Source organism: Pleurodeles waltl, chromosome 10 (genome assembly GCF_031143425.1).
Source record: "Pleurodeles waltl isolate 20211129_DDA chromosome 10, aPleWal1.hap1.20221129, whole genome shotgun sequence".
In the NCBI taxonomy this organism is placed as follows: domain Eukaryota; kingdom Metazoa; phylum Chordata; class Amphibia; order Caudata; family Salamandridae; genus Pleurodeles; species Pleurodeles waltl.
The window spans coordinates 296,709,666-296,781,754 of NC_090449.1; positions in this window are offsets into that span (position 1 = coordinate 296,709,666).

Sequence of the window (72,089 nt, forward strand, 5' to 3'; positions counted from 1 at the left end):
GGGATCTCTGGACAGTCGGTTACCCTGCCACAGTCACAAGCCACCACAGACCCTCCCCTCTCAGGAAACACCACCACAGCAGCCACCCAGTGGGCCCATGCCACTGTCCCCAGGACACGTCAATCAGCAGTGTGTCTACCACTACAGGGACCCCAGGCAAACCCACCAACCCAAGACAATCAGGGACCTGGGGTCAGTGGCAGTGGGCACACGGTTCAGGGGACAGAGGCACAGGACAACAGGGAAGCTGGGAGGACTGCTGTGCGACAGGGAGAGGACAGGCCCAGGGAACCCACTCTCCATGAGGCACTCTCCAACATCATGGGAGCATACCACCATTCCCAGGAGACCCTGGGCACGGTACTGGCCAAGTTTCAGGAGACCCAGCGGCTGCAGGAGGAACACTACCTTGGGATCAGGGAGGACTTGAAGTCCATCAACACCACCCTGGCCACCATTGCAGGGGACCTGGCAGACCTGGCCAACACCATGAGGGACACAGTGGCACACAAACAGGCCCCTGACACTCGCCTGGACGTTGAACAGCCCTCCACCTCCGCCGGTGCTAGTGGGCAGGAGGCACCGCCACAGGACCAACATGCCACCAGCACCCCACCCCCTGCAGAAGAAGAACCAGCCCGCAAGTGGTCCCTGAGATCCAGGAACAAGACAGAGGACATTGCCAAGACCCCCACCAGGAAATACGACTCTCCTGATTGTCACCATTCTGTCCCACTTTGTCACCCTGTCCACCTTAAACTGCCATTGCTCCACTTCCTATGCCCCCATGGACAATGCACCTGTGAGACCAAGAAACTGAACTCTACCATGGACATTCCTCCACCAACACCCCAGCCCATTGCACACACCCCTCCACTTATTAGCACAGAAATAAACACCCTTGAATCACAAATCAATCTGGAGTCGGTCTGTACTTTCACAAATGTGTAATTGCAACCTATCTGAAATATACCAATGTCAATGTTCATTTTCACATACCAATGTTAGACAATTGTTGGGCAGCAGTAAACATAGCAGAGGGCACAAAGTGGGACCCAGATCTGTGAAGTGGAAAGGCAAAGTGACATGTCAGGGTCCATACACAGAGGTCAAAAGGCTAATTTATGCTATGTCCTACAGTAGTATGAGATGTGTTAAGTAGTGCCATCCTCTTACCTGTGTCTCACTGGAAGTATTGCATGATGATGTTGTTTCGGTTGTCTATATCTTCTCCTTCTGCCTCCTCTTCTTCACTGTCCACAGGCTCCACAGCTACCACAAGACCAGCATCAGGCCCATCCTCCTGCAGAAAAGGCACCTGGCGTTGCAAAGCCAGTTTGTGCAACATACAGCATGCCACGATTATCTGGCACACCTTCTTCAGTGAGTAGTATAGGGAGCCACCTGTCAGATGGAGGCACCGGAATCTGGCCTTCAGGAGGCCGAAGGGGCGCTCTATTATCCTCCTAGTTCGCCCATGTGCCTCATTGTAGCATTCCTCTGCCCTTGTCCTGGGAATCCTCACTGGGGTCAGTAACCATGACAGGTTGGGGTAACCTGAGTGACCTGCAAATATTGAGGGACAACTGTTAGACATCCTCCAACCCTTAGGGACTCTCCCATACCCAGACACCTATTTCAACTGTGTGGGGACCTTGGGCTCACCTATTAGCCACACCCGGTGCCTCTGGAGTTGCCCCATCACATAAGGGATGCTGCTATTCCTCAAAATGTAAGCGCCATGCACTGAACCAGGATAATGGCATTCACATGGGAGATGTACTGGTCTGCCAAACACACCACCTGCACATACATAGAATGGTAGCTTTTGCGGTTTCTGTACACCTGTTCATTCCTGCGGGAGGGGGGAAATGCCACATGTGTTCCATCAATGGCACCAATGATGTTGGGGATATGTCCCTGGGCATAAAAGTCACCTTTCAATGTGGACAGATCCTCCACCTGAGGGAAAACGAGGTAGCTGCGCATGTGTTTCAGCTGGGCAGATAACACTCTGGACAACATGTTAGAGAACATTGGCTGTGACATCCCTGATGCCATGGCCACTGTTGTTTGAAACGACCCACTTGCCAGGAAATGGAGCACTACCAGGACCTGCACTAGAGGGGGGATTCCTCTGGGATGGCGAATAGCTGACATCAGGTCTGGCTCCAACTGGGCACACATTTCCTGGATTGTGGCATGATCGAGTCTGTAAGGGATAATGATGTGTCTGTCTTCCATTGTCGACAGGTCCACCAGGGGTCTGTACACTGGAGGATGCCGCCATCTCATCACCTGCCCCAGCGGACGTGCCCTATGGAGGAGAAGGGTGAGCAGAGGGTCATACACCACATAGGTTTCACAAGGCTGTTTAGCACAATCGTGAAATTATCTCTGTGTGCCTTTGTCTGTCCGTATTCCTGGTCAAAATAGCTGTGACGCAGTTAGTTGGGCTGCCATGTGGCCCCCTGAAATGGTGGCTGCCTGACCTGTAAGGAGGGACAAGGGGAAATGAGGTAACTGCGCTGGCGTTGTGCAGCGTCACGGTAGGCGGTCGAAGACCGCTGCGCAAATCAGCATTGGTTATCATTGTGCCCTATGGGTACCAGAAGGCAATGACGATGTATGCTGGCGGTGACGGTACGCACCGCTGCGGACGTGACCGCCATTTTCTATCTGTTCCCTCACTTGATACCTGACCTTCAACAGGCGAGGACCTACACTGCAAGTGCTGCTGTGACCTGCATCTGGAAGCAACAATGGCTACACTGTCTTGGGAAAGGGCCCTTGCCTTCACTGCAGAGAAGTTGGAGAAACTGGTGGATGGGTCCTCCCCCAGTACACGCAACTCTACGGTCCTTCAGACAAACAGGTGAGTGAACCGTGTGCATGGTGGATGGGACATGATTGTATGGAGTGTCGTGGATGGAAGAGATGGGGGGACAGGCCAGTATGTGAGGATGGTGAGTGTATGTTTTTCGGGGACAGAGTGGGAGGTTTGTGGCCAATGTGTGAGAAGAACTGTGAGGGGGAGTAACATCCTTTTTTACTTCACTATTCCTCTAGGTCAGCGCCCACCTGTCAAAGCCCAGCTCACCTGAGTTCTTGTTCAGTTCTGATGGAGGTTGAAGACAATCCGACCCCACCCTGAAACTGCTTGTTCCAGCACACTAGTTTTTAACACAGTGCACTAAGAACAGAAGCTCAAGGGTAGGGGGGAAGTGGATAAAATAAAAAAGAGAGACAACACCGTTCTTGCGTTTCCACTGTTGAAGTGCTGCACAAATCTGCGGCCCTTTCTGACTTCTGTAGAAACTGGTGCCTAATGAAACATAAACAAAGAACAGATAAGTGCAACCTATTCCTAAATGGGTTCCTGACTATCCCTTTATTTATTAGAAATTCTCTTCTAAAAGTACCTCTTGGATCCTGGTCTCGAGTTTCCAGGTTTGGAATGTGTTACTGCTCTGGGATGTGCTTTCTATTACTGTAAAGCTTCTAAAACATTAAACAAATACCGTTATCAGAATTACCAATATCAAACATTCATCTTAATATAACTAAAGCCTAAATTCCCAATAGCAGACTCACTTTTCCCATATCTCCAGAATCTTTTGGAAAACAAATACTTTACTTTTACATCAAAATACAGCATGTAATTTGTGCAAGTCCTTGATTTACTGTTTGCCTTGCTGTTAATGGTTTCCACTGTTCGATTCTTAAAAGTTCCATAAAAAAAAAACAATGTTTGTTTCACAAAGCTCCGCAAGGTATTCTTGCAACAAAGAGCCTGAATCACAATGTTCGTGGAAGGTATCTTGCTTCAAACCGTCCACACACGAATCCAGAAATTGTTGTCAAAGTTCCTTCAGGTAATAAAAAGTTTTGCACTTACTTGTTGCTGGCAAGAGATACTGATCAGTCTAACCTTGTCTTCTTTCTCTTTTGCAGGTTGTTTGTAGGAGAGAGGCTGAGGCAAGGAGGAACCGGAAACCAGAAGAAGGAAGAGCCAGCAGCTGCGCCCATTGAAGCCAATGAAAGTCTGTAGAGAGCAGGAGTGCCAGCGCCGAGGGATCTGTTCTCAGGTAAGCGGGAGGTAGACGAGCACAAGCACTGGGTGAGGCTCGGGGGCTGCCTTTTATAGACAGGGCTGGGTGTGGTTCGAAGAGCTGGGTGTGGTTTGAAGGGCTGGGTGTGGTCCTCACATGCTGCACATGTTCTTGAAAGGTGAGCAGAGCTGGGTGTGGTTTGAAGGGCTGGGTGTGGTCCTCACATGCTGCACATGTTCTTGAAAGGTGTGCAGAGTTTCAGTTATTATGCAAATGAGTTGAATTAACACATGGCCTAGGGAGGAGTGTTTTAAAGAAGCCTTGGTAAAAGCAAGGCCCAATGTGTAAACAAAACAGCACATTAAACAACATACACAGAAGCCTAAGGGGGGGGAAGGTGAGATAACAAGAAAGGGTTTGAATAGTAAGTTTAAAAGGGAGCTATTACAGAACCCACTAGTGCAGTGAGAGGGGACATGCTCTTTGCTGTGCACAAACCCTAACACCACCAGAAGAAGAGTATTTGGCGTGCGATCGCCAAGGGAGGAAGGACCCTGGGGGTCTACCATAGATAGAGCACCAACTGCCGGAAAAGATAGGAGCACCTGCGCCGCTGGACCAAGAAGACGGCGGAGGCCCAGCTGGGGATGGCCTCCCAACGTGGAAGGGGTGCCCATCGCACCATGACCCCCCTGATGTGCCGGATCCTGGCGGTGGCATATCCTGAGTTGGATGGGCGCTTGAGGGCATCACAGCAGCCACAAGGGGGTGAGTACACTCTCATTCAGCTGACTCCGCACGCTTAACGAGGTGTGTGGGTGGGCGAAGAGGGCTGTAGGTTCCCCTAGGCCAGGCAGACGCGCTAAGGTAGACCCATTGATTTGCAGGCTCACTCCCACTCCAACCCCAAAGGTGGTAATTGCCTTCTACGCCTAGTCAGGCTCCTATGGGTTCCAGCTGTGCATGAAATGGGTCTAAAAAGAGTCCCCCATGGGCATGTGATTTTCCCCTGCACTGTTAGTGCATGGCTTACTGCATAGGGCTGCTCCCTGTGTGTTGTGTCTGCCAACGGTAGTGGTGTTGCAGGCATTGACCATGTGTCTCCTCTGTCTTTCCCCCCCTTTTTGTTTTGTCACCCTGTCCTTGTGTGCATTAGCATCATCTGGCAGAGGAGCATTGGCACCGGAGCAGGAGGGAGCTGCAACCCACATGGCCCAGGAGGGTGAATTTACAGAGTCAGAAGGCACCAGTGGGATGAAGGGTGAGGGGAGCTCCATGACGGGGACAGGAGCAGACACCAGCCACAGCGACTCCTCCTCTGATGGGAGCTCTCTTGCAGTGGCGGGCACCTCTGTGCCCACCGCAACAACAGGTATAGCTGCCACACCCCCTACCAGCACCAACCTCCCAGCAGCCCCTCATCGAGTTTCCTGTGCCCACTTACCCAGGAGGGTGGGCATTTCCTTTGCCCCAGGCATCTCAGGCCTTGCACCAGTCAGCCCTGCTGCCCTCAGTGAGGAGGCTATTGACCTCCTGAGACCCCTCACTGTTGGGCAATCAACCATACCATTTTGAATGCCATCCAGGGTGTTGAGAGGCATTTGCTACAAACAAATGCATACCTGTAGGGCATTCATTCTGGTGTGGCGGCCCAACAGAGAGCTCTGGCCTCAGCACTGATGGCAGCCATTGTCCCTGTGTCCAGCCTCCCCCTCCAACTTCCTCTACCCAGAGCCAATCCCCTGTACCTCAGCCTATCCCAAGCACATTATCAGACCAGCATGCACACTCATCAACACACAAGAGTGGAAATGGCAAACATAAGCACCACACATCCCACAGGCACTCACACAAGCACCATCCCCATGCAGGCACAGCAACATCCACTGCCTCCACTGTGTTCCCCTCCTCCATGTTCTCCTCCTCCCTCCCTGTCTCGTCTCCACTCACACCTGCATGCACTACATCTTCATCCACTACCTCCATCACCAGCACGCCCATCACCACACACCGCTCACGTGCAATCACCACCCCTACTACCATTCACACATCCCATGTGTCCTCTCCAAGTGTGTCTGTAAGCCCTCTTCCCAAAGTACACAAATGCAGGCGCACACCCACCAGCCATCCACCTCACAACAGCCTCCAACCCATGCACCTTCACCAAAATTCAGCAGACGTACACCTACAACCACTACCTCTTTCTCCACTCCCAAACCCCCTCCATCTTCCCATCCCAGTGTGTATAAGAAACTCTTCCTGGCTAACATTGACCTCTTCCGTACACCTCCCCCCCCGTCCTTCCCCTAGGGCCAGGATGTCCAGGTCCAAGCCCAGCACCTCAGCCACCAAATCCTCCAGCACTGTGTTCTCAGCAAGTCCTGCTACATCGCGGGTGGCACCCCTCAGGGCTTCCAGTGTGCCACCTAGCGAGGCCAAGGATCAGCCCATTCCGCCACCTGCCAAGGTGAAGAAGGTGCCCACATGCCGTAGGAAGAAGCTGCACCAAACACCCAGCAACAGCTCCTCCAAGCCAAAAGGGGACAGTGCCAAGGGACCAGCAGCGACATCAAAGGTGGGGAAGGGACACGGAGCCTCCGGCTGGGGGACCAGAGTCACCCCTTCTGGCAACCAGAACATCAACCTGTACGGCGGTGGACACCGCCATCTGCACCCCCACGTGCACGTCTGCTGCCTCAGCAACAGTCCCCAGGATCATCTCCAGTGGGCAGCCGTCCGAGGCTGCAGGAGACGTCCTGCTGTGTCCCTCCACATGTGCTGACACATTTATCACTGCCAACATCTCCGCCACAGACACTGCCGCAACCACCGCCATCAGCCCCACAACGTGCTCAGACAGTGCCACCACAGCTGACATGGCTATCATACGAAGTGGCCACCCGTCCGAGTCAGGAGACATCCTGGACCCTGCACAGCGTGCATGAGGCACGACACCCAGCACTGTTTGTACCTGCAGGTGGCAGGCGAAGTCGCAGCAGGGTGGAGTGTGTCTCTGCCTCCGTGGAGTATCATGCTACCTGTTCCCAGGTAATCTCGTGGCACACATACCCAGGTGAGGGAACGGGACCTGCCACACTGCATGTGAAGCACTCTGGGCACAATGCCCCCTCCAGAACCAGTGGAGAAAAGCATCCACTACCCCAGTCCTTGGCAGGATGAAGCACTCTGGGCACAATGGCCCCTCCAGAACCAGAGGAGAAAAGCATCCACTACCCCAGCCGTTGGCAGGATGAAGCACTCTGGGCACAATGCCCCCTCCAGAACCAGTGGAGCAAAGCATCCACTACCCCAGTCCTTGGCAGGATGAAGCACTCTGGGCACAATGCCCCTCCAGAACCAGTGGAGAAAAGCATCCACTCACACAGTCCTTGGAAGGATGAAGCACTCTGGGCACAATGCCCCCTACAGAACCAGTGGAGAAAAGCATTCACTACCCAAGTCCTTGGCAGGATTACGCACTCTGGGCACAATGCCCCCCCAGAACCAGTGGAGACTGACATCCACTTGTGAGACTGTGGCTTTGCACTCCCCAGGATATTGCAGTGGGCAAACCACCCACTGGAGAGACTTGTGAGACTGTGGCTTTGCACCCCCCAGGATATTGCAGTGGGCAAACCACCCACTGGAGAGACTTGTGAGACTGTGGCTTTGCACTCCCCAGGATATTGCAGTGGGCAAACCACCCACTGGAGAGACTTGTGAAACTGTGGCTTTGCACTCTCCAGGATATAGCAGTGGGCAAACCACCCCCTGGAGAGACATGTGAGACTGTGGCTTTGCACTCCCCAGGACCTAACTGTGGGCATGGAGCCCCCTCATGGAGCAGTGGCGTCGTCCGTTCATCCGTCTGAGGTGACCGCCCTCCCCCTGAGGTGCCTGTTTATTTTCGATCTGATGCCCCAGCAGTGTTCTCTCCGTTTCGAGTCAGGTATCATGTGTGGGCTTCGCCCATGCATTTTGGGACCACTGGACCACTGGTCCACGGACATTGATTTCATTACTATCCGGACTTGTGTAGTTTGTGTACATATTTGTATATACTGATGATTTTAACTTTGGCCTATCTGATTTTTCGATGATTACACTTGTTACACTCATTTCATTTTGTCCTTGCCTTCTTCCAGGGGGTGACGGGATGTATATGTAATGTTGCTGCATGTATTTGTGTGTATGGTGTTGTGGGTGGGGGTGGGGGTGGGGGTGTTGCGTTACGCGTGTGTGTGTCACTCTCTTTTCCCTCCTCCCCTCCCCTGTGTGCTAGCTGCAGTACTCACCGTGGTCGTCGACCACGACTTTGCTGCTCCTGATAGAAGAGGAGTTAAAACAACATGGGCAGGACCTGTAACTCGGGCTTCATGACGTGCTGGTTCCTCGTTGGGTGTTGAGAGGTGAGTGGTTTCCGTTCCACAGACTGTTTCCCCAGTGCTTTTGATGGCATTTTTACCGCCCCTGAAAAGCCGGCTGATTGGTGCCTTGTAATACGGTGGGCAGTACATTGTGTTCCACCTGTCTGTTGGCGGTTACCGCTGCGGTGTTTGATTCTACCGCCGTGGCGGTCGGAGTGTTAAAGTGGCTGTCTATGTTGGCGGTTTCTGCCATGGTCGTGATTCCATTTTTTTTTACCGCTGGTCTGTTGCCAGCAATGAGGGCATATGTGGCTGTGGAGACAAAGACTGGACACCCGTCAGTATTATTTGTTAACTGCTGTGGCCGAGGTGGTTTGGCAGCGGCTGCTGTCGCAGATACAATCTCTTGTGTCGCACCATATCGCCTGCTTAACCCCCCTTGGACACACCCTTTATTTTTATACCCTGCCCTACGACATCAGGGCAGACCATTACTCACAGCACAAACATGGGGGTAAACACATGGGGCAAGTATGAGTAAGACCCCTCCCTTCAAACCCCGCCTTCCCGCCAATGGTAGTGTCCAGTTACCAGTTGCGTCACTGGTACGCGACTACATTCCGCCTAAAAATTAAACAAAAAACAACACACACATTATGGAGTCATCCATCGACTAGATGGTCACGCAGTCTTATGGAAGGAGTCGGGTTGCTGCGCAAATTGTATTTTGTAGCACCTGACCTTCCGAGGTCCAGGCACTGACTGGGACCTCTGCAGGGGACATCATTGTGGACATGGACCTGCCCTGTACTGTCTGACACTGGCGGGCATGGATCACCGCCGGCGTCTCCATCAGGTATGGACACCACAACGTCATCCACAGTTGGGGAATCCGTGTCTTGAGCGTCGCCGGCCAGTGGATGGAACCTCTTGAATAGGGATATGTTACGGGTGATGACATCAGCCCCCCGTTGTGCCACGACAGAGGATCCGTTTTGACATATGATGGTCCAGGGAAGCGTGTCAAAAGGCATTCAAAATTTACCGCCAGACGATAGTTCCTTCAGCAGCACTTTATCACCAACCTTGCAGTCTGCACCCACAGCTCGTCTCCGACGGCTTGCATAGTTGTTTGTTGCCAACCGTCGCTCATGGACTTGGTCACGGTTTATAGCTGGAGGGACCCAGGACTGGTGATGTGGGATGGAGTCAAACACTGCTCATCCAAAAACCACATGTCCAGGAGCTCGATTAGTAGTGGAATGAGGGGTCTGCTGATAGTTGCGTAAAAATGAATAAATGGCATAGTCGCTGGTCTGACCTCTAGTATCAGTGATGCATACCACCTTGTTTAGGGTTCTCATAAAACGCTCCACTTCCCTGTTGGCTTGGGGCCACCGGGGCGTAATCCGACGATGTTGAATGGCAGTGCTCTTAAAGTACTTGGCCCTTTCCCGACTCTGAAAGGGTGGGCTATTGTCAGTTTTAACTTCGGCGATGAGACCATGTGTGGCTACGATTTTCTCTATACGAGATATCACCACCTCAGCTGTGAGAGCAGGTATGATCTCCACCTCTGGATATTTGGACAAATTGTCGATCACAACCATAGTGTGGCGCCCATCTGGGAGGCTCCCGAAATCGAGACTGGCTGACACCCATGGTGCTTCAGTGCCGGGCTTGGTCTCAACTGGGACTGGTCGACTAGGCTCTCCAGAGGCTTGGCACCACACACATTATCTTACTACGTCCTCCAATTGCTCATCAATGAGAGGAAACCATACTTTAGATCTCAGGCGGCTCTTTGTCTTGACCATGCCCTGATGACCATTGTGAGCCAGCCGCACCACTCTTGCCGTGAGAGACGACGGTACGACCATTCTGCACCCTCTGAGCAGACATCCATCCGCATCCACGGTAAGTTCATCGCGAACATTGTACAAACTTCCGAGAATGCGCTGGGAATCAGAATTTAGACTTGGCAGTTGTTTCTTCACAACGTACCACTGGTTGGTTCGGATAGCAGTTAACGCACTCGTCACTTGCCGTAGCTTCGACTATCTCACTTACCGAGAGAGGCAACGGTATCGATCAGTCTGAGACGTACTTGACGTACTCCTCCGTCTCTTGGGCTTCATGCACCTCTTTGTCTGAAGCTGCTCGTGGGTGTCTGGACAGATAGTCTGCTGGATTCTCAGACACGGGGCGATACTCCAACTGACACCTGTAGTCCTGTAATTGGAGCATCCATTTCGCTATCCGGGGAGGAGGCTTTGACTCAGTTCCATTGAACAACGGTATCAAGGGTTTGTGGTCAGTCATTACTACGAAGGGGCGTCCATAGACGTAGATATGAAAATGTCTACAACCCCAATGCACAGCGATTGCTTCTTTTTCTATTTGAGAATATCTTTGTTCTGTCTCAGTTAAGGATCTGCTGGCATAAGCTACTGGGGACCAATCCCCGCTATCTTGTTCCTGGTAGAGCATGGCACCTAGTCCTTTTGAACCCGCATCGACTGCGACCTTGGTCTCTTTACAGGGGTCGAAGTACCTCAGGGTAGTATCACTGGACAAAGCGTCCTTGATGGCTTCAAATGCTGTCTGTTCAGCCGAGCCCCAAGTCCATGGTTCTGATATTTTGGTCAGATTCCAGAGTGGCTGGGTGAGAGCTGATAAGTCCTTGATGAATCGGCCACAGTAATTTACCATGCCCAAAAAACTTCTAACCTCGGTTACGCACGTGGGAGGAGGTGCATCTTTGACATCACACACTTTTGCTGGGCCTGGTGCAATGCCATTGGCCAAGAACATACAACATACAACTGTATTTTGTAAGTTTGCGTCGCTTTTGTGTCAAAAAGCGGCGCAAATGCGGCGCTAAAAAAGTATAAATATGGGCCTGAGTGTCCCTGGTAGATCAGTTAATAGTTCATGTATCATGTTTTGGAAGACTTCAGCTGCACTGGAGATACCAAATATTAAGCGTTTGTACCTCCTCAGTCCTACGTGGGTGGAAAAAGTTGTGATGTATCGCAACTCTTTTGACAACACCAGTTGATGGTACCCTGACCGTAGGTCAAGTTTTGAAAACCAGCACGACCTCTGAGCTCACCAATGATGTCATCGATCGTGGGTGTCAAATGCCGTTCACGTTTAATGGCAGCATTAGGAAGACGCATAGCTACACAAATGCGGACTTCTCCAGGTTCCTTGGGTTTGCGTGCGACAACAATTGGTGAAACCCACGGTGTGGGTCCTGTCACTCTCTCTATAATGCCCGCCTTCTCAAGGTGATCTAGTTCTTTCTCTACCTGGTGTCGGAGGTGAAACGCAATACGTCTTTGGCGAAGGTCGACAGGTTGCACCGTCCTGTTGATATGTAGCTTCACATCTTTCGTCTTTAAACATCCAATCCCTTCAAATACTCCTCGGTACTGGGTCAGAAGCTCTGTTATCGACACCTGATGAATGCTGAGTGCGAATGTGACTACCCCTAAGTCTTCTGCGGCCTTGCAGCCTAACAACATTCCGTGTCCTTCTTCTGTCACAGAAACCTTAGCAAGGATTGACTTGGACTCAAGGGTAATGGTAGTGTTGAACACCCCTTTCAGGGCAAGTGGCATGCTCTGTCCGTAGGCATATACATTGACCTTAGCTCTGGTCAGTACTGGAACTGGGGTCATTTTGTAGTGTTCGTCCGCTGCTAGAAAGGTCATTGAGGCTCCCGTGTCGACCACTGCCAGAATCTCGTGGGTGCCTAATTGGACTTGGCATTTCGGTAACTTCATCGACAGATGAGAAGCATTTCCAACGGTGAATACTGAATGAACAACGTGCACTTCGGCTTCATCGTCTTCCATGTCGCTACCATGTTCAGACTTGCCTGTCGTCACGTTGTTGGAAGCATTTCCGGTTCGGGTTTTGCTTGACCTGGACACTTTTACAAAGTGGTTTAGCTTCCCAAGGCCAGCACACTTCTTGCCCCTAGCCGGCAATTCAGATGGTCTGTGTGAGGGTCCGCCGCAGTACCCACATTGCCTTGTCGGTGGTTTGTTTGCGCTGTATCTTGTCTTGCTCGTGGTTGGAGCTACTGTGTTGGTGGCCTCCCCTTTTTTTTTTGGTCTCTGCAGGGCTGCTTCCATATGAGATTCTCGGGCCTTGGATAATTCTTTTGTGCATCCCATTTGTAGAATGTTGGGTAGGGACCTTCCTGACTCCTCCAGGATGCGTTCTCTAAGTTTTATTGATGAACACCAGATTCTGGTAGGTGATAGGCAGCACAAGGCAGGACCAAAAGCTGCTGCTCTGCATTGCATGACAAGGAGAGAATAGGAGAGCGCCGTATTCTGATAGGAATGGCACTCTCCTACCCTTTCCCTAGCACTGGCAATGTTTTCAGCTGCTGTGCACCACGCACACACCTTTGCGCCATAGTGCTAGGTTGTGTGCAAGAGTCTAGCATAGGTTTTGTACAGGAAGGGTACCCTTCAAGTACAAAATACTATGCCTAGACAAGTGCAAATGCTTTTTCTACGTTGTATGTGTTGTACAGTTGTACAGTGTAGCACACAAGCAAAGTCAGAAAAGCAGCGAGAAATAAAAACATTTCTCCCTCTTGCACCTGCTTTTAAAAGGAGTTAATTTTTGGGGCTAAACCTTTTCACCTGAAGTTTCAGAATAGTGTTTAGCGTCAAAAAGCAAAGGTGGTACCACGGGTACGCTCATGTGCCACCCATGGGACGCCCGCTTGACGCAAAGTAACACAAGGCAGCGTTTCACGCAGGTTTGCGTTACTATGCGACACAAACCAATGTAAATACCTATTTACGTTGGTTTGTGAATGCCAAAAAAAGTTTAGTGTCGGTTTAGAGTTAAAAAAGTAACGCTAAAGCTTTGAGAATCTGGGCCATAGTCTGCTGCAAAATGACAAGATAGAACAACTTTATTCTGCCTTGCTTAACTGATCACAATAGGCTGCATTTCAAAATATCACCTGATACAGATAGCTTTCTGCATCCAGTAAGTTCCTGGGTACAATGGCACTTTAATCACTCTGATGGTTAATGCACTTGCTGGAAATATCCGTGTGCATTCTAATCAAAGTTCACCTCAGCATAAAACTGCATAGAGTTGAAATGACCCTACTATAACGCACAGCATGAAACAAGCAGAGCACATATTTGTTTTTCATGTTGATAACTCAATTAGTTACTTTTTTGTTGCAGAGATCATTGTGTTACCTGCAGGTCACAAGTTAAGATCATTGTCATATAGCTTAGTGGCTTATTATGCACGCAAACCATATGGAAAGATTATGTTTTTTTTCTCAATATTATATTATTCTAAGGTTGCCAAAAAGTGTTACTTAGGTTAATATTAAGCACTTATTAGTAAGTACTATATAAATGGTTATTAGTGTAATAACTTGTGGACAGATACTTTTGACATTCTTTCGATGCAGGCACATTTTTTGCAAACAAAGCTTATAAAGGTAAAAAAAAACATACCCCGCCCGTTGCCCTGCCCCTTATGCCCACCTCAAACTTCACACCCAATCTACTGCTCCTTTGGGGAGTACCTGCACCTTTTTCCCATTTATAGCACTGCAACTAATGGTATTCTTTAGACTGGATGGAAGCCGACTGTATTGTAAACATGCCTGACAGCACATGCATGGTGGAGGCGAGATCCTCATTAAAATTCAGAATGGGCACAAATGCTTAATTTGTAAACAAATATATAAAAGAAATAAGTGCCAGAGCCCTTGTCAGAAGTCCACTACAGCTTGCCTCACCCATTACCAACACAACTACTAAACACCACACTTCTCCAAGTGGGGCAATTAAGACTATTCCTGGCTACATCTAAAACTATAAGAAAGACTTGGGTGACAGGAATTAGTCATTGTTAATAAATAATGTATATTTACCAACTGTTGTTGTGTTCATCTCTAAATTACACAAACTGCGCCACCATGTGGTAGACTATTATATGGGCTGGAGCAGAAAAATAAGTGCCAATGCTGAGACTGGTTCAAATTTAGCACTGATGGGCACCACATGGGCCAATGCAGCTCACTCTTTCACAAGCACAGAAAACAGCTACACCATAGGCAGCAACAGGCAAAACATCTCTTACAGAAAATATAGGGATTGCAGAACAGCAAATGTCACGTGTGCTGTTAGTAGATATATATATATATATATATATATATATATATATATATATCCACAGCAAGTCTAAAAATCAAGAAGGTCTGGCCTTGGCAACATTTCTATGCAGACATATGTCTTATACAAGAACAATTTGGCAAAAATATATTTATATAAATAAAGGAGATGCCCAGGAGACCAGGTACGTAAGCCCTCACACTTTTTACGAGGCTGTGCACATTTGATCAGCAAAACTGCCGTCAGCTACATGCACTCACTACAACACATCCATTGTCGGAAGTGGATGTACCCAGTGCCATGAGCTCTATGCAGTGTTGGGTGTATGCATATATGGGATAAAGTATCCCCTGCCATACAGTGTAAGGATATTGTGAGTCACAGAGGAGTTCCATGGTCATATAGAAGGTTGCAATATCCTTATCGTGTACAGCAGGGGGCTTTTATCTCTTATAATGTATCCATAAACAACCTATATCCCTGGTGCATGGCACTTCCATATGAAAGAGAGATCGTGTTTGTAAATATGAAGAATGAAAATAGAATTACTAGTGCAAAATTAAACACCTCAAAAAAGTTGTTAGCTATTTGTTGACAAAAGATATCAGAAGCAGTTGAATACTGTATGAGTTAGTTTTTTTAAAAAGGGCGGAGCAGAAACATGCAGGAAGATTCTAGCTTTTCTCCAAGAAGTGCAAAAAAGAAACATATTCTCTCTGCTTGACATTGTAAGCTATTAAAATAGAGCACCCAGTGCAGCACCACTTTCCTTGTGCCCAGTGCTTAATTTGTAAATAAAAGCGTGCAGGTGCCCAAAGCCCTCCTCTTAAACACGCAGCTGCAGCAATTAAATGTGCGAGCACGGAATACTGAGGCAACGTAATCCTTAAGCCATCTCGGGCATCTTCAATCCATTTACAGCCACTCCCTGCTCCTTCAGCTCACTCTTGCAGCTTTCTGATTTCTCCCATTGTGCTGCGTTTTCATTTTTCTCCTCCTCAGTCTTTCCCATATTTGTCTTTTGCTCACAGTAAATGCTTGAGGCAGAAAAATAAGTGCTGGCCCTCAAAAATAAGTGCTGGTGCCCCGCACCGAAAACAACAAGCACAAATTAAGCACTGCTTGTGCCCCTTAGTGTTACCCTACCGCCACCATGTATGAGCCATTTCTAAGATATAGCGCACCATGGCGCAGGGCAAGGGGCAATAGCGTCAACATTTTTTACGCCATTCATGTACTGTTCAGGGTTGGCTCCAAAATGTTGGCGCTAATCCTGAACAGTACATAGGGTCCCATTGTAAACAACAGTGTGCTCCCTTTTAACACCTGCTCAATGCAGGCGTTAAAAGTGACGAAAAAATGACGCAAAGAAGTCTCTTAGATTTTTTTGTGCTATTTTTTCAGTCCCCCTAACAGGGGAACACCCCCTTTGCATACTTTATGCCTGACACAGGCATAATGTAGCGCAAAGGGTTACAAAATGGCGCAATGAATGCATTACGCCACTTTGTAAACCTGACGCTGGGAAAGGCCACCTCAGCACCGCCTTAACGTCAAAAACATGATGCTAAGGCGGAGCTAAAGTGGCGCTAGGCCTTCTTAAATCAGGGCCTAAGAATATCAGGATATTAATCTTAAAGGGTTCACAATAACTTTTGTTTATACAATGCTCAAAAAATTTATTTCCAGTTTTTCAGCACTGTGAACAAGTTAGTGGTGAACTGCGTACCACATGTAATTGGAACTTGTGAACTTACTGAATATGCCTAAAATGTTTTGTGCTGTATCAGATACTTTTGTAAGTATTGTAGTAAAAAATCTGTAATGATAGCTAGAAAGGACTTTGCACCTACCAGTTTTGGGGGGGAAGCAATAAATTACATATGATAGGTTTGATTATATATGTTTCAATAGAAATTCAAGTGGTCAGCCTAGTCTGGTATTTCACTTGAGATATGCCATTCCAAAGGTTTCCTAATATTGCTTTGCCAAAAGGGAATTTTAGCCTCCTTTCTTTAGTGTCATGGTAGTCATATAAATCAGCAGCCTTCCCAAAAGGGGAGACAATATTGCAGTTACTGCTGGCCTGGAAGCACAGCATTAATTTGTGAGTCCATAGATACAGCGTTTGACCTCTTTATGAGGTACCAAAAAAGACGTGGGAGTTTGTAGAAACAGGTTATAGTCTCTATTTAGGGACCTATATATATATATATATATATATATATATATATATATATTTTTTTTTTTTTTTTTTTTACATTTTGTATAAAGACTGTTATATTTATGGGAAGAAAAATTAAGTTTATAGTGAAAAAACAAAAATACATGCTATACATAAAACAACAGCTACACTACAGCAGCATCATTAGTGAAAGCAGTCACAACAAAAGAGCACATCCACCGAGTACTTAGATTTCAGGAGCGCGTGCATGTGCAATTACTAGGGTAACCAGATTTTGAGAAAGAAAAACTGGGAAAGGTTAGACATAAACGTAGGACTAATGTCTATCGTATTTTTATGTCTGGCCTCTCCCGGTTTGTGTAGCCATGTAAATGAAAATGTGTGTGAATGTATGTGTGTGTGTGTGAATGTGTACATATATAGTATTCTCTTTCTTTCTGTGTATTATGTTTCATTTGTTCTTTAAAGGTGGTGGTGCACATTATTTGTGATAGGCAGTGAGGAAGATCTTTGATAGAACGAAACACGTTGCCATTAAAATTTTTGGATTTATAGACTTATGGAGTGCGAGTATTGTTTCCCTGAATAGGGATTCGTTTTTTTTTAAGCAGTGGCAACGACCGCAAACTCGCACCAACCCCCTTGTGAGTGGATGTGGTCAGCTGATGTCGGAACTTTGTTTCTTGATGTATGTGTAAATATATATATATTTCTATAAAAAAAAATTCACACACAGCTGTGGCAGGACCTCCACCCTGAGCCCCCCTGCTCTCTTGCCCACTCTGTCTTCTTTCTTGCTCTCAGCTGACCTCCGCCTGTGCTGCCTAAAAAAAACAGATAATAAGTTAAATTACTAATCAGAATCACCTCTTGAAAGGAGAGCATAGCTTAATTTCTGCTGTGCAGAATGACTAACGTTGTCCCAAAAACCTGAACATTTATTGAAAAGCAGGAAAAGCATTGGGACACCTGGACAGTCCTCTGAAAACCGGAACTGTCCAGGGAAATCCGGGACATCTGATCACCCTTGCAATGCCCTTCTCTGTTGCCAAAATTGAATGCGAGCTCTTCAGAACGAGCAGCAAAGTGTTCAGACGAAAGTACTAGGGCGCTCTACACGTTTTAGGGAGCACTACAGCTCCACAAGTCCAGGAGAGAGCTAGTTTTTCATGGCACGCACGATGCATGGCTAAACGGTAAATACAAACTATGCGGCCGGCGCTGCTTACTACATAACACTGTTTTTTTTATGCTTTTGGGAGTGCGGAGGCAACAGAAAGGGATGGAGGATGTGGGTTGGGTGTTGCAACACTGATAATGGAGGGAATTGGAAAAAAGGGCCATGGCGAGGCCAGAAGCATCATATCGTGTTTTTGTTCATTATAGGGGGCGGGCGGGTTGGCAGGAAATATGGAGGAACGGTGAGTCGGGGGGCAACATAAACATCGGAGGGTGAGTGGGACAGGAGGAGCGGGGGTTAACACAGACAAAGGAAGATGGTTAGGTGGTAATGATAGCAGGCTCACAGACTGTTTATGCGTTTTGTTTATAGCGCGGACATCCTGCAGAGGTGTCATAGCGCTTTACGATAGAACTAAACAACGTTACATGACAAATCTAGAATAAAATGGTAGTAGGTGACAATGTGTATACCTACTATGGTTACCTATGGTGGGACTTACATATTTAAAAATTACATAATCATCACAAATGACATATTGGAAAAGTTAAAGCGACTAGGGTTGTATAATTACATGTTACATATTTACAGAGCTGGGGTGAAAGCTCATTATAGCTCTAGTGGGTGCTATGTAAGTGTCATGGCCAGATATTAAATGCAAGGGCATGTGCCTGGTAGGGAGCATTGACAAGGAGTGGTATTGATAAAAATGTCTTTGGAAGAGAAGAGTATTAAGGTCCGTTTTGAAGATCCGAAAAGAGTGGTGGTGCGAAAGGTTAGATGTAGCAGATTCCAAATTCTTGTCACATTACCTGAGAAACATTGTACCATGAGTCTTTCGCCCTTGAAGGTTGGAGGTTCGAGCAGAAGATTTTCAGCATTTTGTGATGGTCTAGAGTCACCTCGGGCCGTATAATACAAAGTGCCCCAGGGGTGCAACAGCATGTGCACCCACTTTGCGTGCCCCTGGGGCACTTTGTTCTTACAGAAAGGGCAGCAGATGCTTGTACTCCCTTTCTATAATACAGATAGCGCTTGCACACATATAGCGCTATCTCAAGAGGGTGTTTCCTCATTTATATAGGAGAATCCCTTTGCCTCTGTGTCCACGCCGTAATATAGATGTGGGCACAGAGGCAAAGACAGCCCTCTGGTGAATAAAGTCCTGGTTTCACTAGGAAGCCAGTGTCTAGTTAGCAGCATAGGTGTGATATGGTCATTTCTTTTGGCACCATAGACCAATGCACAGCTGAGTGGAGGATGGATTTTAAAGAAGATAGGTGAGTCTTGGGGAGGCCTGCAAGAAGAGAATTTCAGTAGTGCAGTCTGAAGAGTACCAAAGATTGGACACGAGTTTTTAGTTCTCGCTCAGGATTGCTCCAGACAAGGCGCAGTTGAAAGCATGCATTCTTGGCCATGGTGATGGTTTGGCATTGGAAGTTGAGTTTTTTTGTCCAGCATGACATCTAGGGATTTGGCACCGTCAACAATGGTAATCTTGGGTAGTAAGGGCTAGGGCAAACGTCAACCTCAGACATCAACAGAATGAGGATGGGCGGGGCACAGAAGGGGAAGAAGTACACCAGATAGCCTGATAAAAAAAAGATGCACTTTGTTATAGTGCTTCAACCAAAAGATAAAATAGGGCCTAAAGATATGAGCAGTGAAAGGGCACTCCAAGGGGAGGGCAAATCCACCAAGACAAAGGAAGCCTACCAGCAGCAGACCAATGATAATCAAGCAATTAAGAGTGACAGTGAAGCCAACTAAAGTTAAGTAATGGGCGGTTTCCAAGCCCACTGAGTGAAAAGAAAATGTTTTGAAGAGACAGTGCATGAGCTGTCTAGCCAAGACCTAAAAAGAGCCATTGCCAAGCCCATGCCATGCGTATGTCCTAAGTCTATCCATGATCAAAGCAGGGCAAGTCTCCTTCACCACAACACTGCTTGTCTTTTGCTAAAGTTCTTGTGTTAACTCACCCAAAAATGTAATTTCCTATTCAAAATTAAAGTTCAACTGCTTGGGATGAAGGTTAAGGATGATACCACGTCATTCACCCGGCGCGCCGTAGTGGAGGACTCTGAGATCTAAAAATGAAGACCTGGGCTTGAAACAATTGGTGAGGACAGTCTTGTAATAAAGGAAGGTGTCTGATCAACCTTACTCTGTGAGGGCAGTAGCCTGCCAACATTTTTGTGTCATGTGCAGGGTGCAAAGATGGGTGTGCTTTATTTTGGCATTACCCGACCTGCTCTCGATGAACTGGAGACTTCCTGCCCCCTGAGGGCACGATAAAAGGATGGAGGCACATACTGCTTCTCAAAATATGCTTCTATCCCACAGCCCCAAATAGGTTAACTCATGGTCTTTAAAAGGACATGGGTTCAGTTGATGTCACCATTGTGCTTACTGAAAACAGTTCTCATGCTCATTAGGAGGAATTGCCCAGGAATAGGCAGATTGCTTGCTTTTAAAGACCATACATGTTCCTGCTCATATGTATCACCCAGGTTATTGAGCCTACGTGGAAACCCGCAGAGTGCTTCGATGCCCTTCTAATTACGTTTGTGTTATGTACACCAACTGAAAATAATCATCCACCATGAAATTACACTCACATATACTTGTGGAAGACAGTCCATATCACAACCATCTAGCACAGCACCAGTATGCTCTACAGTGGGCTATCGTGCTCCCAACAGCACTCACCATCATGATATACCACACTCAAAAAGAGCATCCCATAAAGTGGAGGCTGGTCACAGTATCTTCAGAGTAGACCGGCTGGATAGTTACTTTACATATCAGGAAATAGTAAAGAACATCCAAAGATGCACAGGTTTTGGGTTCTGTTATTTGTAAACATGCATGATGGAGAAACATCCAAGATCTGAAAAATCCTGTTATATATATTTCTAGATGCAGGATCCACAAGTGAGTAGCCATGTGCAAGCTGTTGGACTTGTCTGCTCTTTGGTTTAAATATGTTGTTAGCCAAATAGTCTTCTGAATGTCCAAAGATCAAAGCTCTGTAACTAAAGTTACAGTATCCCCCATCTGCATTACTTGGTGGACGTGTAATACGGTAGGAAAAGTAGTATAAGAAACATGGGCTTTAATCCAGCTAATTTAAGTACTGATTCTGGAAGAATCCAGAGGCTGTGCCGCTTGAAAAAAAAAACTAAAGTTGCTCCTTTTCCAAACTCAACAAATTGGAGTTACGGATGCTTCTGAATGTAAAATCGTAGGTACAACTTCTTTGCAACTGAATTTCAGCGATAACCAGTCCAGATCCAACTGGAGCTTGAAAGGGAAGTAGATTTAGAAAGGAGGTTGACTGAGACTTAATACCTTGCTTCCAAAAAGAGGCCAAAACGTTAAAGTGATCCCTTGTAAAGTCCTGTAAAGGGTACAACTAAGGTTCCGGATGCCAAACAACTGTGAAGTCCCTTGAAACTACCAGACTTGACTTTATTGGGTGAACCACGATAGTATGAAACACACACATGCAAAAAGAAACTGGAGGCATTTCCCCCGTTATCTACGTTGGAGGCAGAACAGAGAAACTAAGTTAAAAATGTAAGTGTGCCACAATATGCATCTACTGTCACCAAAGGCTTATGGAGAAGCTCTGTCCTGATAGCTGTTCGAAGTGCCTAATAACGTTTTGCCCACATTGCTGGGACCTCCACAATATTTATATATGTATCTCCTATATCAACAGGAAGACATAATTGAGTGTGTTATTGTGAACATCTTATTACTTAGGGCATCTGTAAGAAATTGAGGTGTTAGTTAAGGGGGCTAGACACCCACTTCAGGTAATAACCACAACCTTTGTCTGGGTGAACCATGAAAGTCACTAAATGAACCCAAGTTTAAGCCCCTGGTAGTTATGGCACAGAGCAGACATTATTTAAACAGTGATAATAGAGTGAAGCTTAATAAACAGAAATGCACCAAGATGATAAAAATCCATTAAGGGGAACTGGAGATGTGACTTTTGAAAGTTTTAATTGGAAATATTGGCAAGAAGCACATCGTGCCAATGATAGTCAATGGTTGCTGTAAAATAGGACCTTGGTGCAATTTAATGATGACCATAATGAAGCGAGTGTAGGTTACACTAACAAGGTTCGTCCTGGTCAAAGATTGGCTTTAGGGGGTGTGGCCAACTGTCGGCGAAGATGGCCACTTTCTAGAGCGGCTACTGTCTCACAATTGATATATCCCCCAACATCTGCCTTATGATCTGGCCCTGCAGCCCCAAATCAACAGGGCAAGAAATCTACTTTGCGGGGATACCACTGCCCTGATTTGTGTGTCGACAAACGCAGAGGAAGCTTCAGAGGGAAGGTCGGGCCTGGAACCTCTTAGAGTGCTGTGATAGGCATGAAGGGAGAGTGGCGGCAGGCACGCACGTAGTCAGTGTCTTGCACTCAGGAGACGGCCTGGAGCATCAGTGACTGCCAGACAACAGTAGCGACCCCCACTGCCTCCCGGGGTGAGTCAGGCAGCACGACTGTGTCACACCAAGTGAACCAGCTGACTCGAGGTGTGGAGGGTGAGGAGAGGCTACCACTCCTGCTGCCCTGATTTCCTTTAAGGGGCATAGTAATAGTGGCTTGAAAGTATTGGGAGGATATCGAACGGCATTACTACAGGCCTATTACGCAAGCAAACTACCTGATGGTTACACTCTGGAGCAAGCAGCCCCCAAGCATCCGGCTGCTCCAATTACCTGCTCCACTATAGAGGCAGTGCCAGCCACAGACAACAACAGATAGCAATGCAACTGCACCACATGAACCTCACCCCAAAGGGCTGCTAAGCAGAGTAATCGCACAGTACACCAGACTCCAAGAATGGGAGTCTACTACTTTTAGAAATGGGGTCTCTAGTTGGCAGAGGTATGCACCTTGTCCAAGTAGGGACCACAGCTCTAGTCAGGGCAAGTTAAGCTCATGTCATAAATTTCCCTGTGCTCACCCTCTGGTAGCTTAGGGCAAAGCAGGCAAGCCTAACTTAGGAGGCAATGTGTAAAGTACTTGTGACTCTCTCTCATCATTTTAGGTACACCACATGATTACTTTTGAATTCAATATGCTACAGAAATACTTAACTTTGTAAGCTAAATGTAGTAAGATCAATGGTCAAAAAAAGAGAAATAGGACAAAATGATGGTGCCGGGGACTCCTCAGCACGAGTGTCCAATGTCTGTGGTTTTGCTCCTATCAGGAGCGGGATGTGGCTATGCAGGGCCAGAGCCTCCCAGGTTGAAGTTGTCTAGGTGAGAGCGGTGAAGCTGTGCAGAAGCCGCTCAGGTGAACTTAAAGAGGTGTGATCGGCAAAGCGAGGCAAGATGCCACTCGGGTGAAAGTTGAAGAGCTGCGTTGAGGGCAGCAAAGCAGGACAAGAGACAGCTTGGATGAAGTTGAAGAGGTGGGAGCGGTGAAGCATGGCAGGAGCTGCTGGGGTGTAAGTCGAAGAGTTGCAAGCAGTGAAGCTTGGCAGACGCAGCTCGGGTGCAAGTCGAAAAGTTGTGAGGAGTGAAGCTTGGCAGAAGCCACTCGGGTGTGGTTGTTGCAATGCAAGTGGAAAAGCAGGTCAGAAGCCGCTTTGGTGAAGTTGATGGAATGAGAGCGGAATAGCAGGGGAAAAGCCACTCAGGTGAAATTGATGCGTTGCGAATGGAAAAGCAGGATGGAAGCCGCTCAGGTGAGGTTGTTGCGATGTGAGAGACAAAGCAGGTCGGAAGCCACTCGGGTGAGGTTGATGCATTGAGTGCGGCAAAGTAGGGCAGAAGCCACTTGGGTGAAGTTAATGTGATGAGACCGGCAATGCAGGGTAGAAGTTGCTTGGGTGGAAGTCAAAGAGTTGCGATGTAAGCGGTGAGGGAAAGCAGGACCGCTCGGAGTCACTCTGGGCTTGGAGGTCAAGTCTTGGGTTACTGGGCAGGGATCAGCAGGCAGCAGAGCAGCTCAACCAAGCAGCGCAGCAGTCCCTGAGAGCAGTCTGTCCTGGCAGAGTGGCAATCCTGGCACACAGCAGTCTTTACTACAGCAGCGTGTCTTGAGTCCAGAAGCGTACTGTCTTGAGTGGGTCATGGACCCAGTATTTATATATAAAAAGTGCCTTTGATCTGTGGGGTGGCTACAAATAGTTCTTGTGAAGTCCACAGGTCCCCCTTTCAGGTTAGCCTCAGTTCCATACTATCAGTTGGAGGTAATCAGCCACTTTGTGTGGACTCCAGACATTACCCCCCTGAGGTATAAGTGAGAGCCCTTCCCAACCTCCTCCCCAGGAAGACCCATCAGTATGCATATGCAGTTGAGTATCCTGTGTTGTGGGTGTCTGAAGGGAATGCACAAGTGTAGCTGTCACCTAACCCTGGCCACACATGTCTTGGAGATAGGTTGTGGGTGGACAGGGAAGTGAGTGCAGAGAAATGCCTCCTTTCTAAAATTGTAGTAAAAAATCCGAACTTACCAGGAGAGAGGATTTATTATTACCATTCCAATGGTACTAAACATGATGCAGCTACTCCGCTCAGATCAGGAATTACACCTTAAAGGTGATATAAGGAATTTCCAATGCAGGCCTATGAAAGGGGGATGCCTCACTATAATGAAAAACGACTTTGGGGAGTTTTTCATTACCAGGACATGAGACCTTAAAAGTATATGTCCTGCCTTTTGCTGACATGGCACCCTGTCCTTCGGGCTACCTAGGGCCTACCTTAGGGGTGACTTAAATGTAAGAAAAGGGGAGATTAAGGCTTGGCAGAGGTTTTAAATGCCAAGTCTGGGTGGCAGTTAGACTGCACACACAAGCTCTGTGGTGGAAGGCCTGAGACATGTTTAAAGGGCTACTTAGGTGGGTGGCACAATCAGTGCTGCGGGCGCACTAGTAGCATTTAATTTACATGTTCTGGATATATGATATACCACTCTATAAAAGACTTATAGGTAAATTAAATATGTCACTTGTGGATACACCAATGTTACCATGTTTTAGGGGAGATGCACATGCACTTTAGCACTGATCAATAGTGGTAAAGTGCTCAGAGTCCTAAGGTCAACAAAAAAGATACAGCAACAAAACGGGAGAAAAAAAGTTTGGGCATCACCCTGCAGGAAGGGCCATTTCCATCTACTACACTGCTAGGGAAAGGAGAAAGGCTTAAACAGAGACCACCTGCCTCACACTCAATGGCTATTTGGCCCCCCACACGAAGTCTGTGCACTGCTGCCAATGAAGTGAAGACCAACAACCGGGCCCTCCAGGTCCCCCTGAGTGAAAGACAGTGGCAAAGAAATAGGGATAATGCCCTGGCGATACAGAGGGCTTCCTTCAGAGATTAAGAGCTGACACCACCCAGAGACTCTCGCCCAGACAACATGCCATGAGGGAAGTGCTTGGTGTTACACACCAGAGTAAACTGCTTGGCCACAGTGATTAACCTCATCTACTAACTCAACCACTGGGACTACACAGGGGATACCTGAAAACCACACTCTAGCTAATATCTGTTGCAACCCATTCAGTGGAGAGTGGGCTCAAAGGTCCAGATCAAGACTGCTGCACCCAAAGAAATAGTGAACCCCTTTCCTAGTACCTAGTAATGAAAAGGGTCCTCAGGGGGAAAAAGACAGGCCTCAGCGAGTATGGAGATAACCCCCTGGCAGGCAGCAGTGAGTAACCTTATGAGACCTCCCCTTCTCTCACATCTAAGTAGGGGGTACAGGATCAACAACCAGCCATCAGGACCCTGACTAATGCAACACACCAAATTGGATAAATATGCCCTCCCCATAGTGAGCAGGGCAAGCCAGCTGCAGCAGACACGGAAGACGGAGCAGCTTGACCACTGCAGGAAGATGAAACACCCACTCTCAAGGACATATTGGCAGCGATTCAGAGGGGCTAAAGGCCCTGGAACTCAAGATAGATTCGGTGGAACTTAACCTTTTGCAAGCCGATCTCCGCAACATGAATGCATGCATGAAAGAAACGGAGGACTCCCTGCAGGCTGAAACGGCCTTCCCTTAAAAAGCAGGTCAAGAAAATGTGCGCCACCACAGAATCACTAGGTGCGAGATTGAAGGACTTCGAGGGACGCTTGAGGTGCAATAATATCCACCTAGTTGGAGTGTCGGAACAAGCCAAGGGCCCCACATTAGATCTCTTTGTGGAAGACATCACCCTCAACAAACTACAACCACAATGTCTCTCTAAATTGTTTTAGTTGGAAAGGGCGCATAGAATCCCAGATGCCCCTCCAAAGCCAGGGGCAACTCCACAAACGACAATAGTCTGCACCTTCAACTATAGAGACTGAGATGCAATCCTTCAGGCAGCCCACCAGGCAAAATGAGTGCTCAGAGATCGCAAACTGAAGTACTCTATGCAGTTCCTGGTGCACATGAGTAGTGGCGGAAGGAACGACTTAGCACTTAAACACACCAGAAGCAGCATGGCAGTGGTTAGAAGGAGGGTGACAAATGGGTCAACCGCATCAGAAGCAGCACCCCTGCTGACCAATTGGCACATCGAGCTCACCTGACTAGTGAAAAGACAGTCAGAAAAAACAAAAATTGGAACGATAACGCCGCAGCGGCTCAAACTTACCTCTGCAGCAGTGCATGAACGAGGGTGAGATTGGTTTGAGGAAGAGGCTTGACCAATGATGCAGGCAGTTTAGAGAGCTGTCTTTGTGCTCAGAAAGACCGCCCTGTGACCGACAGCACAGTCAGTGACTATAAAAGGCAGATGGTAAAATGTAAACCTCTTCTGGAAGGGGGAATCTGGAAGGGGGACAGCAATTAGGGACCACTGTTCTCTAATGTTTAAGATGGTTAATGGGCCACAGGCACACCGCAAAGTTGGGGAGGCAGGTGGTTTTAGTCCCATCATGCAGGGAGGCAGTGAGGGGGGAGTTTTGGGGTTCATGTTTGTTACCTTTGGCTCCAAGGAATGGGGCACATAAGTTTCAGAGCACATGCATCACACTACACAAGGGATATGATGAGCTTACCCCCAAGAACTCAAGCTGTGGCGTGCTAGACTACAAGCGGACAGACAGAGACTGCAGCAACCACCATGACGAATATAGATAGGGACACACTGCCCATGACACTCTTTTCTTGGAATGCTAATGGGGTAGGTGACAAAATCAAATGGAGAGTAGTGCTCCGGTATCTTATACAGAAGGCACCTGACATAGCTCTACTACACGAGACCCTCATGAAAAGGGACACCTGTAGGACTCTAGACAGATGGAGACATAAACTAGTGGCTCATGCAGGATACACAATGGGATCCAGGGCATATGGACTTTATTTAAGAAATTGTAACCATTAACTGTCCAATAGATCTTGCCCAATGCCCACAGTCGCTTTGTGGACTTAGCTGGAAACTGGGAGGGGCAGACTATTGATATTTGCTCTGTGTATCTTCCACCATGCCTACACTACACCACGCTTACCGATCTAGGCACACAGCACCTGGGTTTGCCAGAGATGAGAATAATCATTGGAGGGGACTTCAACTTGGCTCCCTGTGATGCCTGCGATCGATGACCACCAAGACTAACAACAAAGTCTGCATACCCTTTGTGAGACTTCCTATATGCAATTGGGTTAACAGATGTATGGTGGGCACACCACCCTCACGAGCAACAAGTTACTTTCCACTTAGGGGCACACAGTAGAATGTCCCACATAGATTACATTTTCACATTGATACGACATGTCCATTCTTTCACAAAGGTACATAATCTAGCACGTGGCATAACAGACCACATCCCCATAGTGGCAAAGATGAGCGCAAGAGGGGACCTCCCACACCGGCCTATCCCCTTTAACCCCCTGATATCTAAATCTGCCCAAGATTTTTCAAAAAGAGCATTGAACTGCCACAGAACACTATTTTATTGAAAATGAAAAGTCAATTGGCTCTACCCAGACACTATGAGAGGCCAATAAGGCAGTAATTAGGGGACAAGCGATATCCTTTATACTGGGACATAAAGAAGAAGAAACAGCATGTCTAGAAACACCGGAAGAGGAGTTTCGGGTCCTTGAGACAGACCTAACTAAGGTGCGACTGAGGACTTCACACATAGGCTCAAACTTGAGCAGCTTGAGTATAGAAATGTGGCAAAGGAAGCTGCACGATTGAGTCACAGAGCGATGCAACACTGCCTAGATGAGGTTGGTGACAAAGCCAGTAAGTTTCTAGCCTGGCTGACCAAAAGAGATCAGTTAAGTAACTGGGTACTAGAGGTATGACTACAGACTGGCGAATTAGTGTGTGAGCGTCGGAAGATAGCTGACGCATTCGTAGCTTACTATTCTCAACTCCACACCACTACACTGACAACTCGGTAGAGGAAGAAGGCTAATCTTCCTTCTTAAAGTAGAGGGCAAGGTTACTTGCTAAAGTCCTGGCCACAAGTCTGAAATTTCCACCCTGGTCCATTGATATCATTCTGATTTTTATGCACCACCATAGCACCACTCTAAATTTGAGGTAGTTACATAATGTCCTGAGCAAGTCTCCACAAATCCGAGAGGCGGCAGTGGTGTTCACTCTAGACGCACGCATGGCCTTTGACTCTATTGAATATACCTACATGTTTGAAATTTTGATTAAACTGAGCTTCGGTCTGGGGTCTTCAAGTGGATTCGACTTCTATACACTGACCCCCTGACACGTGTAAGGGTCAATGGCAGTCTATCGCAGATCTTCCACCTACAATCGGGCACGAGACAGGGCTACCCCCTGTCTCCACTGATCTTTGCTTGAAGGTTGGAATCCTTGGTGGCCTGTATAAGGCAAGATCCCTTGGTTTGGGGCCTTCATTGGATGGAACAATGGGAGGATAAAATGTCTCTCTACGCGGATGACATTTTATTGTATATATCAGACCCAGAGCTCACACTGAACAGAATAATGCAAATATTCCACATCTACAAAAGCCATTCCGGGTATACTATCAACTGGGGGAAGTCCTAGATCTATGTCTTACAGGGGCGACCACCTCGACTGCCTCGAGGCTGACCAGCCGAGCTCGTGACTGAGGGCTTTCGTTATTTGGGATCTGCGTCATACGGAACCCAGCACTCTTTTACAATAAAAACGTACTACCATACCTCAAGAGGTTCAAACAAGATGTCTACCATTGCATGGCACGTCCACTAATGCTGTTGGACAGAACTGCCCTACTTAAAATGATGGCCTTACCCCAATTTCTCTATGTCCCTGCCACATACTTCAAAGCCATTGACAGTGAGGTGGCAACACTGTTGTGGAATGGAGGCCCAGGAAGTAATGCAGAACAGAAACTCAGAAGGGGGTGGTATGATGGGGGAATAGCATTGCCTGACATCCAAAAATACTATTGGGCGGTGCAGCTGACCACCACAATGGCTGGGTCTTCGGTCCTCCGGATGACCCAGAATATTACATGGACAGGCTGAACCTCCAAGCTTCGGGGGTTGCCTCAGAGAACTATATGATCCCTGTGGGTGCGTGAAAGGCCAAGGACCAATCGCCACAGTAATACAACTTTGCATAGGGCCAACAGATTCCTGGGGTGGACAGCAAAGTTAACACAAACTACGTCCCTATGGGACACTGCAGCACTAGGAACAGTGAGAGATCAACCGGGGGTTGCTAAATGGGATTTCATAGGTATCTCAAGGGTGGGGAACCTGTGAAGCCAGGGAGAGGTTCTGTCCTTTGCAGAGCTGCAAAAAGAATATCAGCTGGCCCCCACAGAACTATACAGTATTTACAAATCTGGCACGCACTCAACACTGCAAAACCCACAGGCATGCAACTCCTGGAGTCTGCGCCCTTGGCAGATCGTCTGCTAGATCAAATACATGTCTTGCAAGACCACCTCACTAACGTATAGGAAAATAATACACAATTCACCAGACACTGTGGCACACCTGCTTGCCAAGGGGGGCACACGATCTGGTGGAAACAGAAGACGATGAATGGGTGGAGGCCATGGCCTCCCCGACAGAGGTCACCATCAGATCTGGATTGAGTCTTGTACAATTAAAAATACTGCACCCGCCTACTACATCCCAACAACAATGTTAAAAAATGGGCAGAGCTATAACAGCCAATGGTAGATGAGGCTGTAACCGGGTGAGCACCTTCTACCATGTGAGTTGCAATTGTCCAAAAATATAGGTCTTTTAAGGGTGGTGGTGAAGAGACTGAATGAGGAGTTTGTGTCCTCCCTTACCCCAGTGGTGAAGTGGTGTCTCCTAAACATATGGGGGGAATTTAAACTCTCATGTAAGAACCGGTTGTGGGTATCACAAGGACTGTCAGTTGTGAAACCCAACATTGTTAAGATGTGGGGGGCAAAACACGTGCCACAATTAGGATATTGGGAAAAAGATATGGACTGGTGCATGCTGGCGAAGAAGACTGTTTATGAAGGCTGAGGATGTCCAAGGAAGTAGAACAAAACTTGGGGACCCTGGAGCTGTGGTGCCTCAGAGACAAATGCATTCAGTACCCTATGTCCTGGAAGGCCAATACAGAATGCTGTTTTATTTTGTGAAATACAGGAAGGGGACAAAAGGGGTAGAAGGGTCAGTTAATACAATGCACATGTGTAATGAGATGATTACTAGTCATGCTCTATGTTATTCTTTCTCATAAACGTTAGTAAAAAGGTTTGTGGAAAAAAAAAAGAATGATTTTAGTCCTTTAAGTCTCAATCCACCACAGGAGTACTCTTCTAAAACCCCATAGACGTCAGTGGAGGCACTTAGTGACTCACAGGGTGTCAGGCAGAGACCAACAGGAGGGTCCAGTCCAGGTACAGTTGCCACTGGTCAGCTGGGCAGTTTCAGGAAAAGGCCTCTTGTAGTGTCCCTGTAGTTGTAACAGGAGGTCAGCCTATGATCCTTTGAGTTCACTTCTTTGTCCTGGGTTCAAGAGAGAGAGTAGGTCCAATAGTCCAGGGTTCTTCTCAGGTTCCGACTGCAACTTCTGATCTTTCTTAGGTTCAGGAGTATGCTGAAGTGGGTGCCTAGAAGTGCCACATTGATGGGTGTTACAAGCTATTGAAGGGGAATGACCCCTATGGACACCTTAATCAATGGGGTAAAGGTTCCCACGGTTACCTCTGTCCACTCTGGACATTTTCAATATGGCCAATATCTCTAGCCTCACTAAACGTGGGCTCTGAGGGTGGGGTGAGCTGGGGTGAGCTGGGGGGGGTGTCTGTGTGTGTGTGTGTGTGTGTGTGTGTGTGTGTGTTTGTGTGTGTGTGTGTGTGTGTGTCTGTCTGTCTGTCTGTCTGTCTGTGATGTACTTTGGTAATCCCTCTTTTCTTCCACATCAAACACCAAAATCCAATTTGAGGCAGTCTCTTTACTTACAACCACGTCAGAGACAGAAGTATGGTATAACAAAGCTGCACTTTTAGCAACCAGACAGTGTATTCACACAAACACACACTGCTTTGGCATTCTGTTTTTCTCCTTTGAGGTGTTTCCCGAATGTTATATGTAAACTTAGGCCCATAATTATACTTTTTGACGCAAAACTGCTTTTGGGCCATTCTAGGACGCCAGCTCGGCACCAAATTTATGGAATGGCGTAGTCCAGCGCAAAGGGTGGGCTAGCGTCATGGAAAATGACATTAGCCAGGTGAGGGTGGCGGTATGGGAGAAGGGGGTTTTGCACCAAAAAATGATGTTAGGCTGGTTAGAGTAAAAAAAAAAGACGAACCAGTCTAAAACCATCCAGACTCGTGTCTTATAAAAGACAGGAGTCATGCCCACCACCACAATGGCCAGCACAGGGGACAAGGGTCCCCCGGGCATGACCATTGCACCCAGTGCCATGTAGGGGGGACCCATTTCAGGGCCCCCAATCACACTTTGAAAATAAATAAAAATACTTACCTCTACTTACCCTACTTACCTGGGATGGGGCCCCCCATCCTGTGGTGTCCCTCGGGTGTACGTGGGGGTGTTCCTGGGGTTTGTGGAGGGCATCTGTGGGCTCTTTCCATGGTGTTTGATCATGGAAATGGGTCCACAGGTCCCCTAATGCCTCTCCTGACCCAGGCGTTAAATAATGGAGCTAAGCAGGCTTAGCCCAATTATTTTGGCTTGCCTCCCTCCTGTGCACCATTTTTGCACAGGAGGATAAATAAGGCGGTAGAGCCTTAAAGTAATTTTTTGGATGGGAACACCCACCGTGCATCTCATTGATGTAAGGTGGGTTCACACATCTACCAAATGACTTTAACTTCAATATTTTGACATTAGACCAGGCTAGCGTCAAAATATAAATATGGAGTTAAGTTTGCGCTGAATTAGCGTAACAAAAAGAAGACGCTAATTCAGCGCAAACAGAGTATAAATCTGGGCCTAAGTTTACCCGTTAAACAGGCTCTGAAACTATAGTGTCAAAAGGCCCACTGTGACTTTGGCCTCACTGGCTAGGAAGACGACTGAAGGGCTCTACCTAGAAGAGGCATAACAAAGGCCCCCGCGGTGTGGGGGGCCTCCGAGCTCCATGAGCCCCCTTCAGCACAGAACACTATGCATGGGCAGCAGGCCCCTGACAGAGTCCATGGAAGAAGGGCCCCCTTCCAGGTACTTTGCAGTTGGGCCTCCTCATGTTTAGTTAAGCCACTGCTACCTAGGTGTCAGCTAGCATTTGCCTATGATAAGGACACCTCATTGAACTACACCCCAAGTGTCATATGAAAAATCCCAGCAGACCTGTTGAGCAGGATGCATATTTCAAGCAGGACTTCACACTTCAGTGTCAAAAAGGATCCTCCCAGCTCCCATTTGCATAGTCTGTCAGGTTGAGAGGGTCATCTCTGCTCATTGAGGTCTATTATTTTACCTATTATTTTGCTCCTGAGAGCAAGTTCACATCTCACAAACACTTATTTAAAGACTTATTACTGGCTGGTGGAATCGGAGAACAAAATGCAGAATGCTCAATTAGTTTTCTAGCTAGCTTCATTCCTGAGCCACAGAACCAGTATTTAATATTGCTTCCTAGTGTTTTCCTAGTGAACAGCCAACTTGCTACAGTGAAAAAAGCTTTGAGGTTCTTTCCATTGTATGGACATATATTAAGCCTTTACAAGTTCCACCTTTAAATCCACCTTTAAATACCATGCAGCCTGCCTTCATTGGCAATAAAGCCTACTTAGGGGTGACCTATGAATATTTGGAAGAAGGGATGTGGCTAGAGGCGCAAGATGGCGGTCGCATCTTGTTTGCGATCCTGGTCAGCGCTGACCATCCTTCTTTAATTCTGCTCTTTATTGGTGCATCAGTGCCTCTTAGGGACTGCAGCTGGCTTACCATTGCCTCGATTCAGCACCACTGTGCCCGGATGTTCTGCAGCTTCCCGCCGGCCAGCAACTTATAGACCGGTGCGGCCCAGCTGGCCTGGGAGGCCTCTGCAGCCCCAAGACCACAGAGAGCCAGGGCGTGCAGCCCCTCCCACAATGCTCTCCAACAGAGACCCTAGGGGGCTTCATCAAAGCAGTCACACTCCTCACTAATGGCAGACACGGGCTCACAGGAGGAGTTTCCTCCACATCGCAGAATGGCCTATGTCAAAGAACATTGGTTGCAGTGCAACCAACAAGGTGGGGCCTCCCTTGAAGTCCTCTCCCACCTCTGAGGCCACGGACGACTGGAGGCGGACGACCTTCTAGCAACGGCCCTTCTGGAGCCCCTTTGGGGCACTTAAGAAACAAGAGTTTCTGTGACGATGGAAAGAGAGAGACAGGGCCATTCCACTTGATTTTCCTTCCATCCTCTGGCTGCGGGTCCGCCGGTGACACTAGCAGGACAGCGCAACGCTCTGCCATGGCATTCTGTTGGAGGATGTGGCCCATTCCCCACCTGGAGATAGAAAAGGAAACTGGGGCTCCTTGGACAGATGGTCTGGTGGACTGGCTTGGTGACTTCGCTGCTAGCAGTGCAGGCAGTGAAGGTGATACAGGGTGCATCCTTTTGTACTACAACACAATGTTTAGCGGACCAGCTGCTGTCCATAAAGACTGCACACACCTGTAGAGTTTTGTCTCACAATGGAGCTTACTTTGGTCTGGTTCAGCCTTGTATGCTGGCTGCACCACCCACACCACAGAGGGGCCGTCCTTGGTGTTTGATGGAGTGCTGACTTAGACTCTGGGGTGCTTGTGCTGTCTCCCTGCCGAGGGTCTGAATGGCCCAGGTCGCATGGGGAAATTGATATGGCCAAAGATAAGACCCTCTCCAGGCAGAGAAAGATAAATACACTAAGCCACTCACGTTGGGCGGAAGTACCACAAATCACTAGATGGACAGCGCAGCATCGGCCGTGGTGTCTGTGGGAGGCCATTTAGAAGTTCAGGCTCATGCTAGAAGCCAGGGACAGGGAGGCTGGGACAGATGTCTTGCTCCTCCAGCTGGCCATGTGCAATATGACTGGCTGGGTGTCGGAGGTGGAAGGTCGCATCTTTGCCCTCAAAGACTCTGTGACTAAGCTGTAACAGATGATTAACAAGCATTGGCAGAGCCAATAGGTCTCACCTTTTGGACCCTAAGGCACTTATTTATACTTTTTTTGCGCCGCATTTGCGCTGCTTTTTGACGCAAAAGCGGCGCAAATTTACAAAATACAGTTGTATTTTGTAAGTTTGCGCCGCTTTTGCGTCAAAAAGCGGCGCAAATGCGGCACTAAAAAAGTATAAATATGGGCCTAAGTGTTTAGCCATGCAACATATTATGATGGGTGCCCTGCTGCCAGGTTTTGAAGAACGGGAGAGGGCTGCAATCAAATAACTCCAGGGCTTTTGAGGGGGAGGGCGGAGGGCGAACAGAAGCAGCCTCCTGGGAATTCGCCTTGCACTTTTATTTTCTCACTCGTTGTTGCTTTCTGCTGCAATCCCTATGTAAATAAAAAAACAGTCCGAGTAGGGAAATATAAATGCTCCTTTTGGTTGCAACCTTAGCATTGCGAGGTAAGTATAGGTTTTGGCCGATATTGCCAAGCATGTACACAGTGATGCAAAATTCCCAGTTAAAGCACAGCGGTATCGTTGAGGATGGCAGAGCATGTACCAGCTTTTCTTGAAAAATTGCAGTAATTTTAAAGAATGCTGGTTTAAAAGCTTTGTGAAAAAGAAGAGCTTTACCTTGTTATTCCTGGCAAACACACAACAAGCAGCAGTTATACACCCTTTGCCCCCACCCAGCACATGCAGCAGTCAATTTATCTTTAGCTCTGAATATTAAACAGGAACATGCCTTAACCATTATAACCAACATTTCCCTATTGAGTCCCTGTCATTTAAACCAAGTGTGTTTGTGTGGGGGAGAAGAATGTCAAAACTACAGCCAATTTAATTGAATTCTCACCTCCAGCAATTGTTGGTAAAGCCTGATGGAGAGATCATTGGGCTGAAATATGGCATCTGATTGGCTGCCTCGGCATGCAGCCAAGTCCAGTCTACGGCAAAAACTAGGGCATGTGTACACATCTCTCCCACATCTCTCACCTTGCAATGGGGTCACAATTGGCTACAAACACGCACACAATGGAGAGGGAAAGAATGAAAATGCACCTGCAGCCATGTTGTCAGCTGGGCTGGTTGCTCGGAAGCGGTGCTGTGCAAAGTGCCCACTCACCTCGCATGCCACCTGCTCTGAGCACACCTTGGCTGAGCTTTCATTCACAGAGGTGCTGCCCCTGCTTTGGGCTCAGCTGCCTGCCACTGCTTCCCTTCCCCACCATGCATGTGACTCAACAAATTACATATTCCATTGTTTAGGCATCAATGAACAGCACTTCAATCCTGATGCACAAATAAGTGTGTAGCTGCGGGGACAGCAGAGACGCTGCATGAAATATCAGTCTGCTGCCGCTCTAAGTGTAGGTGCACATGCAGCCTGGAGGCCATCCACCTTGCTAAAACTGAAGCGTGACCACTGCGGGAGAGAGGGAGTGAACGGGGGAGATGCAGGCGGTGACCCGGAGACCAGTGAAACCATAGATGAAGGCAACACCATAAAGCATTATTACATTTTAAGAACTTCGCTTGAAGCGCGGCATCCATAAAGCATGTGCTGCGCTGATAAGACATAAACAAAACACAACAAACACTTGAAGGAAGTGCTCAATTACATTGAAGCGCGGCGGACGTGGAGTGAGTGACAAAAAAAACAGGCAACAGTAAACATGTGCAGGAAAGGAATATTAAAATAGTCCCCAAATAAACAGAAAAACAAGCAAAGTGTAAGGATACATTACTTGGCCGGTACTCCATAGGTGTAAACAAAAGCCAAAAAGTAGGGACAAAGAGGAAGGATTGCCCATTAGCAAGCATGGATTTTTAAAGGACACTAAAATAGACAAATGAAAAGCAATAGGCGGAGTTGGAACCTACAAAGCATATACAACAGGTCGCTAAGCGGCAGCGCAAGTGCTGCCTCAGCTCAACCTAAAAAAAACTGCACAGCACCAGGGGCCAGATGGTGGAGAGGTCTAAAGATGCGGAAGGCATCTCCCGCCGCAACAACCTACGCTTTGTGGGATTTCCTTAGGATGCAGAGGGGACCAACCTACAGAAAGTTCCTGGAGGCCTGGCTCTGTGGCTTCCTCCCTGGTGACCGATGGTCTACCTGTATTCACACTGAACGGGAACATCGGGAACTCACCCAACGATCATTCCCTGGGGCTCCTCCCCATGCCATTGTTGTCCAATTTTGCAACTATCAAGACATGGACTTGATTCTACACACTGCAAGGTCTGTGGAGGAGATTCCTTATGAATCTGCTAAGTTCCACAATTTCACAGACTATGCCACACTGGTCCAGGCCTAGAGGAAATCATTTGAGCTATAAAACTTAAATATATGCACTTATTCCCTGCAAAGATTAAGGTAATCTTTCAGGGTAAGACCTTCTTCTTCGACCACACTGCTAGAGCATGGGATTGGGTTGAGGAGTGTCTACAGCGGGCCTGAGTAGAGACACCACAGCTCATCACCAGAGATTCTTAGGAGGGATTGCGAGGATGACGCAAGGGGGTCTGTTGCGAGGATGCGCGGGCATTCCACACTAGGGCCCCGGAGGAGAAGATTCAACTGAATGCCGGGGGTCCCGTGATGTCTCCCACACACACTCTTGAACTGATACTGAGGGAAGTCAGAAACCCTCCCAGCCTCGGTTGGACCCAGGGAATACTGCTGCCACTCCCCTTGAGACTGATCAGAGCAACAAATACTGACTGATAACCTCTGGGAAGTGTTTGTGTAAATTGTCATAGAGGGTATTTCATATTGGGTCAATAGATGCTTTTGGGTGGGGGGGCACTTCGGGGAAAGTGGAGATTTTTTGTTGTTCATGTTTGCTGTTTTCTCTGGTTTTCTTGTTTACAAGGCACCCATTACTACTGTTCCCAACTTGCGAGCAGCCCACTTACCTAGAGCTAGACCACCCACAACTTATGGTACTAACCCGGAATGTCACTGAACACCTAGACAGGATTAAGAGGTGGGCAATGCTTCAATATACAAAAAGGCTGGCACCTGATATCATTTACCTCCAGGAAACTCACTTTGCAGGTCAAAATCTGCCCTTTTCTTTGTAGCTATGGCTACACCAGGAAATGTCACGTTGGATTTGCTAGGGGACCACCCTTGCTTCTACACAGAACATGCTCAATGGTCATTGCTTCTCTGGGTTGTATTTGCTGGGTTGCTATGTATTCCTGGAGGCCATGGTGGAAGGCCAGCCATGGGCCTTGGCCCCCAGCCATGGTCACTTGTACGCTACAGGGTTTATCTGACATCCTGTTCAGACTCAGTCCTCAACACTGTTTTTGGGCAAGCATTTTTTATGTGATTATAGATAGGTCTCTAGACACCACATCGACTGCTGCCTCAGGGAGAACTCTGACCCTTTGCATGTGGTCAGCCTTCATTGGTCTGGAAGATGTGTGGCATAGATGGCCCCCCACAAGAAGACATACACTTATTGCTCCATCTCACACAAGACATCCAAGGCTTGATTAATTCTTCATGGCCACAACTTTTATGGGCATCCGTATTCTACCACGAGGGCTTTTGGACCACGTGCCGGAGGAGGTACAGCTTAGCGGGGCAACATGGGTTCTGGCAGTTCAATGCTTGATGGCTCAGGCAGGAATCCCTGGTTGATCTCTTTGGGAAGGCCATTAGGGACTACTTTGTCTTAAATTAACACTTGGTAGAATCCCCTGACAGCTTCTGTGAAAAGATGATTCATGGTAGAGTCTTCACAGTAGTAAGTGGCTTGCGGCAGGCATGGGGAAAAGAAATAAACTGCATTAGAAGCCCATATCCTCCACCTTGAACAATCCATTTAGTGACCTCATCACCTACATCCATGTCACATTTAGATGAGCCCTGTGAGAAGCTAAGACAGACGTTCCTTAACATGAGTCACTGGGGCACTTGTTCAATTTCATTTATATGAGCATGGCAATAAGGCAGGAAAATTGATTTACTGGCTGTCCCAGCAATTAGAGGGACCACACGTCATTCCGGCGATTAAGATGCTGGAGGGACAGCTGATTTGCTCCTCAGGGAGGTTGCAGAGACCTTTGCAAGCTAATATTGCAACCTTTATACCCTCGATCACCGCCTCCATTGGAGCTGTCCCTCCCAATAGCTGAGAACCTACTCATACAAACACTCACAAGCATAGAGCAAGCCAAACTAAACAAACCTTTGACTCTGGAAGAGCTTCAGGCAGCCATTACACCTTCATCCTGAGGAAAAACACTCAGACTGGCCGGCTTCCCCATCGAATTCTACAAGAAATTCTCCTCCCTATTAATGCCACACTTACTGCATCTCTATATGGAGATAGGCCACATGGGCTCCCTCCTGCCAGATGCTAAGTTTCCACTATTGCTATAATACTCAAGGGAGGTGTAAGGACATGCCTTTTTTGTCATGGTCACAACCACATTTTTGGACTGTGGCTGCTGGTTTTATGACTCAGAGTGAACTGAGTCCTGCTAACCAGACTTCAGTGCCAGAGCTTTTGACCCGTATTGGTAACGGTAAATATGTAATGGTAAATAGGCTATATGTAATTGGCTTACCTTAACTAATTTATAAGTCCCTAGTATATATTACATGGGGTACCAAGGCCCTGCAAGTTAAAGTGTCTCCCCCCTATAGCCTGCAGCACTTGGTGTGCTACCCTGAGTAGAACAAGGTAAAAGTTATCTCCCAGCCTGCCGCTGCAGACTGGCAGAGCAGTTTAAAAACTGCTAACTCAACCTGCAATTACCTTATTCACTGGGAGAGAGTAGCTAGTAGCCCAAAGGCAAGTATAGGGTTACGTGCTGACAACTTAGCTGTGCTAACTTATGAATGGGACTACTAAAATTGGCACTTTAATGTATAAAACAACTTGTTATATTAAACCCAATTTCAAATTAATGCAACTTGTTGCTACATGCAACATTTAGAAAGTTGCAACTCTGTTGCCCATGTTTTCCAGTGCCATTTGCAGCAGCTGGCCATGAGATGGCCTTCTGTCCACCTGTGGAGACATGTAAACAACTCCCAGGACAGGTAACAATAGCGACCTGTCACTGGGAAAGGTGTTACCTCCTCCTGGAAGGAAGCCACAAAGGGTGTTAGCCCAAAGGGGAAGCCACCTTTGAAGTGCAAATGGTGATCACACTCAAAAGGAGTTGCTCTTATGTGTGGGTAGGCAGTTGGTGCTGGGGACAGAGAGGGGCATAAGAAACCAAACAGTTTTTTCCATGGGCCTGTAGCCCCCAGGTAGCCAAATCTCCAGGGCAGGCTACCAAGCTCCACACATGAAGATAAGGGTTCAGCCATTTTGGGAGTGGGCAGAACAGAGCATGCTGGGATAGCTAGATGGCACACCTCACAGGAAGTTGTCATTAGGAGGGCAGGAACCAGGTAGCCGATTGGCTAGTGACCACAACCCTCCCCCTAAGGGCACTTTCTGAGAAAAAAAGGGGTGCCCCTCGCACACAGAAGTCAGATCTCGCTTGGACTGGAGACGAGTACCGAAGAAGGAATGACCTGCTGACCTTGGACCTGGCAAAGAGAGGCTGCACCGAAGTTGGACTGCACCTGATGCTAGTCGGGATAGCAAAATAAAGGACTGTGCCTGCAGTGTCCTGCTCGAGGAGAAGACGTCTCTAGACCCCAGCTAGAAGAAGAGACTCCAGGAGTCAGTTGACTGACTTCCTGTTCACAGCACAGGGCCACAAAAGCTGAAGAAGCCAGCCTGGTGAGTTAATAGCCCAGATCACCAAAGCTTCGCTTCTTGCCCCAGTGCAGCCTGGAAGACCAAGACACAGCACTCAAAAGTTGCACCTAAGTCAGTTGGACCCAGAAGAGTTGTCAGAGAGCAGTTTAGTTTCCCAGAAGGAGAGTTATCACAAACATAAGGGAACCACTGGTTTAATTGTGCCTTGTGACCAGTAGTCCAGTAGTAACTGGACTTTTGCTGGATCAAAGACAACTTCAAGGGACGTTGACCCCTGTTGCCAAAGTTGCCCCCACTGGACTGTGGACCTAGGAGTAGCCCCAAGAAATCCCATCAACTGCACAGCATCTTCAACATCCTTGAGCATGTACACTATCCTGTATCACTTGCATCATGATGACTCCATTTGCCTCAATGGCAAGTGGTCATTGATGTTGGAACTGGACTGGAGACTGCTTTTCTTGTGAAGGTGACTGTTCTTTCAGACACTGTTAGTTCCCTTGACTTGCTTCCTGCTGAGGTTGGTCACCTAAAGTTTTTCTGTAAGTAACCGTATCCATCCTTGAAGTAACTTTTTGCTGAAAAACTTTCTACGCATTGAATTTGTTGAGTTTGCCTGAGTGTTCACAGTTGAGTGAAAAATATAAATTTATTGTTTCTTGTAATTTCTATATCTCCAGAACCCTCCAATGGATCTTTTTTCGTTTTGGTGCCTGTGAATTAAACAAAAAAACTAATTTTTATAAATTGATGTTGGATTTCTTGAGTCGTGCCTCTTTCTATTCAGTTGTTTTGGTGCTGTTTAAATGCTTTACACTTGTTCCTTTATTAAAGACTGACTGCTCAAAGCCACAACTACCCAGGGTTGAGCTAAGGTTTGAAAAACAGAGCCTGACTGGTTCTAAGAAGGGTTGGTAGTGTGTTACACAGTGAGGTCGCACACCACACTATACAATATACTCCATTTCCTCACACCAGGCAAACCATCCAACATCTGCTCCTGATACAAACCCACTTCCTTGTTAAATGTGGAATGTAAAGTCCTGGCTAAAAAAAAATGGGTTCTAGAACTACCAAAGTTATAAAAACGTTGCACCATGAGACCAAAATGGTTTCATGCTGGAAGAGGCATGCACCATTGCCTTTGCAGGCTCCAGATGGCACTCTTGCAGCTTAATCGACTGCTGGGCTCTGCGGCCCTGCTTCTGGTCGATTATGAGAAAGCATTCTATATGGTCCACTGGCCCTTCTTCCTTCCCACCCTGTGGCAGATGAACTTTGGCCCATGATTTCTGAAATTAGTGGCAGCCCTATATGACTTCCAATGCGCGAAGGTGCATGTCAAAGTCCCCATTCAATGTGTCCTGTCACCTTTTCTCTTCATCCTAGTAATCAAGCCACTGGTGGCATGGATCAGGGTAGACACAGAATTGCAGGGCTTTCGCTGGGCAACCGACCATGAGGACAGGGTAGCACTATGTGCTGATTATAAGCGGTGGGGAATGGACTTCTGCTGAAGACCCAAATAAGAAATTTACAAATAGCGAGGATGCACCTTCAAACATCAAAGGATCTGTGGGCCCAGTGACGTAACATATGTGCCGGCTCCATGCCCAGTCAGGAGCTCTCAGGCCAGGGGCCCCTCTCCCCCTCCCCACATGCACAGTGAGCTCCCCTGGAGCTCAGAGACCCCCACAGAGAATGGGAGCTATTGTTATACCATTGCTGGGGCCTGTGGCTTTCCTGTCATGCAAACAATACAGATAAGTAATTTACTTGAATATTCGGGGCAGGTTGTCGGAACTTTGACTGATCTTGCTAAATCGCTACATTTTGCTTTGCCTTGATGTTCTATTTGGTTTTATCCTCTGTTTTGCTTACCTTATACTAAAACAATAAGCAGATGTATTACAAAACTATTTAAAAGCAACGTTTAGCCTATAATATTGGTTATGCCAAATTTTTCAGTCAAATCTGCACACCAAGGCTACTGGTGACAGACCTGCAGTCATATTTACATTGTCATTGTAGTGGGTGGCACAATGGGTGCTGCAGTCCACCTGACATTTAACAAACACACCTTGGGGCCACAAATCAGAAACTTACACATAAGTTAAATAAGCCAATCATGGGTATGCCATTTTCATCATGTTGAAGCAGTTTGTTACTTGTTAGCAGGAGTAAAGTGTACAGAGTTCTACACTCATCAAAAATAGTCAAGGCACATTTCTGTGGTGGTATCACACAAAAGATGGGCATTTCCAACAACATCCATATTGAACTGACCATTCAGCTCTTACAAAGGCCATTAATCATAATGTTTACCAATCGGCAGAGCTTTGGTTTGGCTTGGGTACAGTACATTAGAACTTGCCAAATGGGAAGGAAGACTAACTGAAACTGCACGGAAAGAGTAGTGTTCAGAAGCAGATCTGTAAAATGTTCTTAACCCTGAAAACCGAGGAACCCAGGAGATAAACAACATATTGGCCTCTTTTACCACCTGTAATTGGGGAAAAACAGTCTAGCTATTAGATAAAAAACAAGATGCACCCGTTATCGAAGTTGCATACACAATGCATTAATTAGTGATATGCTGAAGGTGCTCTACTACTGTTGCTGTCGCGTAGGCTCTCATTATGCCAATGAGACTACTGGATTTTTGGGCGGCAAGATCGTTCACAGTGTTGGGGACTAAGTCTAACCCACGCTGAAGGACCCTTGTCACCCCAAATCCGGGTTGAGCTCCGGCTAACTAGCAGTGCCTTATCTCTCCCAAAGGGAAGAGACAATTGGGCAGTCAAGCGCATGACATCTTAGTGCTTCCCAGGGAAGTCGTGGTCACTCAGGTCCCAACCAGTTCTCTCATACACAGTGTGGTCTCATATATAAATGACAAAGGCAGTTTGAGTTTTAAAGATTGGTTTAATAAAACGACTGCATTTTAGATAACAAGGCGTGAGACGCAATAACCAGAACCATACAACACAGTAAGATTGAAATAGTAACGAGGAGAGTGAAACATAAGAATAACGCTATCATAGTGCAACTAGATTACGTTCTCCCTTCTTAGTTCTATTTTGAGCACAGCATGTTAAGCTCTAAGCCTGCCTTTCAGGTTCCCCTGGGAGGACATCGACCCTCATACCTGAGCAAAGGCCTGTGATCGGGATCAGCATCTGCAACAGGGCAGTCAGCGTCTAGTTGTGGGTTCCTGGTCGGAATCTCCCTCTTATGTGTACCAGGACTAGGAAGTGTTTTTATAACTAACACGCCGGTGTTCTAAGAAACGTCCCTACGTAAGAATGTGTACTTTCTACGAACCTTAAAGACTAAACTTCTACCACTTCTATCGGCAATGTACCAGACTGTATCCTTGACTGAAGCACAGAGCGAGCAAGAATGTATTGTTTGAGAACTTCAGTGCTGAAGTAAGCTAAACAGTGTGATAGAAGAAAATAAAACAAGACCGTGAAACTGGTTATTGTAAAATAACAGTGCGAAGCTAAATAAAATGCATCTAGGGTAAAGTGCACAGAGGCCTAATACTTTAAGCAAACGCGCAGAAAGCTACATTAAAAATGGCTGCACTACATTGCTACTTTACTGGAAGAGTGATTTTAATGGAAAATACATTCTTTCAGATTATGAAGATAATAAAAACAAATACCTAAGGTTCAAAATTATTTTTGTAACACTTTGCATATCAGGAATGGGAAATTATGTTTTTGCAGCCCATTAAGCCATTCTGCTGCAAGAGTATAAAATGCTTCAAAACTACATAACATATTTTGTTAAGGCGTATCTCCCATTGATAATTTCCACAAATAAACATGTTTACTGGTGGTTGAGAATTATGATGGTTGTAAATCCACTGACATCTCCTATTTTCTATTTGCTTCCACAGCTGGGCACAGGTCAAAGTGGATTAACACCTATTGAGGATTGTCTGTGCGCTGGTGACAATATTTCTTTAGAAACTAATATGCGTTTTTGATTTTTAGTTAATTTCTTAACAATTTGCTAAAGAAATATGTAAAAACTCTTCCCCATGTTTCAGCTTAAAGACAACCCAAAATGGAATATTTGCACTTTAATTTATTCAACACAGTGAGTTATTAGGCAATGTTGCCACACCTAGTAAAGGTAAAGAGCAAAGGTAGGGTTGTACCATATTTTTGGCTTGAAATAGTGAGATAGGAGCCAGCAGCTTTTTATGACGGAGAATGATTTTGTCTGTATCCTAAGTTTCAGCAGGCAGTTGTTACTTTCTTCTTAAAACGAAAGAACATCTATTGGAGGGTAATAATGATATTTTAATGCTAGAGTCTTGGCATGCATCCTAAGATGTCAATTGGAAGAGTGAATTCTGAGTAACCATCAAAATGGACACCTTTTCTTTTACTAATAAGCTAGCATAAAATGTGTTTATTTAAATAGCCCCTATAAACGAACAAGTTACTTACCTTTAGAAACGCCTTATCTGGTAGAGACTCTATCTCGTTGCAGAGTCCTTAACTAAGACAGGCTTCTCCAACGACTACCTTGTGAGCTACTGGTAGCTCTCAACCTATCTAAAAATAGCTTTCCTGTGTCCAGTCTAGCCTACTAAATTAGAAGCTTTTGCTTGACTTGAATTAATATATATACAAAAAGATTGAAAAATGTGTATTCAAAATGAAATGTGTGTACTTTCAGAACTGATAACCTGATGGTTGAATTTCCAAAATATATTTCATTCTGATATTTGAGAGATGAATCATGTGGCGTTGGGGAGGTTTATTACTCATATTATTAACTTGGTGCCAGGGGCATTTAAACTATGGATTTTATGTATTACCCATGTAAAGGCATTCCAAATTGACAAAGCCTGTTTTACGTTAGAGCTGACAATTCTGCCTGATGCAGAGTTGATCACTGTGGGTAATTTCACATAAGCTAAGCACTAGCATAATCTTGTCTGACGTGGTCACTATTACAAAACTAATGATAGTAGTAGCTCGGGATGATTTTTATTGATCATAAGTAGCTCTCATAAAAGAAAAGGTACCCCCAGGCGTCTGACTGGATCTGGAAATTTGTTCCTGAGCAGTACCCCTGCGTGCTGCTGGGTGGTGTTATTCGGCTCCTCGTGGAGTCATCCGTACTGGAAGTGACATGCACAGTGCCTATATAGGTGTCTCTACAGCATGCTGACAACTTTCCACTCCAGGAGCACAAAGCCACATAGAACACTGACCACATGTGTGGATAACTCAGGCTCTGAAAGGGTAACAGCCCTGTCCCTAGAAATCTGTTCACAGAGTGGGGAGGATGGGTGGTCGGTAAGGAATCTGTGGTTAAACAGAGTCTCTACCACATAAGGCGTTACCTAGGTAACTTATTCATCTTAGTCAGACTTCCAGCCACAGATTCCAGACCTTAGAATACATACCCATGCAATACCTCCCCATAGGAGGGTCTGCAGACTGATGTCATACAAGGGAATCCTGCAGGACTGAAGGGGCAAAGTACCCTTTCACAATGGACCTGACAGTCCAGGCAGTAGTATTTCATGTATGTGTGCAAAGAAGTCCACATTGATGCCTGGCAGTTGTCCAAGACCAGAACTCTGCATCCTAACGCAGTGGTCGCAGCTTTAGCTCTGGTGGAATGAGCACGCAAACCCTCAGTGGGTTGCTTCTCTGCAAATGCATGGCAGATTGTGATACAGAGCATGATCCATCGGGAGATGGTACGCTTCTGCAGGGCCTGTCCTTTCTTTGCTCTGACATACTCTACGAAGAATTGGCTGTCCACCCAGAACTCTTGTTTGCGGTCAAGAAAGAATGACATCGCTCTTTCTGGGTCCAGATGGTGAAGTTGCTTCTCCTTCTTGGAGGAATCTGATGGAGCACAAAAAGTAGGCAGTGCAATGGATTGGCCTTCGTGAAATGGACTGCCCTTTCCATAGAAAGGAAGCTCTCGTACAAAGCACCAGTTTGTCTGGGTAGATGTTCAAATATGGGGGCTTAGATGACAAGGCCTGAAGCTCACTGATCCTCTGGGCAGATGCGGTAAGGAGCTGAGAGGGTAACTGTACAAAGGCTCAAACAGAGCACACATAAGGAAAGTGAAGACCTGATTGAGGTCCCACTGAGGCATAATGAAAGGAGAAGGTGGGAACAAATGTTGCAGACCTTTCAAAAATGTATGTACAATAGGGGATTCGAAAAGATGGCTGGTCAGGCAACCTCAGATAAATTGAATTAGCAGAAAGATAGTCCTTGAGAGTTTCCAGAGCAAATTCCTGTTGGGCAAGAGGAAGAATGAAAAGAAGAACCTGAAAAAAGGGAGGCAGAAAGGGGATGGATCTCTTTTACTGTTCACCATGCCACAAATCTTCCCCAATGGCAGGTGTAAACCATCTTGGGGGAGGGACGTCTGGCTGCTAAGATAACATCATAGGCTTCAGAAAGAAGGTCCAAAGCTCTCAATTGTCACTGCTCAATCTCCATTCAAGAAGAGGAAGAGTGGAGGACCTTCCCCTGCCTCTCTGACAGAAGATCCTCTTGAAAGGGCAGCCTATTTGTAGGGCTGATGGCCATGTTCAAGAGTTCGCAATGCCATACTTTAATGCCCAGTTCAGAGCCACAGGAATGACTTAGGCCCAGGTCAATCCTGATCTCCTTGAGAACTCCGGGCAGGAGTGGTATGAGCAGAAAGTTATACAGGAGACCAAAGCTCCACTCGAGACGAAAAGGGTCTACGAGTAACAGCTACCTTGGAAACTCCAGGAGCAGAACTACTGACATTGTGTGTTCTTGTCAGTGGCAAACAGATCTAACCAAGGCTCTCCCCACTGCTGAAAGAGACCTTGCACCACCTACAGATGGAGACAATTCATGATCCAGGCATCATCAGCTGAGTTTGTCTGCCCTGTTGTTCAGAGAGCCCAGCCAGTGTTGTACCACTAGAGCTATGCCCTTACATTCCAGAGATGCAGGGCCTCTTGACAAAGGGTACAAGACCCCACCCTTCCCTATTTGTTGCAGTACCATATAGAAGTGGTGTTATCCATGAACACCTGCACTATCCTTCCTTTTATAGAGGGTAGAAAGACTTTTAATGCCAGACGGATCACCCAGAACTCAAACAAGTTGATGTGGAGAACGGATCCTGCAGGAGACCAGAGTCCTCTGATCGCCACCTCTCCCAGATGACCGCCTCATTCTAGAAGAGACGCATCTGTCACCATAGTCAGCTTTGGTTGGGGAAGGGAGAGAGGGCTGCACTGACCAATTCACGGTTTGTTAACCATCACTGTAGAACCTTTGCAGTTCCCTCTGAGATCTGGACCATGTCAGAGAGATTCCCTGATGCTGCACCCACTTGACTTTGTTGTGTAGCCATTTTAGTTATAGCTCCATGCATGTTATTTTAACACACTAGGCCGCTGTGCACTTTAACCTAGAGATATTTTATTCTGCTTCGCATTGTTATTTTTACAATAACCATTCTTACAGTCTTGTTTTATTTTTCATCTATCTAACTGTTTTGCTTAGCCTAGCACTGTGTTCTCAAACAAAACATTCTTGATCACTCTGTGCTTCATTCAAGGCTACAGTTTGGTACATTGCCGGTGAATGTGGTAGAAGTTTAGTCTCCAACATTCGTAGAAAATACACATCCTTACGTAGGGACATTTTCTCAGAACATCAGCTGTGTTATTATAAAAACACTTCCAAGTCCCATTATACCTTAAGAGGGAGATTCCAGCCAGGGAACCACAACTGTATGCTGATTGCTGAATGCTTCGCTACAGATGCTAACGTAGACTACAGGCCTTTGCTCAGGCATGAGGGTTGATGTCTCCCCGGGGGAACCTGAAAGGCAGAATTAGAGCTTAACATGCTGTGCTCAGTGTAAAGATGAGGCTTTCACAACTCTGTGGTATATTCACCTTTAATCCAAATGTGTAAACACATGACATATTCAGCACAGCTCCTCCTCTTGCTCTTCTCATCCCAATCTTCCCACCAAGATTCCTACATTCCATGCGATGTCATAACCTACATCATTACATTCTAATATCAACTCTATACTACTTTTGTACAGGATATCTCCGCACATCTCCCCCACCTTACATTGCATAAACAATAAACAATAATACAACAATAAGCCCGGGAACATATAACAGCAGTGAGTTTTTTTTTTTTTCTAACAGAAATTAGTTACTGTATCTAATAATCAATTTCTCATTTGGTCAAACAAGAAACGATAAGTTACATTATCTATTCATTAATTTTAACGGTCAATTTTACATACGTTTCCAATACTCCATGAAGATCCATTCTCCAAAACCACCACATTTCGTTTAACTTCCTTCACTAACTGGGGAGCAGTATATCTGCTATCCCCTTTTAAGACAATTCCACCTTTCTTTGTTACCACCCAATCACCTCTTTTTATGTGACAGGGTTTCACACCCATTCTTTTATTATAACACTGGATGTTTTTCCTTTGCATCTGTTCAACTTTCCCTCTTACTGCCTCCCTGTCTACACTCACCTTTACTTTTGTTTTTAACCACACAGGACACTCCTTCACTCCCGGCTCTCTCCCTTTCAAAGATATGAACGGCGATACTTCAGTAACAGAATGTGGAGTTGTACGATATGTCCATATCATCTTATTTAATTCCCTTCTCCAAGGAAGACGATTAGCTAATGATAACTGAATATTCTCCATTATTATACAATTCACTCTTTCTACTAACCCATTGGCCTGTGGGTGAAATAGAGCAACTCTTTCATGGATGATCCCCATTTTTCGCAAATAATCCCTCATCTCTAATGATACAAATTGCACGCCATTGTCAGATACTATAGTCTTGGGAATCCCTTCTTCCATAAACGTTTCTTCAAAAAATTCTATAACTTGTGAGGTATTAACCTGGTCAGCTGTTTTGATGACAAACCATTTAGTATGATAATCCACTAATATCATTATATACCTACATCTCATCTCCAATCTGGAAACTGGACCAATAAAATCCACAGCCAATTTTTCCTAAGGTCTACCTGGAAAATTCGTGGGAGACAAAGGAGGTCATCTCAGAGTCTTGGTTTTATCGCTATTCGCACATGCAACACAATTCTTCACGATTTCTTCTACCTGTTTATCCATTCCTGGCCACCAAAACGATTCCCTCACCTTTCTCTTCATCATTCCACAACCTAAATGCCCTTGATGCGTAATATCAATTATATTTTTCCGCACACCTTCTGGGGGAACAATTTGATCTCTCTTTAACAACCTTCCATTCTGTACGCTTAACTGATCTTTAATTCTGAAGTAGCCGGATACATTATTGCTTTGTTCATCCTCATACTCCCACCCATTGATTACTTTATCCACTACCTTACTCATAATGAAATCATTTGCTTGTGGATTTTCCCATTCACTTTCACTTATTGCCAACTCTCCCAATATTGTTCCCACAATATTCCTACTCTCCTCTCTTGTAACCTTCTCCACAATTATTGGCATTTTTGATAAATAATCTGCAACTATATTTCTACTCCCCTTCACAAATTCCACGTCAAAGTTGTACGCCATCACTGACAACAACCATTTGGAAATACGTGGTGTCACATTTCCTTCCAATCTGCGTCCCCCTTTGAAAATTTATGTTAATGGCTTATGATCTGTTCTTAGTTTGAACGGTATTCCGCACAAATAAAATCGGAAATGGTTGATTCCCCAGTAACACGCCAAGGCTTCTCTCTCTATTACCGAATATGCAAGCTCTGCTGCCTGCAATCTTCTTGAAGCAAATCATACCACATACTCTTATCCTTCCTTCACCTGTGTTAATACTGCCCCAATGCTTACATTACTTGCATCAGTGGCTATGTAAGTCTTTGCAGTTACGTTAAAGACGCCCAAAGTAGGAGCTTCTAGAATACACTTCTTTATCTCTTTAAAAGCATTCTTGCATTCCTCATTCCAATCATACATTACTCCTTTTTTCAAAAAGTTTTCTTAAGGGTTCCACTTTTTCCAAGAAATTGTTTATGAACTTTGCACAATATTCTGCAAGACCTAGGCATGATCTTAATTCATCCTTGCAGCCTAGTTCAGGTGCTCCTTCAATGGCAGCCACTACACCTAAATATGTCAATTCAGGTTTTCAAATTTGACATTTCTCTTTCTTAATAGTTAAACCTTGCATTTTTAATCTAGTCATCACTTCTTCAAACAACTGATCATGTTCACTCTCACTACTTCCCACAATTAATATATCATCCTGGAAATATAGTACTTTAACCATATCACCAAAAATCTTCTCCATTAACCTCTGGAAAACAGCAGAGGCAGAGGCTAGGCCAAACGGCATCCTCTTGTAACGGAAAGCCCCCAGAGGCGTTACAAAGGATGTCAGGTGCCTAGAATCCTCATGCAAATTTACTTGGTGAACTGTGTAAACTGTGTTTACAGAGTTCAGTGGCCTCACACATGATAATCCTAACTTCAGTTATGTGCTACACATATAGCCCTCACATTTCTTATATTTCTCTTATGAATTTAAATAAACTCAGTCTTCCAGTTACTTCAGTGCCAAATCTCATCCATCTGAATATTAGTCTCTAATTATTTGCGCAGTTCCTTATGTGCAGTTAAGGTGTATTAAGTCTCTTACACAATCACAATTTATAAATTCTCTCACCGTAGTTTCCAGAAAGATAATGCGTTACTTTGAAATTATCCAATGGATAAAGCTCAATAAAGTTCATAGGGAGCTGAATTTCCTCCAGGAGTGAAGATGTTCTTCTATGGTCCATCTCCTGCACGGCATCCCATCCTCATCGCCAATGTAAAGATGAGCCTTTCACAACTCTATGGTATATTCACCTTTAATCCAAATGTGTAAACACATGACATCTTCAGCACAGCTCCTCCTCTTGCTCTTCTCATCCCAATCTCCCCACCAAGATTCCTACATTCCATGTGATGTCATAACCTACATCATTACATTCTACTATCAACTCTATACTACTTTTGTACAGGATATCTCCACACTCAGATTATGATTTAGATAGGAAATAATCCATCGATCATAGTGACAATACAATAGCGTTATTCTTATGCTTCACTCTCCTCGTCACCATTTTAATACTGTCATGTTGTGTCGTCCTGGTTATTGCAGCTCTTGCTTTGCTATCAAAGATGCAGTCGTTTTATTAAACCAATCATTGAAACATATACTGCTTCTGTTTGTCATTTATATATGAGACTGAATTGTAAATGAGAGAACCGGATGTGACCTGAGTAACCACGACTTCCCTGAGAAGCCTAATATGTCATGTGCTCGGCTGCCCAATTATCACTATCCTCTGGTAGAGAGGAGGCATTGCTAGTTAGCCGGAGCAAGACCCGGATTTAGAGCGACAGGTGTCACCCACAGTGGGTCAGACTCAGTCTCCCACACCGTGGACAATCTTGCTGCTCAAAATCCAGTAGTCTCATTAGAATAATGAGAGCCTATGTGACATGGCGCTGCCAACGTTTGGTCAGACTCTAATTTTTGGGTCCTCCAGAGCATCTCTGTCTCATTATATATAATGACACCTCAATGTCGTATGTGGAGACGTCCGTGGTGCTGAGGATTTCCACCACAGCTGTGTAGGTGTTCCTACTACAGCTGGAGGTTGTTCAAGCTTGAACTTTAAAAGGAAAACCCTATTTTGGTGTGCCTTCTCTGAACTCATAGTGTTACTATCATGGCGAATCCACAACAGGTACCAATAGAGGTTAACATGAGACAACCTCTAACCGCACATTTATTAGCGAATGGCCTAACGGCCCAGGGGGGTTAGTCACATTTGTGGTGGACGCCCATGCAACTTATAGAACAGAACATTTTTACTCTTGGGTCACATTTCCAGCAGTAGATGGGAACACAAATACATTTCACCAATAAACACCTGCAAATGCGCCTGGATAATACAGAGCATACGCATATTTAGAGATACCTCTATCTTATCAAGAACATAATAATTGGCTTGATGGCGCCCTCCCCCACACAATATTACCAGTAAGGTTAGGTCCACTAAGTAATGACGGTCCTACCTGGCCACCTATACACCACATCCTGCAGTTGCAGATTTAGCCATAGCTGAGGTTCGACGCTTATATATTGAATTAATAGCGATATATAGACGATTAGTACAATTCGTGATGCAAACACTAAATACAAACCCAGCATGTGCTGCTCCAGCACATCCACATGCAGCAACGCCAGGTATGAATCCTGCAACTGTACATTCCATTATGGGTAAAGTACCTGCCAAACGAGAGGAAACTCAGTTTTGGTTAGCACAGAAAATGAATACGCTGGAGGCAGTATTTCCCCATACAGGACCTCAGGATAAACATACAATACTAACAATGTGCTTGCCTTTTGGGATGGTCCCTACAGTAGAAAACTGTAATACCTGGGACACGGTATTTGCTGCGCTCTATACAACCGCACATGGTACACCGACACTTGCCAATTTACCGGAGGTTTTGAAACAAATTCAAGATGAATATGGGCTGCCTCGGCCCTAGACTTGGGGATGCAATTGATGGGCAATTTTGCCACAGTATCCTCAATCATTTTAAGTAACCTTAAAGGGGAAGCGGTCGCACTTGCAGTGCGCATGCGGCTTCATGAAGTTCTGCAAGAGGACCAAGAACAAGAGCTGCCTAAAATAATCACAGAGACCTATTCAAGTATTGGTCGAGATAGTTTAGTGGCCAGACCACAAAAAACACATTTTCAGGGTAAATCAAGCAAAGATACTCCCAAGCAAGCACCTGAGGGTAATAAGAAACACTGGGATAAAAAGCATCAAACTCCTAAGAAAGAGAGGGGAGAATCTCCGTGTATGGAGACCCCACAGAATAGGTATAATCTCAGAAACAGAGATAATATAAAAACACCTGATAGATATCAATATACTGACACACACCAATCACGTTCCTTTCAGGACTCATCGGGAAAAAAAATGAGAGAGGTGGGCGATCAGAACGAAGAACAGAGTACATGAAACCGAGACAGGAATCACAACGCTCTTCCGAGGTTCTGTTAAAAAGGAAGAGAAACCCGCCCAACACAAACAACAATTTAAAAAGAAAAAAGTGGCAGCAGTCGCAGTCCGATGTGCCACACAGGAAGAGGGTCCTCTTGAAGAACAAGAATTGGGCTCTAGCATTGCTAGACATCGTGGCAGAGGTCACAATAGTTCGCCGGAATCTTCTAGAGCATCTGGAGGTGAAAACGGCTTTATACAAGTAGAGACTGCAGACATGCGTGTCGCCACGCCTGATAGGGTGTACAAAGTAACGTTACAGTTAGAAGGAGACATTGAACGCACAATAGACGCAATCTTTTGGGATCGCGTAGTAAAAGTATATGATGTCCTGTTGGCCGAACAAGATTGGCCACCTGACTTTGTCCGTACCTGCCCATCTGGAGAAGTCATTAAGCCTTCCTTCTTGCCCCTTGTTCCAGAGGAACTCGCTGAATCCTATTCCATTGAATGGGCTTTGGCACAAGCACCTGCATTATACAGAAATCACATAGGATGGGATAAAGAATTCCGCTACCATGTAATTCCAATCAAAAGTGAACCTCAGCCACAACCGCAGTATCCTATAAAACATGAAGCAAAAGCACCAGTGAGAGAAATACTCACGCAATTAGAGTACCACGGTGTGACTGAACCCTGTGTCTCGCCAATGAATAACCCATTATTCCCCCTAGCTAAACCAGACCATTCATACAGAATATTTTTAAACTACAGACATTTAAACAGTCATACACGTACCTATGCTATCCAAAACTCGCATAGCACAGCACTAATGAGCAACATAGTGCGTAAAAAATACAAAACGACACTGGACATTTCCAATGGGTTTTTCTGCCAGAATATAGCACCTGAGAGTAGAGACTTAACAATTTTTAGGGCACTAGGCTCCCAGAAAAAAAAAAATTCTGTTGTTTACCTCAGGAGTATAAGAACAGCCCAGGACTGTTTGCAGCTCGTGTCACTGCTATTTTGCACGAGATTGACCCTGAAGCATTGTCCTATGTAGATGATATCTATCTCACGGATGATGAATTATCACAACATTTAAGACTGGTAGCCCGCATTGTTGTAGGATTTGCTGAATTTGCCTACAAATTTAACTTTAAAAAGAACACAAATAGCCTTCCTCAGCGTCCTGTTACTAGGATATGAGCTGTCAAGTGATGGAAAGAGCCTAGCACCACAATTCTTAGAGAAATGCGCACAGTTACAACCACCGAATACGATTAAAAAACTCCAATCACTATTGGGTTTCCTAAATTTTGGCAGAACCTACATTCCAGATTATGCTACACTCATAAAACCTTTATATGACTTAATACGTCACGATTTTTCAAGTAAATTCTGGACAATTGAACATACACGTATTCTTTGAGAGTTGCAGACAGATATGCTTGCAGCACAACACTTACATATGAGGGACAAAAAAACACATTTGGTCATCAGAGTAATAGCTGGGGCCATCGGTTTCACCTATGTGACATTTAATGAAGGTGAGACAGTCCTGATTGCATAAAAATTGCACTTGTACTCGACGGCAGAACAACGCTTTGCTCCCACTGAGAAAGTTCTCACTGTTGTACAGATGGCTGTTGTAAGGAAATGCCTCCTTGGTATGGTTACCCCCTAAGTTTTTGCCTTTGCTGATACTAAGTTATAATTTGAAAGTGTGCTGGGACCCTGCTAACCAGGCCCCAGCACCAGTGTTCTTTCCCTAAACTGTACCTTTGTCTCCACAATTGGCACAACCCTGGCACTCAGGTAAGTCCCTTGTAACTGGTACCCCTGGTACCAAGGGCCCTGATGCCAGGGAAGGTCTCTAAGGGCTGCAGCATGTTTTATGCCACCCTGGGGACCCCTCACTCAGCACATACACACTGCCTCTCAGCTTGTGTGTGCTGGTGGGGAGAAAATGACTAAGTCGACATGGCACTCCCCTCAGAGTGCCATGCCAACCTCACACTGCCTGTGGCATAGGTAAGTCACCCCTCTAGTAGGCCTTACAGCCCTAAGGCAGGGTGCTCTATACCACAGGTGAGGGCATATGTGCATGAGCACTATTCCCCCACAGTGTCTAAGCAAAACCTTAGACATTGTAAGTGCAGGGTAGCCATAAGAGTATATGGTCTGGGAGTTTGTCAAACACGAACTCCACAGTTCCATAATGGCTACACTGAAAACTGGGAAGTTTGGTATCAAACTTCTCAGCACAATAAATGCACACTGATGCCAGTGTGCAATTTATTGTAACATACACCCAGAGGGCATCTTAGAGATGCCCCCTGGATACCTACCCGAATTCTAGTGCGGGCTGACCAGTTTCTGCCAGCCTGCCACACACCAGACATGTTGCTGGCCACATGGGGAGAGCGCCTTTGTCACTCTGTGGCCAGGAACAAAGCCTGTACTGAGTGGAGGTGCTTCTCACCTCCCCCTGCAGGAACTGTAACACCTGGTGGTGAGCCTCAAAGGCTCACCCCTTTTGTTACAGCGCCCCAGGGCATCCCAGCTAGTGGAGATGCCCGTCCCTCCGGCTACTGCCCCCACTTTTGGCGGCAAGGCTGGAGGCGATAATGAGAAAAACAAGGAGGAGTCACCCACCAGTCAGGACTGCCCTTAAGGTGTCCTGAGCTGAGGTGACCCCTGTCTCTAGAAATCCTCCATCTTGAGTTTGGAGGATTCCCCCAATAGGATTAGGGATGTGCCCCACTCCCCACAGGGAGGAGGCACAAAGAGGGTGTAGCCACCCTCAAGGACAGTAGCCATTGGCTACTGCCCTCCCAGACCTAAACACACCCCTAAATTCAGTATTTAGGGGCTCCCCAGATCCCAGGAAATCAGATTCCTGCAACCTGAAGAAAGAAGGACTGCTGACCTACAAGCCTGCAGAGAAGGAGGAAGACGACAACTGATTTGGCCCCAGCCCTACCGGCCTGTCTCCAACCTCGAAAATCTGCTCCAGTGACGCATCCGACAGGGACCAGCAACCTCTGAAGCCTCAGAGGACTGCCCTGGACTAAAGGACCAAGAAACTCCAGTGAACAGCTGCCCTGTTCAAAACCAGCTACTTCTTTGCAACAAAGAAGCAACTTTCAAAGACTGCACGTTTCCCACAGGAAGCGTGAGACTTCACACACTGCACCCGACGCCCCCGGCTCGAGATCCAGAGACCAAACACTGCAGGGAGGACTCCCTGGCAACTGCGAGCCCGTGAGTAACCAGAGACAACCCCCCGTGAGCCCCCAAAGCGACGCCTGAAGAGAGAATCCAGAGGCTCCCCCTGACCGCGACTGCCTGTAACAAGGGACACGACGCCTGGAACAAACACTGCACCCGCAGCCTGCAGGACCGGAAGGAACCGCACTTCGACGCAGGAGTGACCCCCAGGCATCCCTCTGCCTAGCCCAGGTGGTGGCTGCCCCAAGGAGCCCCCCCTGTGGCTGCCTGCACCACTAGAGTGACCCTCGGGTCCCTCCATTGTTTCCTACCTGAAACCAGACGCCTGCTTTGCACACTGCAACCTGTGCCGCTGAGGATGTATTTTGTGTGCCTACTTGTGTCCCCCTCTGTGCTCTACAAAACCCCCCTGGTCTGCCCCCCTAGGATGCAGGTACTTACCTGCTGGCAGACTGGAACCAGAGCACCCCCTGTTCTCCATAGAGCGCCTATGTGTTTTGGGCACCTCTTTAACCTCTGCACCTGACCGGCCCTGAGCTGCTTGTGTGGTAACTTTGGGGTTGCCTTGAACCCCCAACGGTGGGCTGCCTATGCCCCAGTAATGAGACTTGTAAGTGTTTTACTTACCTCCTAATCTAACCTTTACTTACCTCCCTCAGGAACTGTTGATTTTTGCACTGTGTCCACATTGAAAATAGCTTATTGACATTTTTACAAAGACTGTACATGATATTGTTTTCATTCAAAGTTCCTAAAGTATTTAAGTGAAGTACCTTACATTTAAAGTGTTTGATGTAAATATTGAACCTGTGGTTCTTAAAATAAACTAAGAAAATATATTTTTCAATATAAAAACCTATTGGCCTGGAGTAAGTCTTTGAGTGTGTGTTCCTCATTTATTGCCTGTGTGTGTACAACAAATGCTTAACAATACCCTCTGATAAGCCTACTGCTCAACCACACTACCACAAAATAGAGCATTAGAATTATTTACTTTTGCCACTATCTTACCTCTAAGGTGAACCCTTGGACTCTGTGCACACTATGTCTTACTTTGAAATAATATATACAGAGCCAACTTCCTACAGCTGTCATTAAAGAAAGACCTCTTGCCCAAGGAAAACGCATTATTGTCGTTTCTCCAATCCCAGCCCTAGAGGCTGTTGCAAAAGCTAGTGTTCCAAACGCAAAAGCATTACATCCACGTTGGATACAATGGGCTACGTCTCTGACAGCCACGGATGTAGACTACATTTTTGAGCCAAAGCTACAAACTCAGGAATTTTTACAATATGAAATAGAATATCCAGTTCCAGCAAACACTTTGCGTATTGACCAATATCATAGAGTCATGTACACCAATGGCTCAGCACAACCTGCAGTTGGAACTAAACATCAATATTCTGCTGCTTGCGCAGTCGTAAGTGGCTATATGGAGGGCAATACATTTTGTCCTCTACATACCTTTACACAAACCCTAGGGGATTGTACAGCACATTTGGCAGAGCTAAAAGCCTTGCTGATGGCACTGGAACACACGGATCCTGCACAGCCGACGCTGATTGTTTGTGATTCATATTATTGTGTCCAGTCCTTTAATGAATACCTGCTTTACTGGTGCCAGAATGGGTTCAGAGATTCCAAAGGCAACACCATTAAACACAGAGTACTGTTGGGGAAAGTAGCTGACCTGAAAGAGACGCTACCGAATGTCCATGTTGTGCACACACTTGGACACCAGTGGGTTGGAATACATGTTGCTGGAAATACACTGGCTGATGAAGCCGCAAAGTCAGCAGTGGCTGTGGCCGCTGTAGCTGCAGTGACTCGTTTGAGTTCAAAACCGGAAGCAGACATTTGGGTTGCCGTGACAGCTATGGCTGATGGTACGCCCTATCCTAAAGGATTTCCTAACAAATATCACTATCGTATGGGAGGTATGCTGAACGCTGAGGTTAAGATACCAGGCGTAGGTGTACGAGACATCCCCAACAAAGACATAAGATAACAATTGATTAAAGCAGCGCGTGAGGGAGTGGCATCTGCCCATGCTGGTGTGGGGGCTACAATTTTGATCTTGCAGGCCCGTTATTGGTGGCCATGTCTCTACAAAGAGGCTAAGCAGTATGTCCTTTGTTGTGACATCTGTCAACAAATCAAAGTTTCCACTGCCAAGTGCTTGCCACAGACACCCCTCTTAATTTCAAACAAACCATTACAATGTGTCTATTTGGACCACTGTGGTCCCCTAACACCTGATAGTGCATACATATATATTTTAGTCGCTGTTGATTCATGCTCCTGATTTGTATGGGTGTGGCCACAACGCTCGGCTGACACTCGGACTGTTATTAAAGATTTGCAAGTCTTAATCAGTACATATGCAGCTGCAGCTTTCCATTCGGACCTGGGCCCTGCTTTCACCTCAAGGGCATTCAGGGACACCATGGCATCGTTGGGGGTCCAACTCCAGTACTCGTCTCCATTTCATCCCAAGGGAAATAGTGTTGTGGAGCGATTAAACCGTAATTTAAAGCAATCCTTAACAGCCAGAGTCTTAGGTACAGGTCGTAGTTGGCTTAATCACCTGTATGGGGTCCCGAGAGCACTAAATAACCTGCCTAGAAGGTCCCTGGGGGGTCGTACTTCATATGAGTGCCTGTTCGGAACTGGAATGTATGTTCCAGGTCTTGATGGTCCTGGCATGGAGGCAGCAGAAACACCTTTTGACATAAATGAACATGTCACTGTCTTACAGGAATTGCAACAGTTCCGTGATGATAATTCTTCCAACAATGCCACCTCCAGAGGAATTAAGGATGTGCCTGTAACATCTACCTGCTGGATTCCCAGAGTTGGGGATCTTGTACATGAGAAAGTCGCAGTGAAAAAGGAATTTGGCCCTTCTTATCGAGCACCAGTCCCTGTTCTAGGGATACACGGTACCAGAACTGTTATTCTACCACAGTTGGCAGTGCCAAGGAAAATCGTTTTGTCTCTATTGACAATTTAAAACTACACCATGTGACCGATCCTGCACAGCCTACCAAAAGGAACATCTAGAAGTTCCCAAATCCCTCTCACTACTGGCGAAAAAGTTCCTCTATAAGTTGTTTACACCGACACCTCTCCGAGCTTGGGGAAGGTGGAAGATGATCTGGCAATAGTTATACTAACATCAACTAATTTAGAAACATTTTACCAAGTCAACTCGACTCCAACACAAACGGATGGTGCTATCTATAGTGTGCCACTGCAGGAAACACCAACTCCACCACTGACAACGGCTCCGCCATTTGCACGAACTGCCTCTGGTTATTTCGCCGAGCTCAGCGATGATTTCTCAGACTCATTCGCCTCTTCGACAGCTGATTTGTCAAGTACCCGTAAGCTAACAAACTGGCTTAAAGAAACTTATTTTATTTTTCGATGGAACTATCCATGGCTCTCTTTTTCTGTCCTAGCCTTTCTACTTTGGATTGGGTTTGTCATTACCTTTTTCTTGTTAATACATGGTCATTTTCTACCTGAAAGATCAACAGTTGAACTGGTGGAGGAGGTTTTGAAACCACATTTTTCATCACATAAAGTCCGAAGAGACTTATCCTTTGTGAACATTTCCGCAGTACCGATTCCTGATGGGATTGTTTGGGACAAAGTAATGTTTGATATATATGGTCCCACAGAAGTTATTCAAATACCATATGTGTTCAAATTATCAATGAATGATATAGTAATATCAGGCATTGTTTCTGATGATTGGGATGTGAAAACAGTTGATTCTATGATGACTGAATTGCAATATTATACTGTCTTTGAAAACTAAGATGTTTACCAATTTAAGGAAAATTATGGTGATATGTTTTGTTATAATTACTATGGACACCATTTCATACATAGAGCGAGCAGTCCAAAAACTGTTTTTAATTACATGCAATGGGAACATTGCCCAACTCCACCGCAAGGGAGTTCCAAAACATATTCTGAAAAGTTTGCATATTTTTCTGGGCACAATCAAAAAAATGCTGAGTCAAATTATTTTAAAGTACCACCTACTAAGGATATACATACGTTATTGACCCATACAAAATTTATATAATTCGGAATCCTTTGTTTCCTGGTTATCGATAGAAGGCTATGAATATTGGTTCAAATCAATTGATCTGAAAAGTGTGTGGGGAACAAAAAATTAGCAAACTAAGGGAAAGGAAACATTGTTTAGAGCATGCCTTATTCCTGTACAAATGATCTTTTTAAATGAAACGGTACAACAGACAAGTTGTTTAGGCTTAGCTAAAATTAGGGAATTAAACATGCCCAGTATACCTGCCCCGGCAAAGTTTTATAAATGGCACAAATATACAAATGCAACTGAAATTGAGCTCGATGAGTGGGTCCAGAATGGTATATTTAATGCATCACTGACACGTCCTGGTGGGTGGTTATTGTGGCCAACAGATACAAATGGGTGTCATCAACGTTTTATTAACTCCTCGGGGGGTTTTAGGACGAGTAGGCCAGACCCTCGCTATATATCACCTGAACTTGCAGGTATTATTACAACATATAGGGCCAGATGTAGCAAAAAAACATTTTGCGACTTGTAAATTGTGAGTCATACCGACTCGCAAATTGCAACTCGCAAAAGTGCATGCAGAAAGGTGTCTCAGACACCTTCTGCGACTCGCTATGGGGTCGCAAAGACCCACCTCATGAATATTTATGAGGTGGGTCGCAAATTGCGACCCCATAGCGAGTCCATGCACTCACAGGGATGGTGGCCTGCTGGAGACAGCAGACCTCCATGTCTGTGACTGCTTTTTTTAATAAAGCAGTTTTTTTTTTTTTTTTATTGCAGCCCGTTTTCCTTAAAGGAAAACGAGTTGCAATTCAAAAAAATAATGAAACCATTATGTTTCATTTTTTCAGAATAGGCAGTGGTCCATTGGACCACGGCCTGCTCTGAAAAATTATTTTAAGCGACATTCACAAAGGTACCGACTCGCAAAATGTGAATCTGCATCGCGTTGGCCGTTTTGCATGTCGCAAACTGCGTGTTTCGCAGTTTGCGACATGCAAACCGGTTGCTACAACTGGCCCATAGCGTGGGAAAATTATGCCAGCAGTGGCTAAAACCACCCTCACTAGATGTGGTTAGAGAACACCTCAGTCTCCTATCTAACTCCACTGACTTACAAGATTTCTTGTCACGCCCAAGAACACCACGTAGGAAGAGTTTCTTATATGCAGTATACAATGAGATTTGGAAACTTTTCCCACAAGATGCTGCTGCCCGGTTAAGGCAAATAGATCAGGAAAATCTAAAAAAGGCACTAGCTGTTGTGGATAATGGGACTAACACTTTGTCCGACCGGTTATACACCACAAATAATATTGTCTCTTCTGCTATAGATATTACACAATCAGATATGTCTTCTTTACACCATGGACAGAGTCAGATCAGGTCCATTATGCAGTTGGGTTGGACGCTTCAAACATTGAAAGCGGGTCGTGTCCCATGGAAGCACGTCAGTGCAAGGGAGATATTTTCTTTTTTTAATCTAACGCGACAACAACAACTAATGGCTAAGAAGGAAGCAACTTATGTCAAGCTTAACATCGAGAAATTAGAAAAGTTTCCGTTTACCGTGGCCGAAATACCATCGGCTGAGTGGTTAATACATGGGGTTATTATTCTGCGTATTTCCACACTACAATTCACCTCCTGTTTAAAACACATTCCGGTAGGCAGATATGAAAAACTTGGAGATAGTTACATTCATGAGGTGTGGGAGCTTCCCTTCTCGTACAAATGCTTCAATGGCATTTAAGAGGTCTTTCTTAGCGGTAGAGAATGCGAGACTTCAGTCAGCCATTCGATGATTTGTAAACAGCTGTCCTTGCATGGGGCGTGTAACGCCTCAGCTGCAAACATGGCTTGTTATCTGAAGAGAGTCCCAGTCCCTTTGATTAGACCTACGTTCCAGGTCCTGTAAATGGCAGCTACGTCCTTCTCAATAGTGAAGGCTGTTGTGGCATGCGGGCCGGAATAGGTTACGTAGTTTCTGTCTCTAAGGTTGTTACATGCTGCGGGAACTTACTGTTTCCCCCCACTAAATTTATGGAGGTAGCTGATATTTGGCCTTACATTGCTACTTCAAACGTGAATTTCGACAAGTTAAGTAGGCTCAAGGCTTTATTGTTTCAAAAGCATGTGGCCCTTACATCTGCGCACGAGACCTATGCACTTCGGGTCATCAGCAGAAATACAGTCCCTGTTAAACACGAACTTTCCGAGACACTTTGGTGAACTCGTGGGATGAATATTTAATGCGCGCAGTACAACTGGAATTGCTCATTTTTTCAAAGCTGTTGGTTCTGGTTTCGTTCACACCTTCTCCTCCATGTTCGGTTTGATACCTTCAGCTATCCACTCAATTTTCGGTAGTATTTTTGGGGGATTTCCGATAACTTTGGAGTTATTACCTGGCAGCTTGCTGTTGCTGTAGTTTATGCGCAATGGCTGTCTCGCCGCAAAGAGGAGAAATAACGGCGATCCCATCAGCGCAGCTGTGTCGTGAGCGAATGATGCAGTATTTTGGAGCAACACTCCTGGAGCAATTGGAGTGTGACTGGTCTTTGTCATTCAGACTGGTTTTGTATTGTGTGCAGCCTGTGTTCCGGTGCCTCTGGTGCTCTTTCGAACATGCACTGGAAATCTGTCTTTCACAGCAGCGCTTGCCTGCAGTAGATGCTGATCTGTTGATGTTCTTGCTGAGGGTTCATTACCAGACATGCGCATTGAGTTTTCGTTTACTGCGTGAAGCTAATTATGACTCACCCTTCCTGGAGGAAGTTGTCGACAACTCATCAATAGGCACTCCACGGGATGCCGCCTTGAATGACACTGGGGCTATGGAACACACTTGCTCCCTGATCCTTTTTGGCGAGGACTTTCCGGCTTTGACATCTGCCGAAGTGGACGACCTCCTGTTCTCCATGACTAGTTTGGAACCTAGTTTGGAACTTTTCTAAATTGACATGTCTTTTTAATTTGGTTATAAGTCACATGCTCAAGTTTTAAATTGCCACGTAGTATGCTTGTGTGTCCTTTTAACTTGTCCAAATTGACCTGGTTTTTATATATAAAGCTGGTATTAGGTTGAGCTTTTAGCAATGAAATTTTAGTTTTGCCTTTGAACCACTTTCAACCGACAAGGGGAGGGTGTTGTGTAGCCATTTCAGTTATAGCTCCATGCACGTTATTTTAACACACTAGGCCGCTGTGCACTTTAACCTAGATATATTTTATTCGGCTTCGCATTGTTATATTTACAATAATCATTTTTACGGTCTTGTTTTATTTTTCATCTATCTAACTGTTTTGCTTAGCCTAGCACTGTGTTCTCAAACAAAACATTCTTGATCACTCTGTGCTCCATTCAAGGCTACAGTTTGGTACATTGCCGGTGAACGTGGTAGAAGTTTAGTCTCCAACATTCGTAGAAAATACACATCCTTACGTAGGGACATTTTCTCAGAACATCAGCTGTGTTATTATAAAAACACTTCCTAGTCCCATTATAAGTTAAGAGGGAGATTCCAGCCAGGGAACCACGACTGTATGCTGATTGCTGAATGCTTCGCTAAAGATGCTAACGCAGACTACAGGCCTTTGCTCAGGTATGAGGGTTGATGTCTCCCCGGGGGAACCTGAAAGGCAGAATTAGAGCTTAACATGCTGTGCTCAGATTATGAGTTAGATAGGAAATAATCCATCGATCATAGTGACAATATGATAGCGTTATTCTTATGCTTCACTCTTCTCGTCACCATTTTAATACTGTCATGTTGTGTCGTCCTGGTAATTGCTGCTCACGCTTTGTTATCTAAGATGTAGTCGTTTTATTAAACCAGTCATTGAAACATATACTGCTTCTGTTTGTCATTTATATATGAGACTAAATTGTAAAGGAGAGAACCGGATGCAACCTGAGTGACCACGACTTCCCTGAGAAGCCTAATATGTCATGCGCTCGGCTGCCCAATCATCACTATCCTCTGGTAGAGATGAGGCACTGCTAGTTAGACAGAGCAAGACCCGGATTTAGAGCGACAGGTGTCACCCACAGTGGGTCAGACTCAGTCTCCCACACTGTGGACGATCTTGCTGCTCAAAATCCCGTAGTCTCATTAGAATAATGAGAGCCTATGTGACAACTTCAGTTCACATTGCAAAGCCCGCATATGCCAGCAGGCATGTGTCACCAGCACGATGTAAGAGGAAGTGAGTGCCAGCAGCATCAGAGTCAGTCTCACCAAAACCCAGGATAAAGGCTAAAATATCTGTATCATAACCTGAACATCCTGGACATGCCATTTTGGAGGATAAGCCTGAAACTGCACCATATCCACAACAGTTCCAATAAAAGGGGGCATCTAAGAGGGAGTCAGGTGTGATTTTGGCATGTTGATAGTGAAGCCCAGTGAGCGCAAGAGGTTTGCCATAGTCTTGAGGTGGGAGGAGACAGCCTGGGACGAGTCTGCCTTCAACAGCCAGTTGTCGAGATAGGGGAAGAATGGAAAGTCTGATCTCCGCAGATGAGCTGCAACAACTACCATCAACTTGGTGAACACCCCTGAGAGGGGCTGGAGAGGCCTAAGGGGAGCACGCTGAACTGAAAGTGCTTGTATCCTCCTGTAAACCACTGGTTACGCCTGCAGGCAGGCAGGCAGTGCAGGGATATGAAATTATGCGTCCCGCAAGTCCAATGTTGCCCTCCGGTTTCCCGGGTCCAGGGCTGACAGGACCTGAGCAAGTGTGAGCATTTTAAACTACTATTTCTTGAGGAAGGAATCAAGCAGGTGCAGGTCTAGGATAGGATGAGGCCTCCAATCTTTTTGGGTACCAGGATGTAGTGAGAATATCAACCACAACCTACTTCTGGAGTCTGCACCCTCTAAATAGCTCCCTTGGCCAAGAGAGCAGTATCCCCCTATCGTAGAAGGGGTAGGTGGTCCTTTGTCATAAGTAGGTGGCATGGAGGGGGTAGTCAAGAAGCGGCCGATCTGCAAAACCCACTGGGTGCCAAGGGCAGACTATAAGGGTTTGGAGGCTGCAGCTGCCGGGTGAGTAGTGGACTGGCCTAACCCACGTGGTCTGTGGGTACCGCGTCCTGCAGTGACTGTGAGGGCATAGATGCAACTGGAAGCCCCTTTCATTAAAGGAGCGAAAGGCAGATTGGGGATGATGAAGGGCCATGGAAAGGCCCAAGGATCTGGCCGTAGCCTTCTGTCCTTATATGGCTCCAGCGTTGAACCTGCCTTGTCTCCAAAGAGATGGATGCCATCAAAGGGTATGTCCACAAGCCTTACTATGACATTTCCAAAAAAGCAAGTTGTCCTCAACCAGGCATGACACTGTAAGGTCACTGTTGATGAAACCGTTCTGCCCAGTGAGTTGGTGGTGTCCAGTCCACATCTTATTGTGAACTTAACTGCATCCCTCCTGCCATCAACAGCCTGGGAGGGTATGGCTCAGGCATCCTCCGAAACGGTTGGCAACACCTGCGCAACCATATCCCACTGAGTGTGAAAAGCGGCCCAAAAGGCATGTGGTCTTCATGGACTGCAATGCCAGGATTCCAGATCCAATGGAGCAGTTGGGAAATGCACCAGGGTGTACGTGGGAAGTGGAGGCTTGGACCACCAAGCTCTCCGGGGCAGGGTGTTGTGTGAGGAAGTTGGGATCCCCTTGGGCAGAGTGATGGCAGCAGGCAATTGTCATGTTCACAGGAGCCCATTTTGTGCTTGGACCAGGCCCCAAGCGGAACATCAGTAAAAGCCTCATTAAAGGAGAGAAGCGGTTCTAAGAGGGCTACTCCAGGTTGAAGTACTTCTGTCAAGACATTCGTCTTGCCTGTCACTGAGGGCAAGCTAAGGTACAGGAACTTGGCCGCCCTCCTCACCACCATTTTAAATGACGCTCCTTCCTCCATAGGCATGATTGGGGGAGAAAACATGCCAATGTCTGGAGAGGTATCCAGGCCGCTGGCGTCTACCAAATCCTCACACCAGTCCATGTTTGTATCATAAGGCTGGTATTCTTCAGGGTCCAGCGAACCCCTCCCAATCCTCCCAGAAACCTAGAGCATAAGAATGAGGCTCAGGCTCCAGCCTGGGAGGCATAGCAGAAGTCGGCACCAGAGTCAGTGTCAGACAATGCCCCTCTGGCTCTGCTATCAAACCTGTTTGAGTCAGAAATCAGAATGAGGATGGCAGCAACAGTATTAGGATTGGCCCAGAGGAAGGTCAAAGTGATATGACAGGCTCCAATCCGTATCCATCTGTGGCTCCATGATACCAGAATGGTACCGGGGTCTGAGCCGGTGACATGGATCCAGTAGGGGCCTCCCCTGAACCCAGAGCCCAAAGGCACGCCAGCGGGAATAGGCCACCCAAATATGAGGTGCATGACCTCGTAAAATTCTTTTAATTGGGCAGGGGTCTCTCCGACCCCCGGGTGCGGAGATGGCCCAGCCACTGGCTCAACCACGGAGCTAGGCCTCAAATGCAAACACTCCCTCATCGAGTTGGCTGATGGACAAGGAGAAGTAGAAGACCTCTTTGACAATGACTTCTTGTAGTGGGACTCACCCGAATGGCCTGACAACTTTGAGTACGACAGGGATCTCAAGACTCGGCGACCGCTCCAGGGACCTTCATCTTGACTGGGATCTTGATAGTCGGGCGTCGCACGTCGAGCCAGCAGGAGCTTGAGGGATTGCTCCCTCAAGGCTTTCGGGTTCATGGTGTGGCAATCGGAGTAGGCCTTCGGATCGTGGTCGCGTTTGAGGCACCAAGCCATACAAGAGACTAGTCTGTCACAACATCAAGCGGTGACAGGCACCGCAGGGTGTGAAGCCAGCCTTCTGAGAGGACATTCTTGCCACACCAGGAGGAAAATCTCAAAAGTCTTGACAAAATAAAAAAATAAAAAATAAAAAATAAATTTACCTAAAAGGTAGCTCTTCTCTGGATCTGCGCTGACTAGCACGGGAAAAAAAAGTGACGTCAGCTCGCTAGGGTGGCACCTATATAAGAATTGTGCACATCACTTCCAGCCCAGACAATGCCTCGCGGAGCCGAATGATTCCATCTACCAGCACAGGGGTACTGCTAACAAAACAAGTTGTGGACTGGGGATAATTCTAAGGTAGGTAATCAGCAGTTAGAAGTCTCTATCAGATATCAAACATGTTTACACATATTATTTATTACTTAAAAGCTATGCATTATAATAAAAAAGGAATACTAACATTCATCCAAAAGTAAGTGGTGTAGAAATAACATTAGCATAGGCTTCCATTCATAATAATTTAAAAATAAATTATAAAAGATTTCTGGATTAAAAGTTAATGTGTCAACTAGGATCGTACTACCATTGTACATGCATGATCATCAATACTATAGATTTTAAAAACTAAATAAGATTGCCCTTAATTAATTTTATCTAACCATGCACACCCAAAGTGCGACATATCTCTTTCTCTGGATTAGGGTATACTACTATCACAAGCTCACTGTTATCCATTGCATGGATACGCAGGAACAAACTCCCCAAAACCTTGTGAAATTGTTCCCAAAAATCTTTTGTTCCCAAGAAACACTGACCAGGAAAAAAGAACCCCCTCACTTTCTGAATCCTGTTTCCCAACACCTACTCAGTGTAGCAATTCCGCCTTTTCACCATGGTCACCCCAGATAGTTTGCCTTTTTTGTGAACCTATTTTTGCTGGAATAAGAACTCTGTGCACTTTATCCCTGCTAAACAGGAGTAAAGTGCTTGTGCTCTCCCCCCTTTAAACATGGTAAAACTGAATTACCGCTGACTGACATGTTTAACAGGCCTACGAGATCCTATTGTATGGTGTATAAAATACATTCAGGGCCTGGAAGTTAAATGCCACCTGGGTACTGCTGCTCCTACAGTGCCATTAACAGGTTTGGCCAGTAAAAATTTGGCTTCAGGCCTGCCATATGTAGCAAGACTGTGGTCGTCTAAAAACCTGCTATCAAACATGTCAAAATAACCTTTTAACACGTGGGAAATCCTACTTTTAAATATGAATAAATCACTTCAAAGTACACCCTATACACCCAAGGTAGGATTTCTGATATTTAAAAGTGGAACAATTGCCAAATTAAAGTTACCATGCTCCTCTAGTGACTAGACCCCAAAATCTATTTCTACTGGCAGGGCAGTCACTGGTTCCTAGAACATGTCAAAATATAATGTATAAACTTCAATCTGTAATTTATGACAGGAAACTGATAAAACAGGCAATCAAAAACTTTTTTCATATTTATTAAAATTACATTCTTGGATGATGTTTAATTCTTAATAAATATTTGAGAAAAGTAACATTTAGAAAGTTACCATTTCCATGCCTGAAGCTCCTGGAGGCTAATTTGCATTGACTTGCTAGCAGCTGCCCAGCCAGGGCTTAACCTTAACAAGATGTGAAAATGGCTCACAGAACAATGAATAAAACATGGTGACAGGATGGAAGGGTTTGTGGGGCATTTGATCCATATCGGCACAAGAAGGATAGTTGGGTTATGCCCAGGAACTTCATTAACATGAAAAGGACAGGCGTGAAGCCTCCTTATCTATAATTTAATTAACAGGAAGACCTGAAGAATTGAAAGCTTTGTTCCCAATGCCCACACAAGCAAGACTGGTACCAAATAAAGAAGGAAAGCCAACTCCGGAACTGGCTTGGAGTGGACGCAGGGGAGAGGAAGCTCATTTCCCTGGCCACTCTTCTGGGTGGGCCCATGGGTTCTACACAATGAAGGAAGGGTTCCCCTCACCTTGGGTTTTAGACTTGAGGTGCACTGTGGGATTGCTTGCAAAAGTGTAGAAGGTTGCCCCAGGAAACCTTTCCCTATTGGCTAAGAAGTGATGCGACATTGCCTTCACCCAATAGCTAATATCAATCATAAATTTACCCCCCTAAGGAAGTCCCCTGAGAACACTTTCTGGACCAGTGGAAGATCAGAAGATGACTTGACCTACTGTCTGTGACCTGGGAAGAGCCTTGTAGGACTTAACCTGCTCCCTCTTGCACCCTGAAAAAAAGAGGCTAACTCCAAGGGACAAGGGCTGATCTCCTGTGTGGCTACAGAGACAAAACAAGCTGCTAGAGACCTTATTCCTTAAGAGACCAGCAGATCATTTTCAAATGGTCCTGCACTGGACATTGCTGGGGGTTTCTGCTGGGGTGAGTCATGGCCCATAATTGATTTCCATGAAGTCCTGGGAATCTTGGAAGTGACCCAGAGGAGCTGCTCCAGAAACTCGGGGACAATAATTTGAAGTGGTGGCTGGGTAAAAATGACACACACAAGCCTAGTGAAAAGTAATAACAAAAGAGCAGGACAATAAAGTGAAATATGTACAGAAAATGTGGGTGCTTCAAGATGAAGAAAAGCCACCAAATTTCCTTCAAAAGGGACAATATCCGTACACAAACTTGTTTCCCGAGCACTCCACCACAAACAAAGAGTTCAGTCTTGTAGGAAGAGTTTTTCTGTGTATTTTCTTTTCAAAATATCATCATATCCTCTATGCAAAAGTTCTTCAGAAATTTAGCCAATCTAACCAACGTATGTTTTGTCGCTGGATGGATATTTTCCAACAGACTTCCTCAGGTATGTCATAGGTAATACGTTATAAACCTATTATCAGAATTAATTGAGGGGAAAATCCAAATTAGCTCACATAATGGTCAGTACAAAACATCCTGCTATTCTTCTCTTGGGGGATTTTAACCTTTGGTTACAGGATATATCTGACCCTTTGACTACCACTTTGTTGATGGTTATGAGTGACCTTGGGCTTATACAAATCGTCAAACAGCTCAGGCATCAGAAATGCCATAGGGTGGATGCTGTTTTATCGGAAATCCTAATGCCACTGTAAGAAAAGTTTCTGCGGGCATCTGGTAAGGTCATTATTTGATTGATTTCCTGGTACATGAGTTGATTAACCCGCTGCCCTCTTCCCGCCCTCTCCATCTTCAAGTGTTCAGTGGAAATTCATCTATCAGCCTCAGGTTATCATTTGAGTCAACAAGCACTTATTTCTTTCTTTATTGAAAAACATTAAAAAATGATTACCGAGATAAAGGGGATTGATAAACATGTTCGAAATTCTTGACTTATATTTAGTCCCTCGGCATTAAATACATGAAAAGCAATCTTAGATTGCATAAACACACCAAATTAGCTATGGATCCCAGTCCAGCCTGACTGCTTAAGGGTTCAGCCCCAGAGTTTGTCCCACTTATAAATTCTTTCTAAGAAGGTTTTGTACTTGCAATATTCAAGGACACGTCAAATAGAATAGCATCAAATAAAAAAAACACTAACCCAGACTCTACCATACAAGGAGATTGTAGGCCAATAATCAACATTTATGCCACAGCAAGATTATGGAGAAACTGTTACATCTCCAGCCCAAACAACATATATACAATACCAAATGTCTTTTAATCATTAGATCAGACTTTTAGGCCACACAATGGCAGAGATAGCATGCTAATGGGCTTGTATACAAAGGGGCGGACTTCAGTCTAGCTGCTTTAAGCAATTATTACACCGGATAACACAAAAGAAAATTGGTTACTTACCTATAACTGTAGTTCTCCAGTATTGGTATCTTTCATATATTCACATGCTTGAATCATCCTCGTTGACGAGGTGGAAGTCTCACGGTAACCTTAAATATACATAGCAGTAAGTGTATTACACTAGGCCTCAATGGCCTACACAGGCACTGTTACAGCCTATCCATGTTCTTTTATAAAAAAAGAACCGAATCCAAACTACAACCAATCATGCCACAGCACCCTCTAGAACACTCCCAACAGAGGCTGTTTCCCTCAGATTTTCTCATACGAGTGTGAAGTACATAGTCTTAGAAATAAGAGGAGCCTCTGAGGGGAGGAGGGTGGGTCGCATGGGAATCTATGAAAGGTACCAATACTGAAAAACTACAGTTACAGGTAAGTAACCAATTTTCTTCTCCAGTATTGGATCTTTCATAGATTCACATGCTTGAATTAGATTAGCGAGCAGCAATATAATTAATTCTAGCCATAACATCGTTAATAGGAATGATGCTCAATTCTGCTCATATCAGAAAGCAATATACATATGTATTGAGAATGATAAGAACGGTAATAATAATATAAATAATAATAATAATAATTGTAATATTAACAACAATAACGTTGGAGAAATATAGATCACATACCTTTCAAGTGGAAGGGGGACAACCAGAGAGGCTCACCTTAATGGAATAGATGTCTTAGCACTGCTTGCCCAACTGCTGTATCCATTTTGTTCATCTCAACCAGGCAGTAGTGCTTTGTAAATGTATGCTGGCTGGACCATGTTGCCGCCCTTCAAATGTGTTGCAGGGGTACTCCCGCGAAGAGAGCTGCTGATGTGGCTACCGCTCTGG